At 38.4% G+C, this 72089-nt stretch overlaps 1 protein-coding gene across 2 annotated transcripts; it reads left to right on the top strand.

Annotated features, from left to right (window-relative positions):
• Nucleotides 1-14134: 14134 nt before the first annotated feature.
• LOC124607162 (G patch domain-containing protein 1 homolog) lies at nucleotides 14135-57606 on the top strand. Of its 2 annotated transcripts, none has more exons than XM_047139374.1 (8): nucleotides 14135-14273; nucleotides 14754-14968; nucleotides 23751-23902; nucleotides 29497-29884; nucleotides 32269-32830; nucleotides 42799-43072; nucleotides 47065-47311; nucleotides 55494-57606. In XM_047139374.1, the coding sequence occupies exons 1-8, from the start codon at nucleotides 14213-14215 to the stop codon at nucleotides 56226-56228; spliced, it is 2634 nt and encodes an 877-aa protein (XP_046995330.1). In that variant the 5' UTR covers nucleotides 14135-14212; the 3' UTR covers nucleotides 56229-57606. The 2 variants fall into 2 exon arrangements, with proteins under 2 accessions (XP_046995330.1, XP_046995331.1); XM_047139375.1 differs by lacking the exon at nucleotides 14135-14273 and adding an exon at nucleotides 14428-14487.
• Nucleotides 57607-72089: the final 14483 nt, after the last annotated feature.

Here is a 72089-nt window from a genome sequence, read left to right as displayed (position 1 = left end):
GCATGACGTCACGTCTAATGACGCGGCGGGGGCAGAGACCTTGCAAACGGTAAACATTGCCGACATGTTACAAATGCTAATGAAACAAAACGCCGAAAACATGGCAACCTTAAAGGCACAATTAGAGACACAAAATGAACAGTTAAAAACACAAAATGACGAAATCAAATCTGATCTCATAGAAATCAAGATAGGTAATGACACTTTATGTAAGCGTGTGGAACTTATAGACGCCACACTGACCAAACAGATGACCGAACTCAGTACTAAATTTTCCCAGCTCAATACGAGACAAGAAAAGACTACAACTGACGTAGCACTTTTACAGACACAAGTAAAAAACCTTAATGTCACGTGTGAAGTTCTTACTGAACAAATTCAAACATATCCTTCAGTACATGACAACCTTGAAAAACGAATTACTGACGTACAGAATAAATTTGACAATGTTGAACAACACCTGACTGACATCTTACAATCAGATGCCACAGCTCATTTTCAAAATATTAATAAAGAATTTCATGATTGGGTTGAGAACAAAGACAAACATTTTGATAGATGCTTACGTGAAAATTTACCAACAATTGTGCACGACTCCGTAGCGCAATACATTACTAATAACAAACAGCTGATCAGTGACGCAGTACAATCCGTCACTGCACCCATGAGACAATTCACCGATCAACTACAGTCTGAATGTAACGAAAATATCAGTCAAAATGTACAGTTCAGAAACCAATATACATTCGAGTATGATACACACATTCTGCACAGGACAAATACACAAGAACAAAACACACCACGACTACAACACATACCACGATGTGGAAACACAAACACAAGCTATTATCATGGTAAACCACAGCAACATTATCGTAATTACTCGCCAGCTGAACATACCAGTAATTACAGTGGAATAAATCCATATCACAATGCGAAGGAAGATGAAAGCTTAATGAAACACAGGCAATTTCAGATTTTTATCCCAGAAAAACGAACCATTCATCCGGTGATTTTTCTTAAATCTTTTAGTAACGCATTTCCACGCACTTGGAGTGACTGGAAAAAGATTTCATATATTGTCGGTTACATCCAAGGCGATGCAGCTGTCTGGGCATACAGTCAAGCTGACGTATGTACCACGTACAGTGAGTTTGAGCGTGCTTTTCTGAACAAATTCTGGTCGCAATCCGTCCAGGAGCGACTCAGAAGACAAATTTTAGAACCTGAAACTTTTAACAGTAAAAATGGTAACTTACGCAGATATTTTGAAAAATACTTGAACATGGGACATTTTTTAGACGAACCAGTCACAACGCGTGATATACTCCGAGCGTTGAAGGCCAAATTGCCTTTCAACATTAAGGAAAAACTTCTACATATCCCGGATGACGATTCAGATTATTTTTTAACAGCTTTAGATTCGGTTGACATGTTACTTGAAGATCAGCGCTTCGCGCGGCAAAACAGCAGCCACAATGTTTACACTAGTGGTATGCAAAACATGCAGGCTTGCCAACACAATTCTGGCGCGCCCACAGTTGGATACGCGGTACAACAAAAACAGCAAACTCACATGCCGTCTCAGTACGGAAATCAAAATCAACACGCGTATTCCAATACAAACAATAGTTACAACAGTAATAACGTTTCATGCGGCAATCCATACAAGAGGCACCGCGGTAATAACTACAACGGTAACAACGGATACAAAGGTAATAACAAAAACACAAACAGAAATAGAAATAATAATAACTACGAGCCAAGACAGCATCAAGGTTGGATTCGTAACGATCAGTACTTTCATTCAAAGTCTGCTTTACCACAGCAGCCACCAGGTCAAAATTGGAGCATACCTTACGACCGACAGGTAAGTTATAATGCGCAACAGCAACAACAACCGCAAAAGTTTGGAGATCATAATAGGCAATATCCGAATGTGAATATAATAGAAATGACACCTGATGCACAACCTCAATCTGTGTCAGTACCTAGTACAAATGATAATCCAACAAACTAGAAACAGTCACTACTTTGCCCCAGGTCGTGGCTGAAGAATTCTTGGGGGGCGACTTCAATGTTAATCAGTTATTTGACACCACACTTGAACAACAGAATAATGATATGCCGAGTAATTCTAAACAAAAACTACCTGTTTTATTTATAAGATACAACCACAATAACAATATATCAGATGAACTTTTACAAGACAGTACACAATGTCGTTTAAACACAAATGAAATTGTTTTAGCATCTACTACTGGTGTAGTAGGTGGGATTCCAACTACTATTATCCTAGATACAGGTGCAGCTGTGAGCGTTTTGTCTTTTAATTTCTATAAAAAGATGTGTGAATTGGAACCTGTGCCTGAGTTTCCTGTCCAAAACTGTAAAATAACTACTGCACTAGGTAATAAGTCATGTAGGGTTACGAAGCAAGTTTTTGTAAACGTTAAAATAGGTAATGGAACCGTACAATGGCCATTCCTGGTTGTACAAAACCTTGTGACAAATTGCATATTAGGAATAGATATTATGAGCGAGAAGGACTGCATTATAGACTTCTCCAAAGGTAAATGTATTTTAAATGATAAAGGCAGTGTAATTATTATTGATTTGGATAGGAGAACTCTAAAGCATGACAAACACTGTACAGGGTACAAGGTTCAGTTAGTACTTGACAATGACATTCAAGACATGCAAACACACTCATCTGACACAGAGCTAATGGACTTGAAAACATTGCTTGATCATAAGATAAGTGAAGCTACAGCTCTCAGTGTACATGAACGTATAAAACTACAGGAAGTGTTATCCAAATATTTACAAGTTTTTACCAAACGATTAGGTGTTATCAACATGTATGTGTACAAGATTGAAGTTAAGCCTCACAAGATCTTCTACCATAAGACATATAACGTACCGTTAACTCAACGACCTGCTGTGTGGCAAGAAATAAAACAAATGTTAGACTGGAAGGTCATTGAACCATCCACCTCACCTTATTGTAGTCCTCTACTTGTTGTCAAAAAATCAAATGGAAGCATTAGGTTAGTGTTAGACGCACGAGCTATTAATGAAATAATTTTACCGGTTCACACAAAACCTGAAAATTTAGAAGAGCAATTACAGAAATTTCTAGATGCAAAATATTTTTCCACAATAGATCTCGCTAATTCGTTTTGGCAGGTGGGTATCACTCCTGATTCTCGGAAATATACTGCATTTATGTTCGGGGGGCGAACCTATCAGTTTTGTGTTCTACCCTTCGGACTGAATGTCAGCTCTGGGGTATTCATTACAGCCCTGGATACCGTGCTTGGCGACGATTTAGTTGAGACAGTTACACACTATGTAGATGATATACTGATAGCTACACGATCTTGGAATGAACACGTTGACACTCTTCAAAGAATTTTAGAAAAATTTGCACAAGCTGGAGTCACAGCCAACCTAAGAAAATCAAAATTTGGTTGCAGTGAGATAAAGTATTTAGGACATATCATTAATTCACAGGGCATACGTCCGGATCCCAGTAAATTAGATGCTATCAGAAACTTTCCTAGCCCTCGAACTAAAAAGCAGTTAAAATCATTCCTTGGGCTATGTTCATTTTTCAGACGTTTTTTGCCACAACCACTTTTGAACAGTAAACATCTGCTAAATCTACTCAGAAAGAATCAAGTTTGGATCTGGTCGGAACAGTGCCAGAATGACTTTAATACAATTAAACATGCTTTAGTGAATGCTAACATATTGAGCCATCCAGATTTCAATTTAGATTTTTGTATGACTTGTGACGCTTCACGTACTGGCTTGGGCTGTTGCTTATTTCAAGTTGTAAAAAATAAGGAGGAGGAACAGATAAGAATTATTGGGTTTGCGAGTCGCACTCTAACTGAATGTGAGCGTACATACTCCACTACTGAGTTAGAAACACTTTCCATAGTATGGGCATTCAAGAAATTCAATTATTATTTATTTGGAAAACATACGGTAATTTACACCGATCACCAGGCCCTGACATTTTTGTTAACTTGTAAACTTGTACATCCTAGACTATCACAATGGGCAGTTACACTTCAGAACTACTCTTTTGAAATTAAGTACATAAGAGGTAAGGACAACACCATTGCAGACACTTTGTCTAGACTTCCACAAGGTATGAATGATACCAACAGTGACTTAGAAAATATAGATGACTACAGGATTCTCTTAATGCAAGACAAGCAGTATCACCAATATTATATTGATATGTGCAGAAACATGGCTGAATTACAAAAATCTGATCCTCACTGGTATAAGATAATAACATTACTGGTAGAAAAACACAATCATCCTTTGACTAAGTATTACAAGTTACACAATGATGTGTTATTTTACCGCCGACATCCAAATGCTACTAACTGGTGTGTATGCATTCCCAAAGAGTCTGAACGTAATCTAATTTGGCACATACACTTAGTTTGGGGTCATTATGGGACGAAAAAGTGTTTGGCAAAGCTCAGTACATACTGTTATTTTAGCAATATGAGAAGAAAAATTTACAGGGAACTAAAAACATGTGTCATATGTCAAAAATCAAAACCTCAGAATTTATCCACAAAAACAGATTTACATTCTATTTTACCTAGTAAACCCCTGGAAATTCTGTGTACTGACATCAGTGGACCGCATCCAGCAAGCTCTGGAGGCGTCAAATATATCTTAGCTTTTTACGATATATTTTCTAAACATGTAAAACTTTATGCTTTAAAATCCGCCACTGCAAATGCTATAATACGAAGATTCTCAAGTGATTACCTGACGCACGTGGGAAAACCTAAAGCAATTCTATCAGATAATGCAGCATACTACTCTGGGTACAAATGGAGAAATTTCTTGAAGGACAATAACATTAAAAGTATATTTATTTCGAGGTTTAGTCCACAATGTAACGCGACTGAGAGACTTTTCCGAGAATTAAACCGTTTCATGAGGACCTATATTTCATCAAAACATACTAATTGGGTGTCCTACCTAAGTCTTTTCGAAGACGTACACAATAACTTAAATATTTACGATACGAATTACACACCTAACGAGATCATGTTCAATTGCAAACAGAACGATCAGTGGATAGAACCATTACCTAAGTTGTCAGACAAGGAAATCACACCTGAACAGAAAATAAAAGAAGTATTGACTACATTGACACATCACGCACAAATACGAAACAAACATCACAGAAACATAATAAAAAGAAAACAAAAATTCGAGGTAGGAATGCTTGTACTACTTCGTACTCATCATAAATCTGTAGCACTCAAACGACGCAACGCTAAGTGGCGTCTGCTATATGAAGGACCTTATATAATTGTTAACATACCGCATCCTGGTGCGTATCTGTTACAACATCCTAGAACTAACAAAATTATTGGGCTATACGCACACCGAGATCTTAGAGCATTTCATGCTGAATAATGTCAAGGTCATACCCATCAAAATATTGCTAAGCAACTCGAAAAACTCTGTTGTTACAACACAGATAATAAGTAGTATAGAAATTTTCATTTCAGCGGTTCCAGTGACGCAGTTGAAGACAGAAGAACTCTTCTTTCAGCGCGCGCCTCCACCTGAAAGACGGAATATTAAAGTAAAATTTATGATTATGTAGCAGTGGATGACATATTAATTTTTCACGGAACATTTGTTACTGAAGGTACCACTGACTTGGCGTGACACCTGACGAACTGACAGACGTCATCTGTGAAGCGATCTTTTACTTTGAGAAATAGATTAGACGCACATCTCTCAACACGAAAAGCATCTATCAGTAGTCAAGGCCACACAGACACTCTACACACACGCACAAAACGCGAGGAATCGAACATTTTCTCTCTCTTACTATTTTGAATATTTATTGAGTAGTGAAAACGCCTGGTCTTGTCTACTGATGTAATGAATGTTGTGTCTAACCTATCTTAATTTCAGATGACATCACAAAAAACATCGATAATATCCCAGCAAAACCGCTAAAGAGGATGTAAATATCTGCAATTCATAAAATCAAATGTGACACGATGTAATAACCTATAGCGATGTAATGATGATGTAAACATGTTTATGTCCAACTATATTATGTTTATGCTAAGAAAATATGTGACGTGTGTATGTATAATTACTTATTTTTTTAACTGATGTATAGTGTAACTGTTACTATGTAAAAATTTGAACAACACGAGTGCCAAAAAGACATTGCATAGTGAACCACTGTTCACGGACATTAACGAACATTACTAACTCTGCAACTACGCGGAAACCTATGTGAAAGAAACTGTTAATGCCATTCATTATGCAGCGTATCTATGTGAACGCGATGAACGATTTCCTTGATTAATAACTACGAACATTTAGGTGAGCTATATTCAGCAAAAAAAACTGAAAGTGTGAAGTGCATAATTCGTGCATCGTCTAGTGACATTACTACAGTACCCAACTTCAAGATGTTAACTGGATTAAATGGACACAAAGTGCCTGTCCAGAAAACAACACGACGGGTGGAAGAATTTTGGTTGGAACTTCAGGGAATGAAATGTTCTCGAAATGTGACGGACACTCTTACCTGGACTGTCCAAGGATCGACGCCAGCTATGTGCCGTCCGAGGTTCTGCAACCAAGCTTCCACGGAATGTAAAAAACGAACTGCACGTGGACCAATTACTCGACGGGTCACGTCTGATCTGTAATAAGCAATGCTTTTAGTCACAACGAACTGCATCACTACGACTATAATGGAAATGAGAAATGGACACGCTTATGTATTAATCACGTTGTTATACAACGATGTTACTGTGATCAAAAAACTTTACCACGACGATACTAACCTGTAAAAAATTATTGTGCAGCGGATGAATATGAACTGTAATAACGACACGATGTGTATAGGTCAACGCACCTGAAAAATACGGACATTTTTCTTTGAAGTATTTCAAAACAATACTATGTAACTAAGAACATTCAACAATCTAAGTTGTATTGTGTTATAACGAATATTGTAAATTTAAAACTAAGTTACCTGTCATAGAATGTAGTCTTCATATGTAATCTTGGTTGAATATTTTCTTTGTGCAACGACTGAAAAACGCGCGCACACGAACAATATGAACTGCAATACTGTGCCGCGTGATCTAACTGTACGATATAACGGCAGTGCCGCAGTTACACAGACGCTTCTGCGCATGCGCGCACTCTATCTGCCAACATAAGAACTTTTACAGCGCACCCGCGTCATTCAAATTTTGTATATAATGTGTAATGTAAGTCATGTAAATAGTTGTAGGTAACTTAGATTTTCTTGTGCCTTTAGGTGAATTGCTCGCCTGCAGGTGTGTCCTTTCGCCTCGCAATTCAGGGGGCAATATAAAGGCACATTTGCATGCCGAGCGTGAGTTTCCTCGGAAACGCGAAATATTAATTAAATAAATAATCAGTGACAAATAAATAAAGCCTATGGCACACAACTGCAGCGCTGTGTCGCTGATAAAACAAAAGCACAATTACGTTACTCTTATGTTTGTTTAAGAAAGGAGAGCTCTGGTTGAAGTGGTGCGAGAAGCACGTATTTTTTTTATTGTCTGGCACACCGCCATATTTCATGTTATAGAAGAATACTGCGAGTTGCAACCACACTAGGCACTCGATTCTGTAAAGAATTTATATTTATAAAAGTAAGTAGGATTATGAACTGTAGGCTTATTCATTGAATATATCTGATTTAACTAACTGTATAACTTTTTTATGTTTAGTAGACAATCACCTCTGTACGACGTATTGGCATGGCTGGCAAATTATTGTAATATTGAGATTTAGATTATGAGTCCGCACCTACCGCAGCAGTCTTTGGAAACGATTTATTACGAAGTCCGATTATTCAGTTTTATTTCACGGTCAACTACGAGTAACATTGCCTTTACAAAAAAGCCATTGTCAAGCGTCTGATACCGAATAATTAAACGTCCAAGATCCAGATAAGCAAATACAATTGCAATCACAATCACCATCATACAGATAGAATAATTAACATATTTAAAATAACAACATTTTTATTTATTTATTTTATAATGCCTCTGTACGAGCCCTAATCTCTCTTATCTTATCTTTGTGGTCTTTCTGCGAAGTGTAAGTTGGCAGCAGTAAAATTGTACTGCAGTCAGCATCAAATGCTGGTTCTCTAAATTTCCTCAGTAGTGATTCACGAAAAGAACGCCTCCTTTCCTCTAGAGACTCCCACCCGAGTTCCTGAAGCATTTCCATAACACTCGTGTGATGATCAAACCTACCAGTAACAAATCTAGCAGCCCGCTTCTGAATTGCTTCTATGTCCTCCCTCAATCCGACCTGATAGGGATCCCAAACGCTCGAGCAGTTCTCAAGAATAGGTCATATTAGTGTTTTAGAAGCGGTCTCCTTTACAGATGAACCACATCTTCCCAAAATTCTACCAATGAACTGAAGACGACTATCCGCCTTCCCCACAACTGCCATTACATGCTTGTCCCACTTCATATCGCTCTGCAATGTTACGCCCAAATATTTAATCGACATGACTGTGTCAAGCGCTACACTACTAATGGAATAGTCAAACATTACAGGATTCTTTTTCCTATTCATCTGCATTAATTTACATTTATCTATATTTAGAGTTAGCTGCCATTATTTACACCAATCACAAATCCTGTCCAAGCCATCTTGTATCTTCCTACAGTCACTCAACGACGACACCTTCCTGTACGCCACAGCATCATCAGCAAACAGCCGCACATTGCTATCCACCCTATCCAAAAGATCATTTAATGTAGATAGAAAACAACAGCGGACCTACCATACTTCCCTGGGGCACTCCAGATGATACCCTCACCTCCGATGAACACTCAACATCGAGGACAACGTACTGGGTAGCTCAGTTGGTAGAGCACTTGTCCACGAAAGGCAAAGGTCCCAAGTTCGAGTCTCGGTCTGGCACACAATTTTAATCTGCCAGGTATTTTCTGGTTTTTCGTTAATCAGTGTTAGACCTGGACACTAACCTAATATTTAAGTACAAAATATTTAGGCACTGCTGCCTTTCTTTCTCCCAACCATTATGTTTTACTAAGAATATGTAATTCGACAAAATATACATGCATGTACATTGTTCCATTGCATTTCTGGCGTTATACGCCAAATTTATAAAAAGGACCCTGGAAACCTAACACTTAGCTTTTTTTAGTACCATGATTAATGTGTTACATCATGTTAAGTTACTTCCTGTATGTTCTGCTGGGCTTACCTGGTTTCTACTACCCTAAGCAATTTTCGTTAATGCTGTCTTCACTACTGCTACTAATGCTATGTTAATTCAAATTCATGTGCATTTAAGTTTTTAGGTGCTGTTGCCTTTATTGATGCTTAGTCATACTGATGTATTCTCCACGATATTACAGATCAATCCTGTAAATAGCCACAAAATGGCTCTGAGCACTACGGGACTTAACATCTTAGGTCATCAGTCCCCTAGAACTTAGAACTACTTAAACCTAACTAACCTAAGGACATCACACACATCCATTCCCGAGGCAGGATTCGAACCTGCGACCGTAGCAGCCCCGCGGTTCCGGACTGCAGCGCTAGAACTAGCCACACATACGTTTATTAATGAACCAGGTAAAGTTTGAGTAATGCATTCAAAATTGAGAAATAGTGTCTCCGAGTAATAGCTAGTGTTTCTTACGGGCTCTGAATCATTTATGGGGGTATTGTTCTCCTCAGAAGTAAGTTCTTTTACATATTACACGATTAAAAGTTTTAATAGTTATATTAATCCAATCCGTAATGTAAAGGTAGCTACTGTTATGTATCTATATTTCCACACATGCGTGCACATGACCATCAGCGAAGTTTGGTACACAGCTGATCACCACGTTTAGTTCCGGCACAGCTCTCGTGGCCTAGTGACCTCGTCCACACAGTGGGGCATGCTGTTTCTTTTCAGCCCAAGTAATGTAGATTTATGACTAGTTACTACCGTGCTACAGTTTTATACTTGACATGGCGAAACTTTGGCATGCAGTAGTTTAGTGTCACTGGCTTGTGAAAAAGACCAAATAGTTTTAGCTGAAATCTGGGTAAAGATTGGTTTCTATTTGCAACTGAGGCTGACGTGTTACATATTCAAGTTTTTGGTGCATCTTTACAATAAGACTATGAATATTCAGATGCAGAAACCATTAACATGAGCACTCACAGATTGAAACTCTGGTGCAAGTTTTATTTCACTCGCATTTGGGAGTGAATAAGTGCAGTGAAAAAATACATTATGCCATGAATAATTTGATGACAAATTGGCCCCACAATGTTTTACGCATAAACATTTTGCATTTGTTCCATATGCCATAGCACCCATAGAACACAAAGATAAAAATGTTTCTGCCAGGCTGCATATGAGCTCATTTCAAACAAAGCACTCCTATTGGCTCTTTATTTTACTTTTTTATTTTTCACATCTAGTTCCGTATGATCAAATTGAGGAGAAAATTTCCAAGGGCATGGGACGTGTCAGTGCATGAAATTACAACATAAAAGTAATAACAGATAAAATAAAATGTTTATGAATCCAAAGAAGACAAGCCATAAGTTTCTGTAAACCCATTCACCAATGTAACACAGGAATCAGCTTAATTTTTCAAGGAACTCTTCGACAGAATAGGAGTGACCCATGAGGAAAGTCTTCAGCTTCAATTTAATAGTGTGTGGATTACTTCTAAGATTTTTGAATTCTTGTGGTAGTTTATTGAAAATGGATGCAGTAGTATACTGCACAACTTTCTGCACAAGAGAAAAGGAAGCGCAATCCAAATGCAGATTGGATTTCTGCCTAGTACTAACTGAGGGAAAGTTGCTAATTCTTGGGAATAAGCTGATATTATTTACAAGACACATCAGTAAATTATACATATACATATATATATATATATATATATATATATATATATATATATATATATATATTGAGAGGCCAATGTCAGAATTCCCAGATTAATGAACAGGGGTCGACAAGTGGTTCGAAAACTTAAACCAATTATTGCACAAAATGCCCGTCACTGAGCCAAAAATATCCTATGAGAATGGGAAGAGTTACCTCAAAATACAATACCATACATCAAAAGCAAATGAAAATAAGCAAGGTAGGCTACTTTTTGTGTTGAACACTCACTTACTTCAAATACCATTCCAGTAGTAGAAATGGCAGCATTAAGTCTTTTAACAAGATCCTGAATTTGGCTTTCCATGACAGTTTACTACCTATCTGACCACCATTCAATCTGAACCGATCAGTTTCACTAATCATATGCCTGTTTGGTGAAATTGAAACGTTGGGTTTTGTTAAATTATGTGTTAGAAAATGTAAAAAGGAGTCTTACTGTGATTAAGTATTAATTTATTTTCTACAAGTCATGAACTTATGTCATGAACTGCAGTATTTGAAACAGTGCCAATGTTGCATTCATCTTGCTACCCTGTATTGCTATTGGTTATTCTCGTTTCAGCTGAGTTGTCCCTAATCGTAAGTGTTCGTCTTGCTTCTGATGCAAATCGTGGGTTGCGGAAGGAAAGTGGTGTCCCGAAGTTACAGCGACTGTTATCTATCTGTCATGGCTAAAACAGGCATCACTCGAGTGGCAGCACATAATTTCGGTGCCGCCACTCGAATGGCGGCCAAGTTGCATCAGTTTTGTTGCGTATGTGCATGTGATAACACGGCTATAGTATCGCAGTTTCTTCACTGCCCCCTTTGTTTGGTGCCTTATAATATGGAATAGTAAAATAAAATATTCTACAATTAACCTTAAATGGAAAGATACAAAATGATTAAGTTCTCATATGTGGTCTTGTAATATATATCAACTATAGATACTAGAAGACAAATGACTGATAAAAATATGAGTATTTTTACACATTGCCAATATAAACCTCAAAATGAAACGTAATATGGTATCGAACTGATCTATGTTCCAAATTAAAAAGTCACTTAAGACAAATTGAAACATCAAATCACAAATCAAAGCAAAACTACGCACATATATGAGGCACTTACAGAGGGAAATGTCATGTGGACTACTCACCCTTGTGTAGATAACCAGGCTTTAGGTTCGAAACTATAGACTAGTTTTTGCCAAAATTATGCTTAGATCACAGGCCAGCCACATGGCGTACAACTGCAGTTCTATTATAGTATGTCATATGGAGTTGAATGGTGGCACTCTTCTATATCGATGTCGTCACTATCGGCACTACAATGAGTATGAAAGATATTCTGTTTTGATATGCTTACCTACAGGAGACGTTAAATTGTTGATGTAGCATTTGATGGTAAATTCTCGCTTATTAAACTCGTAATTGAGTTCTTTCAAAAGATCATCTACTTCAGACATTTTTCTTGGATACTAAAATGCATGGAATTGGGAGATAATAAGATAATAACACTTGCAAAAATTACAATATATTTCCAAAATAAATAAAAAAATACTAAGATTTTATTCCCTTTTAAAAATATAGAGGTTATAAAAAGTTTTATTTCGTTTCTATGGATACTGTTATACTTCTTATGTTTAAAACTATGTTTACAGCATGGTTTCCCATATCTCTGGTACAGAAGTTCATATAGTCGTCTGTTATTGCATAAGAATGTCAGAATAACATTATGAATTCTTAGTCTGAGTTACCTGTCACTTGTTTCCTAATACGTGCTGTGACCAATTCTCATGTAGCGGAAACAGATTTAAACTCTTAAGCAACTTGTTTTATGAGGAGTATAGTTTCATACTTTTCTCAGGAAATGAGAACATGAAGTTCTGTGGTGGAAAAGCGTATAGGGTAATGTGACAAATAAATTGTGTAAAGTGCGACACTAAAACTGTTTCATAATATTCCCGTGCACTCCTGGGTCTTTGCAAATGATGTTTTCTGTGGAAAACTACAATAAAACATTCGATAGTTAATGGTTTAGCACGATCATTTGTAAATAAGAAGCACAGAATCATTCCACAGTTGCTTGTAGGAATAACAGTCAAAACAAAGAACCAATATTGTCATTAGGATTAAAAATTGCTATACATTTTCGGCTTATTTCGGGACATAATCGCCAATTTGTCGTATATTAGCAAAAACTAAGCTACTGGTTAACGTCTATTAAGTTGCAAGGCGATGACACCTTTGCATTTGCGTACTACTGTCATTGTAGCAAGGGAACGCGTTTATGAAAGGACCCAGAAACATTTGTTTGTATTTGAGTTTGTACATGATTGTCATTTTGAACTAAAGTCGAACATAAACTGAAGACCGTATGTTGTGCTTTACAGCATCAGTTTTCAATGACGATCTTCTAATGCCACCTTATGAATCTTTTCCATTGGTGCCCTTATAAGTTTTGTACAAAAACGTCACATCTGATTATCTACATTGTCCACGACTTTGATTAAACCAGATATAGGACATAACAATGAAACATTGGGTACTGAATCGGGAGAATCACAGATTATTCTGTGACGCAGTGTCCAGAACTATTTTTCCCTAAGTGTTGCACACTGGTTTAAGACTTCTGAAGTAATTATCACTGTATTGGTCATTTTATAACGTTTGATTGTCGTCAAACTGCATCGGTAATGCCATGAGAACTTTTATTGCCGATATTCCTTGATTTGTCTCGCACTGTCATCCTCATTTTAGTTCCCATCTCGCTGTATCCATTTCTCCTTTACATTTTCTGCAGGTCAACTTACACTATTTTGTGCGATTCTCTCAATGTAAGCAGTATATTTTCAACGTATTTCTGAAATTTCATTATCTTAACAAGAAACAGAAGATGGAAATAAGAAATTTTAAAACTCAAGTTCCTAGTGAAGAGCATCAATCGTGTTAGCGTACTAAGGAAAAAAAAAACAATAAGGAAACTGTCAGCATACTTAACTTATAAGCAACATTAAAACTAGAATAAGTGAAAAGCAGTGACAGTGTCATCTCACGAGCTCACAATCTTGCTACAAAACAAGAACTGCTCTTAGGTTCTGCGAAGTTACTTACGGAGTTTCTGCGACAGCGTATCCAGAGATGGTAATAAAGCATGTTGTGCGTGCTTGATTTGTTGACAAACAGATTACTAGTGAAGTAATGTAAATTTCGGGATTTTTGAATAATGTCTGATTCAGATGAGGACTACGTTGAATATGGAACTCCTCTAGACCCTTTAGATGAAGGTTCGTTGCAAACTGTAGTCCTCCTTTTGGTAGTGCTTGTATTAGGATCACTGTTACGATGTGGTTTAAAAGAAACCAAATGTTTTATATGCTGTCACGCCAACTTTCCTCTGTTAAATCAAAGATATGAGAAGGAGTACATAGTGAAACAAACAACACATTATGAAGACTGAGATTCAGATATGACTACTCGTTCTAGATGATTTATTTACAAGTAGTTATCGAAGTCTCCTGTTGGACGAATGTCATTTCATATATAGAAACATAAATTCTGTTTGTTGCAGAAAATACTGTTTGTGTATATATTGCCAAACCAATTATTTTAAATTTGTACGTAATAAAAGCTCTAGTGTTATTGACTGTCTAGCAGGCTATTCTTCCCAGCTGTCCAATGTGAATATTGATTGTCACATCAATTGTCATAGGTCCTTCCTCATACCACGAATACTACTGTAACCTTGTGCATTACTCAAATTTTAGATGCTGTTCCCAAGAAAAAGCCATTCAGGCTGGAAGAAATTGTTGCTAGGAATAGCAAACAGAGGTTTCATGGAGCTTTTACTGGAGGTTTTTCTGCTGGTTTCTTTAATACTGTTGGCTCATTGGAAGGATGGACACCATCAACCTTCAAGTCCTCTCGATCAGACAAGGCAGAGAGAAAGATTCAGAAACCAGAAGACTTTATGGATGATGAGGTAAATATAGACTTTAAATTTTACCATGTTTATCAGTGAGCTGAGATTTGTTGTTGGAGTATATACATAAATAAATTTCAAATATTGTAAACTAAGACACAGAAAAATGTAATGAAGACTACTGGTGCTCCCTTTATCAGAGATGAAATTTTGAACTCCCGTGAAAACAGAAAAATGAGAGCCGTAGTTGTGATTTCTAAAGCAATTCACCGATCAATGTAAAAATACATGATTATAAAATTTTAAATGATGGACCCATTTTCAAAACTTCGTGTTTATTCGAGTACAAACCCAAAATAAACAAGCTTTATATCAATGAAAAGAGGAAGTTTTGATTTTTTTTTCATAATGTTTGCTCTAAATTTAATAATTTGTAATTAATTAGTGTTTAAAAATTTGAGCCTGTGTAAGTTATAATTGGTAGGGCTTGTACAGAAAATGCCATCTCAGAACTGTCCATACAGATGGTCAGGTTATTCCAAGTTCTCGACTGGCTCTATTGGTGGACTTACTTTGACTGTGCACAAAACTTTCTTGAGTATGTTGAACATCATCCTCTAACACATGTGATCAGCTGTGCTTTTTTCTTTGCATACACTCCCAGTCTCTTTAAATTGCTTAAACCAACGGCTAATGCTTTTGAGAGTTGATGGTAGAATACCAAATTTGGTATGAAATGCCTGCTGCGCTGCAATTTGCGACTCACTCTTTGCAAATTTGAGAACACAGAAAACCTTGTGCCCACAGTCTCCATCTCACTCACAACTGACAGTGAAGCGGAATAACGGCCCTATTGCCGCTTGAACTCTACCAGCTGCTTTGAAACCATCACTGCCCACCGAAAACTTTGAAGCTTTCTCTCTTCGTTGGTATAGAGCTTGTTCAGTTTGGATTTGTACTTAAATACATACAAATTTTTGAAAATGAGTCCATCATTTAGAACAACCCTGTTTTCTTAGAATACTGCTGGAAGGTATTTTATGAACAGTCTTCCTTATCAATGCAAATTATTGTGTTCCATAAGAAAATATATGTTCTGTCCCTCTCCCAATTTTGTCAGAATTTGATGTACAAGTGTGGTTGATTGTGGTCACAGAATTTCAGAGTTACTTCATTTGGAGTACAGAATTAGTTAGTTGTAGCTGATAATTCATTCAGTTTTTTTTTAAAAGAAGATAAGCACCAGTGGTTCAGTTGTTTGAACTGTTAACGTGTGTTATTAAAAATATGAATTAAAAGAATTGTTGACGGGGCACTACTGCAAGAAACCATTACTCTAAAAGATGAAGTAAAAAGGTTAAGAGAACTAGTTGACACAATAATTTACATTATGTACTGCTTAGAAAGACTCATCAGCTCTTTGACTCCCTACATACATTACAAGTATTGTAACTGAAGATGTGCAGCTACATAGTGAGGATCAAAAGGAGAGTTACTGGTGCAAGCTGCCATTCATACAAATTTAAACCCTTGGTTAAATCCTTAGTTTTTGAAGTTTCTAAAAATTCCAAAGAAAGAGGAAGGGGCACTGAGCTGAAGAAAAGATTGCTCCATGTCCTACATCAGGAAGGAAGCAGGGTATAGGCAATGACTTTGAAGCAATAATATACCAACAGTAAAGATACAAATTTGTAAAGAGCTACTAACATTAAACTGGCTGTAATTAATGAGGTAAATATTGATTCACACACTTCAGGTATCATAATAGTGATGTGAGAGAATGATGGCCAGTCACAATTTTTTCAAATTAGCATATATTTTTTCATGGCTGGTTTCAGACATGTTCTTTTGGAGTTTTACAGTCTTTAAACTAACACATAACATATTTAACTCTTTTACTTTTTATTCAGTTAAACTTATTGAAAGGAAAAAATCAGAATAGTATAATCCTGACCTACGAAATTCGATAATAAAAAAAGAATAAAAAGAGTATTGATAATACAGCATAAGTATTTGCATATTTATTATGTATTCATCCACAGACCACCTGTTACAGTTGTATTGGACATGCCAGAAAGAAGCAGAAGTAATATAAACATATGAAAGTTTTACAAGATAGGATGGAAAAGGTGAGGATAGATTGGGAAATAGGCCATGGCCTAATGAAAGGAACCATCCCAGCATTCACCTTTACGACAAGGAAAACCCAAATCAAGATGACTGGACAGGGAAATAGGGAATAAACCCTGGTCCTCCTGAGTGTGAGTCCAGTACATTAAGGTGGGTAGGACGTCAAACGGGCCGACTTCGAGCAGGAGAGTCACCACAGGACATTTTAATTTCTGCTGTCTATACTTTTACAAATAAATTCATAAGACTTTGTCACCACGACCAGGAAGGATTGAGGACTCACACACATTGGAGTGAAAGTTCAAAAATGAAGCAAAATACCTTTTTTTACATGTGAAATTTCATCATTTTTTTTTCTTATTACTGGCTGCATTTGTTGCTATAGGTACACTTTTCTTCCTAAGTAAGAGATATTCTTCGATGAATTTTTCATAGCATGCAAACAGTAGTTACAGGTGTATGAAACTCTAGAATTTTCCAAATCTATTAAAAAACTGTGGAAAAAATTGAGATAATTAACTATAAAACTTGAGCTTTTTATAAACATGAAGTTTAAAATGTAACAGTTCATTCATTTTTTCATAAATTAAATAACTTCTAGAGTTCCATACACCTGTAACTATGGTTTGTATGCTGTGCAAAATTCATCAAACAGGCTCTCTTACTTATGAAGAAAAGTGTACCTATAGCAACAAATGCAGCCAGCAGCAAATGAAAAAACGATGAAATTTCACATGTAAAAGAATGTGTTTTGTTATGTTTTTGAGCTTCCACTGATATGAGCATGAATCCTGAATTCTTCCTGGTCATGCTGTCAAAGTCTTATGAATTTATTTGTAAAAGTATAGACAGTGGAAATTAAAATGTCCTGTGGTGCCTCTCCTGCTCCAAGTCGGCCTGTTTGATGTCCTAACCCCCCACCCCTTAAGACTGGGTATCCCACCTTGCTTGGTACATGATTGGAAGGGAAATAACAAAACACATTATCTACATTGTGAGTGCAATATGCATTATAAGTAAATAAATGAAAAGAAATTTTGAAAGTATAAACACATGAACAAATTAAAAAACACTGCATAAATGTGCAACATGCACAATAAGACAGTCAATGATGTAGGTAACACATGAAACTTTTAATAACACCCCTAAAAAAGTAAATGTTTTATACTATTGCCAAAAGGTATGAAGCATGAGCACACAAAAACCTGCCTACACTACAACCATTGCAATTAAGTTAGCACCAGATCCTTCCTCAGCAGAAGTGTGTTGCACCACATCTGAAGCAGAGAAAACAGAAGACCAACAGCAGAAACATTCTTCCACCTTGACAAACACAGCACTGATTGGTCGGTTTATTTGAGGGAGTGGCCCAAACAGTGAGGTCATCCGTCCCATTGCCTTAGGGAAGGAAGTCAGCTTTGCCCTTTCAAAGGAGTCATCCTGGCATTTTCCTGAAGCAGTTTAGGGATATCATGGAAAACCTAAATCAGGATAGCCAGACATGGGTTTGAATTGTCATCCTTCTGAATGTGAGTCCAGTGTACTAATCACTACACTACCTTGCTCAGTACAGCACTGATGGTACATCAGTTAATAGAATCAAAAGAACCCAGCAATGACTGAAGGCCTAGTAATCCTATGAGGTAACATATTCATTTACATTGCAGGAAGACTTCTCACAAGAAATGATTTTAACTCTGATCTAAACACCATTTTCTTCTCCAATCTCTGTATGTATATTGGGAGTGCATTATAAAAAGACACGAAAGTGGCTCACATATCTTTGAGTGCAGGTTGGTCTAGCTAGTTCCATGTGGAGGGAGCCACATTTGCGAGTATTATAGCTGTGGTAGTTGGAGTTGGTTAGCAGGTCACCAAGTCTAGCTTTTGTAATCAACATACATTTGTACATAGGCTCTATAAAAAGTGGTGGGAGCACATTTATAATTCATACCAGTCTTTATTGACAAATGTTCACCCTATTACATGCCTTTAGTATAATCACCCCACATCTCGAGCACCTCCTCCCCCACAGATGGAAGGTGTCGTACACTTGTCAATGCATCTATCTGTGTCAATGACTGTTCTTTGGCATGGATGATGTTGTCTCTTGTGATGCAGCATATGCCATGAAGAGATTCCTTCATTTTGGCGTGTAGGTCATAACTGCACTGACTCATATCAGGTGAATACGGTGGATGTTCCAGTATCTCCCAGCCTCACATACACAGGAGCTCCTGCACAGGATTTACCATATGGCATTGTGCATTGTCATGAAGGATGATTGTATGCGTTTCATTGGCAATTCATGTATAGGAAGAGGCAAGGAGCTTAACTGTCGTGTTGACCATGGGTGGATGTCCCGAACAGGGCTGATCTTGAATGAAATCCCTGCCATCCCAAAACACTTTCACCCATCTAGCCACTGTACAGTGTGGCAATGCTGCATCTCATCAAGCCTCACATAATCTCTGAAAATGTTGTGCACTCCAATGACATGCCACTTGCCTTGATCCATGCATGTTGTTTGTGTTTCCGAAACATTCTGTTAGGGCACTTAAACTGGCCTCCCACCCTGTCACACGGTACCCACTGCAACTGACTGGAACACAACCGTTGCCACTCACTGCACCATTTCAGCTGACCTTCTGCTATCAGATACAGAGAGTGTGCATGCCCTGGGATGTACATCTTCATGTTACAGCAGTGTTGGCACTAATATATTGTTGCCCTAATATATTTATGCGAAGAGAACAGTAAGAAATACAACTTTGTAAATAGGGGGCTTGCAATGAGCTCTAGCCAAGTTGTGTGGCAAGTTTTGAATAGCTCTTTACGGTAATGTAAAAATTTCACTTATGTGATTAATAATTTTACCCCAGAAAACTGTTCCATAAGCTACAAGGGACTGGAAGTAACCAAAATAAGCCTTTCTGTCAACATCTGGGAGCAAACTTTAGAAATAATGCTCAGAGCAAAACATGCAGAACTGAGTTTCTGAGAGGCATTAGATACATGGTCTTTCCAGTTTAAGTCATTCTCAACATGCATTTCTTAAAGTTTTGTGCAACGTATCTCTTCTAACTCATCTCTACCCAGTACCAGATGGAGATCTTTGTTTTGACTCTTCTTCCCAAATTGTATATAAAGTTAGTTTTCTTCACATTTAGGGCAGCCTATTGGTAATGAACCATTAATGTAAGGACTTTATCAGTTGTAGTGGATAGAGATTCCTTAACATCACTCACTATTACACTAATGTCATCTGCAAACAACATGATCTTGGGGGCAGCATCTGAGGTTTGTATATCATTTATAGTTTAGGTACTGAAGGGGGCCTAACACACTACCCTGGAGTAAACCTATTTTGATTTTCCTTGCATCAGATACTAATGTGATTTTATGATTAGTGTGAGCTGACTTGAGCTCCACAACCTGTAATATCTTTATGAAATATGATTGAATCCACTTGTGTTCTATAGCTTTTATCTCCACAGCATCCAACTTACCTAAAAGCATTTCATGAGTAACTGCATCAAAAGTATTATAAAGGTCTAAATTAACTCTAACACTCTCATTCTTATCCAAATTACTATTTCATCAGTGTAATCATTTATTGCTGTCCTGTTCTTCTTCCAGTTTGAAAGTCATGCTGCTTACTATCCAGTAGGCTGTGCTTTTATATGTATTTGGCAATTCATTGTTTCATTAATCTCTCAGTTACTTTGGAAAGTGCCAAGAGGAGTGTAATAGGTTGGTAATTCTCAGCTTTATGCCTTTTTCCACACTTAGTCTGCAGCTCATGGTCTAGTGGCTAGCGTTGTTGCCTCTGGATCACAGGATCCTGGGTTCAATTCCCAGCAGGGTCAGGGATTTTCTTCGCCTGGGGGCTGGGTGTTTGTATTGGTGTCATAATTTCATCATTTGGGAAAAGTGGCAAGACTGGACATTGCAAAGATTGGGAATTTGTACGGGTGTTGATAGTCATGTAGTTGAGCATCCCACAAACCAAATACCATCATCATCATCATTTTTCCACACTTGAATAAAGGTATCACTTTCGATATTTTTAATCTTTTGGGGAAGACACCCTCAGTGTATGATAAATTAACATGAGACAAGGACTTCGCAATTTGTGAAGCAGTATGGATTATAAGTGACACTGTTGCATCATCTACACCAGCTGACATTTTGCATTTGAGACCTTTAATCACCTTTACAACTTCATGCTCATTAGATGGATCTAACCTCATGCTGTATACTTCTGTGTAAAACGTAAGTTTAACCTTATTACTGAAATTTAAGCTAAGTTTTTGGGAAGCATTTATAAACCAATCATTTATGTAATTTGGCAGGCCATTTTTGCCACTATTGATCATAAGCATTTATAAGAGTAATTTCCTGCTGTTCATCTATCTTCCCTGTCCACTTTTTACAGTATCCCACACAGATTTTGATTTGTTACCTGACATTCTTATTATGTAATCATTTCTAAGCAGCTTTGCCTTTGCATTTACCTATCTATATATTTTCTTATAGGCCTTGACATATTCTATAAACTGAGAATCTGTGGGTGTTCTTATTTTAGAACTGATACCAGAGAAGGAAAGTTGCTACTCACCATATAGCGGAGATGCTGAGTCGTAATAGGCACAATAAAAAGATTCACACACTCATAGCTTTCAGCCATTAAGGCCTTTGTCAGCAGTAGACAGACATACACACACGCACACACACACACTCACACGCACACAAACGCAACTTGCACACATGTCGTCAGTTTCAGAGAGCTGAAACTAGTTACTGTTTAAATTACATGTCTTTAACAGTTAAATTGATCTAAAGTATGCCTACAGATAACAGAAGATTAGTGAGAGAAACATTATGTTGCAATTTTTAATGTAATTTCAATTTGTTTTCAGTTTACAATTTTTCAAATTGAGCTTACCCATCGTACAATGCTATGATGATGTGAGGTATACATATAGGTCGTTATAACATTTTGTCTGCAGACGGGTGTGCATTTTATCGAGAACTTTAAAATTTCTCTGAAACTGTTTATACAAAATAAATTATTCATTTGCAGAATCTAGTAATGATAATTGCAGTTTTTTCTCATTATCTTGCATCCTATACACTTCCTTGTGGACATCACTGTACACAAAGTTAGGGGTACAAGGGCCCCACGCGATTTGAGGCGCCATGTCTCAAACTGCGCGGCCCCTCCAGCCGGAAGTTCGAGTCCTCTTTTGGCCATGGGTGTGCGTATTGTTCTTAGCATAAGTTAGTTTAAGAGGTGTGTAAGTCTAAGGACCAATGACCTCAACAGCTTGGTCCCTTAGAAATTCACACACATTTGAACATTTTAGTAGAAGGGCAGAGAGAGCTTTATAACACAAAATACAAATAGAGTATAGAGGGTAAAAACGCTGCAGAAAGATCCAGGAAATAAAGAGGTAAGAAAGTTACATTAATTAAGACCATGTACATGATGAGAATAATACACTAGTAGAAGTACTGTAATACATCTGTGGAATTTGGAATAATTTTTGGTTGGAAGGGCATCCAAATGATCTGATTAATGAAGTAACTTTAGCCCCCTCTGTCCCACAGCAGATCCATCAGTAACACATTTGATGTTATCTCTGCAAATAGTTTGTAATTGTCCACTTTGCCTAATGGGCACTGTTCATATACCAGTACAGATTGCTGCACAAAACTTACAAGTCAGTTGTGCCATCTCACGTATTATCTTTTCTTGTACTATGTAGGTGTGTTGCACCAGTGAGAAATGAATGATCCTGGCAGTGTGCTTAATCTGTATTTTACAAAGGATCCCTTTATGCATACATATGATAATGACAGGTGATTATGGATACTGACTGTGGCAAAACACAGTTTTTTTAGTTTATTTCACTAACATAAAAATGACTTTCGTCCATATACAACCTCAAAAAGACTGTGCCCAGGAAGTCACTATGGTGTTCAAACCGTCTTTGCTTAGAAGACTGCTGTACTTGTATTATATTACAGAGATTGAATGGATAGCAGAAGGGTAAGGGTGTGGGTTAGGAATTTTGGTACCTCACTCTCACTTCAGGGTGCGAGTTAAAAGAAGTTGCATTCTTTGTAAGTATCTTATCAGTATGATGTTTGATAAAGGGATGCTTTTCCCTTCTATTAGTTCTATTAGTGAGATGCTATTCTGCTTGGGCTAAGACACAATGGCCCACATCAAAGCAGATAGGGTCCCCCCCAAAGTCAAAGTCTGTAAGGGGTAACAACAGTGAGGCTGAAGATACTGCTCATGGCAGTGGGTTTCACTGTAGGCAGTAAGTGGATACTCCTCTGTACTGACAGTTTCACAGATCTGGAAATACATTTTTTTGAGACATAGTATTGTATTATCTGTATTATCCGTTCATTGGCCTTAGCGACCATTTGAAATTTATAATAGAATTTCGAATCACACCACACATTCAGAAGTTAGTCTAATGTCTACATGTTTTTACGTGTGTGTTAAGTTGAATATACATACATCATATGTCCCCATTTTCAGTTCAGATTCACCAATTTTCTTGTTCTATGATGAATGTTGACATGGTGTGCCACAAATATGCAAGTAATGAATTTGATTGCCTCTGCAACCTTACATAGTTGACAAATATCTGGTTGTATATCACTCATCTTAAATATAGATGATGTTTTACAGGATGTAGGTGAATTTGGCATAGCTCCAAAGGTTCTCCGTTCAACAAGTGACTATGCTGATCACCTCAATGCAAGAAAAAGAGAGAGGGTGGGCCCAGCAACTGGACCAATTCCAGGAGAGCCAGTTTTAAAGCAGCTGCTACAGCCAGCAAGGTAAATGTTCATATATAGTTATGTAGTATTTTGTTGGATAAAAACTGAGAACTAACAGTTTGCACAGTTGTTGTACTCTGCACCCTACAGAGTAATATTTATGTATTTTGTAGGACTATTGTAATATTGTTTCTGTCAGCTTTGACTCATGACATGATCAGTGTATACATTGTGGCAAGCATGACTTCACTCATTACACCCATGAACAAACATGAATAACATGAGAAATATTTAACTTCAGCAAGAGAATGAAACTGATGGGACAACCATGGGAAGTAGGTGATTTTGGACAGGGGTAGACTAAGTATACGACAATAAGAATAATGACATCATTTCAAATCAAATCTTAACACAAAAATGAAGCACATGGATTTCTCAACACATAGGACAACCAAAAAATGCAAAAACTAAACAATGGGAATCGTAAATTTCACTTGACCTATATAGCTGAAACGGAGACAACAATAGCAACAACCCATACGCAGTGTGAAAATCCAGTACTGCAAATTTCACTGGAACTGTATGGTTCATCGTAGCACTCAATACCAAGTAACCTTCACACTAATCAAAGACTGTGATTGCAAATTTCATTTGACCTATATTGCTCATCTGAAGCCCTCAGCATAACATACATACAAGAACCTCCAAAACATGACACTACAAATTTCAGTTGACCTATATGGTAGCTGAAAGGATGTCTGCAGTACCAAAGACCAACACACTCAAATTGTCAAGCCTGTCATCCAAACATTCACTTACCATATCTATCTAAAATGAAGTCACAGTACAACAAACCAAAACTCACGCACCTAACTAATATCAAAAATGTAACCTAACCAATGACGATAAAGCAATATCCATGTTACCTAGCAACCATAATCCAACACAATTACCAAAGATCGGCAAGAAAAACCCCAAAATTCATGAAAACTTACATTGTCACCAATTTAAGTATACACAAACAATTGTGAACATAAACAATCATGGTAAAATCAAAACAAAAAATTCTCACCAGCCGAAGCCTTTGCACCGGCTGGAGTGGCCGAGCGGTTAAAGGCGCTACAGTCTGGAACTGCACGACCGCTACAGTCGCAGGTTCGAATCCTGCCTCGGGCATGGATGTGTGTGATGTCCTTAGGTTAGTTAGGTTTAAGTAGTTCTAAGTTCTAGGGGACTTATGACCACAGCAGTTGAGTCCCATAGTGCTCAGAGCCATTTGAAGCCTCTGCGATCAGTCCAAATAACTATAGGAACTTAATAGTATACAACATATCTTTGTCCACTGCAGCAAGAAATTACCATCTCGTAAATTTTTTGCCAAAAAAGATAAATAATAATATATCTCAGACTATAAGAAACACATGGAACTAATAATTCCGAACACAAACATGAATCCATCAGCCACAATAAGCAAATTCAAGGTAACTCACTAGCAAACTGGCACAAACTCTTTCAATAATATCAAATCACAAATGTCAAATGACTCACTAATGTACCTACCAAACAACTTCAAACTATAAACATCCAAACAAGAGAGCACTACCAAACATTGCAACAAGCTACCCGCAAACTCGATCCACTATGATACCACACAACACGAGTCAAAGGAGATGGACGGTACTGCAATTTTCAGTTGACTCAAATAAAATAACAGTAGTACTAGTAGTAGTAGTAGTAGTAGTAGTATTATTATAGTGGATGGGTATTTAATTTTTAAGTGCAAATGTTCTTTTGAACCATTTGCAGACCATTATTTTGCTATTTTATTTGACAATGTTCAGAAGCAGAAATTATTGTGTTCATTGCAAATGAGAATTGTGTTTTGAAGTGAAATAATAAACATAAAATCTTTCGTGTACTATGGGACATTCGATCCCTGTGAGAAATAACAGAAATCAAATGCTGAGGTATTGTAAATACGTTCACAAACGGTAATCACTATTGGAACTGTTGACAAATCTAAGTACTGTAGTTGCTGTGTGTAATTTGAAAAAGAGATGTGTAACAGAGTAACTTAACAAGAAACTTGGTACTTATCATTTGAAACTTATTGTGCGTTCCATTCTAACAGAAATTTATGAGACTGGTTATCCTGTCCTCATAAAGCATCATTATATATTCGATGTGTGTGTATTTCGAGCTACTGATTTTCATTGTATTAGCATGACAATTCCTATATCATTGTAAGACATTCATTGGATAAATAAATAACTAAATTATCTGTTTCCTGTCTCATAAACTGTAACACATATACATCATAAGTTTTATAAGATACTTCCTTGTCATACATAATTGACTGCGGTGGCTAAGGGGATATGATTGACTTTCTCTAGCCTGATTTGCTCTAGGTCACTATATTAACCATTTCTTTCATTATGAGTAGCTTTCTGTTGTGTATTCCTCCCTTTCCGTTTGTGTTTGCCAGTTGTTGATTTTTGCATGGGTTTTTCCTCTTCTGGTTTGATTTACAGCACTGCAGAATTTTTATACATGTCTATTGTAATTAGTAACGAAAACAATTCATTTCCATGCTCATAAGATGTAGATCTGTTTCCCAAGACCTGAAGAACCAGCAACTAACGTATGAGAGAGAGAGGAAAAAAAGGGAGGGAGAGAGCACCAGATGTCATATGACACGTACGGGAATATATTCTCGAATCAAAATCGGACTTGTGAATCTTATTCTACCCATTTTGTTAATGTGATGCAGCAAATGAATTGGAGATCTCACGTCTTGCCCATTTTATTTACATGTGTCAGTCAGTCAGGAAGTACAAGGCAGTATGTCAGTATGATCACACACCATGCCAGACCAATCCTTTTACTGAGGCAATAGGAGTGCTATAAGTCACATGGCAGCTGTCAGCAATCTGTTTAAACCCTCTTACTTTATGATGGACAACCTTTTGTTGACTGCAGCAGTTCTCCGTATAAATAGTTAACCTGGCCATAACAAGCATGGACCTCAGGCTTTTATGGAAGTCTCACTTATGTGAAAGCTTGTTCAGAGGCAGAAATTTACAAAGTTACGATTGCAGCCAGTATTTGGTCTCATTTAAATTACTGTGCAGAGATGTTATCACTGCATAAGTTGACTAATTGTAATAGTTGTTCTGAAAGAGGTCGATACTCTTTGTAATATGGCACTTGAATTTTGTGTTTTATGCAGTTTCTTTACTTCATTCAGGAAGATTAGCTATGTGTTTTGAATGATTTTCTGAATCTCTCTCTCTCTCTCTCTCTCTCTCTCTCTCTCTCTCTCTCTCAATTTGACACTGGCAACAAGAAAAAATGAAGAAGAGCAGTTAAGGAACTCTGCTGTTTCTAGAAGAAAATTTCCTGTTACTAACTTCTCTTTCACATGTATGCGCATTTATATATGTGTTTGTTTGTTGGAACTGTTCACAGTAATCCATAACATGTGATCAGCTTTGAGTTGGAAAATGATGATTTTTCGGAACCTACAAAAAAATGTTGTGTCAATATAACTTAGAGACTATTTTACAAAGCAAATACTGCAGATTTAAGATTTTTTACTGCAAGAAGACACCACAATAATTTACATAAATGACAACTTTAGCAGCAGCAATGTGCATCAAATGGGTAAAATGTGAAACCCATCTGTAAGGCTACTGAAGACATGGCACAGATCCAGTAACAATTCTGGAAGTGGCCATGTGACTGATTGGAAATAAAGACAGTGGATAATGGTGCATGCTGTCCCTCATGCCCCCCCCCCCTCCCCCCCTCCTCCGCCACACACACATCCCCCTATGTAACTTCCTTCTCATCTGCCATTCCACCTAGACGAAGGTGCAACCGTGGTGACAGAAAAGGGTGTGCCATCCACAAACTAACATCATTATTCAGGAATCACTCCACGGTGAGAAAATAATACACAGCCAAAATACTGTGCGATAAAGATGAATGCATTCACCTTCAGTCATGACAAATGAATGGCAACAGCATTGATTGAAGCAGTTGACCAGTACAAAATCATTCTGTGTCAAAGGTAATGAGTTATAACAAAAACATACAGGAAACTGAGGCACACGTACTGGGTTTAGCAGTGTTTGCAGCAGCATTTTTGAGTGACATAAGGGAAAATTAAACTATGTATTTAAGGTACATTATAGTGTGACAGGTCACCAATTATTATACAGAAGAAACAATAGCGAAGTTAGTGGTGACAGCTGCTCAGGTTTTGGATATCTATTACTCATCAAGTTTGACTGCTCAGTCTAGCAACAATGAAGCAGGGGCGGGGGGATAGAAAGAGAGAGAGAGAGAGAGAGAGAGAGAGAGAGAGAGAGAGAGAGGGGAAAGCATATTTCTATAGAAGAGACTGAGTGGATAAAATGTACAAGACTATATAGAGAAAAAAGAATACTCAATGAGTTCAGGATTCTCACTTTGCCTGATGTTTGGTTGTAAATTAAAAATTAATTATATGTAGATTATTGAAGTATTGAAGTAAAAACTTTTGAGGAAACTGACTCTTGTACTGAAAATAGTGAAAATGTTTCCCATCCTGTTGTATCGTATAATGGATAATGATCCTGGATCATTTTTTGGTAGAATACAGAACTAGGCAATTTCTCTTGTCTTATGAGAGTAAGAATGTGCAAAGTAAAAGTCATACAAGCACTTATTTGGCTATGAGATGCTTGGGAGAGAAATTGTGTGGCAGGATTACTATTATGCATCTTATAAAGCACAAAAAGCTTTATTAGTTTTTCACCAGAGATTTTATGTTAATTGATGTTCCATATTTTTAGCAGTCTACAGAACATGGAAAATTCAAATAAATTCACAAAATAAAACTGAATTATTCAGTGAAATGGATATCCCACTGATTACGCACCTCACATAATGTAAAAAATACTACCTGTTTCTTACACAGGAGCTTAAATTTTATCTGGAAGACACCATTTGGAAGTGTGCAAACTTCCAAATTGTCACAGTATATGCCCTAGAGGTACCACTAGCTCTTATGCTGCTGCCCTTCCTGAAACAGACAGTGTGTAATTCCTTGCATTCAATTTAGGTGCATAGAATTAACTTGTAAGTGCTGTCAAAAAGTTGCAACAGCAAAATGTCCGTCTGTTCAGAGCTGACCAGTGCAAAGTGTTGTTTAGCCTGTTAAAAATACTTCTAAGTAATGTGAAGCACCATTGTCTTAACCTGGACCTCACCTCACTCACACATTTTATATTCTTATGTGTAGGAACACAATTTTCAAAACACATCTTGTGTCACATCAGCTGTGCAGCATGCAGGATAACTATATCTTTAGTAATTCCCTTTGATTTATTATTGATTTCATTTAATATGCTTGTGGAAAATGGAACATGTAAAGAAATGAAACCACCATCATGTGATAAAAGGTGAAAGTAGTATGGAACACTATCTCTCACTTTACATTAATTTTTTCCTCTTTTTCCTGCGCTCTTCCATCTTTATTTTTATTAATTTTTTATTTTTGTGTGTTCTATTGTAATTGTTAGAGTACTTACATCTTTGCAAGGGAATCGTTAGTACAGATTAAGTACTTTTAGGAATTTGTTTTACACAAATACTATTTCTTCATGCAGGGACACAATTGGCATTAAGCTTCTGAAACGTATGGGATGGAAGCCAGGCCAAGGTGTTGGTCCTCGTCTTACTAAGAAGGAGAAGAAGCAAAGTAGAAAAGAACATTTGAAAATGACAAAGAAGGTTTATGGTTGTGCTCCTCCAGAATCTACTGACGGTTATAATTCAAGTGGAAATAGCAGTGAATCCTCAGATGAAGAAGACGAGAACATTACATTTGCCCCAGATGACTATGAACCTTTTTTGTGCAAACCCAAAGACAACTGCTTTGGCATTGGATACTCTGGTTTAGACAGAAGATCAGTTTTGTCTAGCCATATCAACCTTTTCCAGCCATCTTCACTTATAATGAATGAAAAAAATAAGAAGGTGTCAATATCTGGACAGGTAAGGTGAATATTTTTAATGCACTATTTGTACACTTTGCCTTGAACAATTGTGAAAAGATATATGTTAGATATTTCATCACTTTGGGGGTGGTCTGAAAGTTGTATTATTCTTGAAGAGTCACGTTAGCCAACGTTGCTAGTGCTACATCTATGAGTTGCCGGGTATCAGTGCACACATCAGAGGACAGGCAAGGAACAAAGACGCCACACGGTGGGTAGACTGCCTGCGGTTGGGACTTAAAATCATGCTGAAGTTGAGCAACAGGTTAGACGAACGGTCGACCCGACATAACAAGAGCTAGGCAATAGCAATCTAGGCTACAGTGGAGTTGTGACAAACTTTTGCGACAACGCTGTCAACAGGTCAAGTACGATCCACAATCTAAATTGATACGAGAGAGGAAAGCCAATATCAAGCAAAGCCATTGGCAAGTAGTGAGTAGTACGGTGGCGATAGTAACGAACGCTGTCAGACAAAGAACATGATTGACTGAGTAGTCGAGGCATAGTGGTATTTATGCTGGCCATGAAGGACACTATTGGCCAGTGTATCCACGTACCGAGACAGTGGCACACTCACAAGGCGAGTGCAGTGCTGCAGTGACACTGACCTCTATTAGCCATTGAGATCCATTGATTCCAGTGGGCATTCAACTTCCGCACAACCCGAAACCAGAGCTAGCAATTCTTTGTATTAGCATGACCAGTTTTGGCAGATCTACGCTCTCATCATTGGAACCTGTAACATTATTAGTAGTATGTGCTTGTTATAATACTGAAAGTCACTTAGTAATGTTGCATCAAATGAAATGTGGCATGGAACATCAGCATGTCACAAATAAAACAACACAAAATTAAAACAAACAACATGTTGTGTTGGTATCCCAACATACACTAGTCACTTGTCACCACAATGGAACATTAATTTGCATGCGTGGATAGAGATTTGGACCAACTAATGTTCAATATTTCAACAACTGTGTCACATCACCCAGTGCCTTGGGAAGATAAGCATTGCAGATGGAGTAGATATCACTTTCCTTTATGCGGTTAGCCACATGTGATTTGTGACTCCTACTGACCATCAGTGAAAGTGAAAGTAAAACTTTGAAAATAAAAGTTACACAAATGGCTAAATGCGACAGAAACTGCATTGTAACTCATTTTAATACCAAACAGGTCACAGCAAAGTAAAGTACAACATTCACTATGCATACTACTGTGGTACTGCACATAGTGTTGTTTGATCACTCAAGGCTGGCATTGACCTAAGAAAAAAAGATTGAGCACCCAAAGTATTCCAGGTTCCCCCAGTTAAAATGGGTAACTGAATTGTCAAGAAGCAGCACTATTTATTGATAATTCAGTTCCCAGTTTTTGAAATGGGAAAAGTTGGCAGATTTAGGTCATTAACCTTTTTTCTTAGTATATGTAAAAATAAAATATTTATGTATTATTTTGACTGTATGTAGTGTAGATTCTTGTTCATGAGTCTACAACAAATAATTAAAATAATTTTTTGCTCCATTCTTGTGCCTGTTTCCACTGAAGTATCATTAAAATTGTTTTCAGTATCACATTGACAACTATACCAGAAATAAATGGATACATTTCCTAGTAAAAAATTATTGTTTTTGTTTGTACGCACAAAAGTCTTTGCACAATGTTCATAATATGTTGTAGAACATGATATAATTGTGGTATTTATATCAAACAGCCAATTCATAGTGACTGAAATAGTATTACTAAAGTAATCTCATTTATGATTTTGAATTCTGGTTTCATCCAGATCTGTATTGCTGGAGTGCTGGAGTGAAACTGCAGTTAAGGCACTGCACAATGACTGGTGAAAATATGTTACAGGAAATGAATACTGCTTGGTCAGTTTAAATTGTGAGGGCTGTCTTCTTCTATTATTCAAGACTGACAAACTTTTCCAAGAATTAAACAGTATTTGGGTGCATGGCATTATTAAACTGATGGCAAGAGTAAGCTAGGTAGATTTTTAAAAAAAAAGTTAACAGAGAGAGGGTCTGTACTAACCCACTTATTCATATTGATTCTGTATCTTTAATTTCCCAAAATTTTGGCCATTCTTTCCCTGCGTTTAGACTTAAAAATTCATTTGGTAAACACAAACTGTCACCATTGAACCTGCCATTATAGCCTACACTGCTTCAGCAAGACATCATTTCCTGATAGGGTGAAGCAGTTAGAAATGTACTTGCATAAGTGCACCCTCACTGGCAGCTGCTGCTGGGAACTAAGAGTATTAAACCAGTGCTTTACCAGTTTTCAAATGGCTCTCTTAACAAGTTGATGTTTCTGTGCTTATCTAATTAAAGGTTAGATATTTCACTAATTTGCTTGATATTTCCACAGGCATTTGGTGTTGGAGCATTAGAAGAGGAGGATGAAGACATATATGCACTGGAGGATATGTCTCAGTATGACTTTAGTTTGGGAGGCAATGACTCACAGAAGCTCCAAAAGAAGAAAGACTCAGTTAAAAGGGATAATAATAAGGAAGACACTCTGGATGGATTTGTCTGTGCCACACACTCAGTTTCTTCGAGGAAATTTTTCCCTCCTCCAGAGTTACCACCAAACTTTCAGCCATTCCATACAGTTCGCAAGACACGTTTCGAATCTGCACCTGACGAAAGTCAAGAGAACAACTTTAGAAAAATGGGTCTGCAAAGACACGCATTGTCATCTAATGACAGGGCACAAATTTTAAATGACAATAATACCTGTATGCATATGACAGCTTCAGAAGAAAGTGAAATGGATGAGAATAAAATGTTGGCCAAAGAAGCTGCAAAAATTACTGAGAAACTCTCTGAAAACTCAGTTGCAACAAAGTTCTGTCCATTTGCAGGACGTCCAGATAAACAGAGCCGATATGAACAGTATACTGCCCTGGTTAAAGCTGGAAGGAAAGGTTTGTACTCACGATAGTTGTGTAGATTTCTAGAAGAGAGTTGAGAGGAACCCACCTGTAGTTAGGGCTCATCCTGCGAAATGAGTAACCTGTCCTTCCTTTTAACCTTGTGTAAGGAAGGGGCGCTTAGTTCTGAAAGGTAAAAAGTGTACTGGTTTTACTTTCATATGTGTCTGTTGGCAAAGAATCTCATTTTGTCTTCTGAAGGTAGGTACAAGGCCAGTAACTTTGTTTCATAATTTATTAGTTCTCTTAATTGAATTATCCTTTGACACAAAGAATAGTCATTGAAAGAATAGTCATTGTCTGTTTGCACAAAACCGATGCATATAAAAAAGACTGAGATGGTATTCCGATGCCACAGAATTATGCTGCTTACCATAAACTGCAAAAAATAATGAGGCAGATTAGAAAATAAAGTAAGTTCTAACTGACTGTTTGTAAGCGCCAGTAAGAAAGTTTTTACAAGTTGACCCTCGCATAGAAGAAAATAGAACCAGCCAATGTTAATGATGCTGTTACTGATTTCGACCAGCAGGTTCATCTCCAGGTACCTGTTCACATCTTTATTCATTTGGTGTGATTTACATTAGTTGTTGGCTGCTTTTTTGCCAACAACTAATGTGAACAGCAACAGATGTAATATATATGTGAACAGCCATCTGAAGATGAACTTGTTGGTTTGAAACCATTAACAACACTATTTGGGTGAGTAGATAGCATTATTAATAGTGGCTGAATGCTATTTTCTTCCTTGCAAGAAGAAACTTGTGTTTTGAACACAGCCACAGTCTCAAAAACATCAGTAAGAATGTTTTTGTTCAAAATGCCATTAATACTGAGTCAGTACATTTTATCTGTGATAAATGCAGGTACTGAAATACTGCATTAATTTTTTAACTGGTAGAACTGCAGTCAACAGAAAGCACTGGTCATATCTTTTAAATTTTCCAACTCCTGAGGTAAGCACAGTTTGGCACAAAGACCATTCGCTATCCACAAGTGTCAGTCAGAAATATGGAAACATAATGAGAAATGCATGCTTGAACATAAATGTAAATGCTAGCCAAGCCTGCAGGTTATGCTGTTGTATTTGAGTATAATGGCACCTGTACTATGTCCTAAATACTTTGCAAGTGTCAGTCATGATCAGAACAGTGTTCTGTGTAGTCGTAAGTGCATCATGTCAGACCTAAGTGACTTTTAACATGGGCAAATTGTTGGTGCATGTATAGTGGTGTTTCCATAAGCAAGGTAGTCAAAGTTCTTGGTCTTTCAGGAGGCACCATGACAAAGACTTGTACCATGTACAGGGAAAGCAGAAAAACATAATCCGCTAAGCCACAGTGGGGATGAAGTGTATGTTGAGTGATTGTGACAGACTGTCATTGACAAACATTGTGATGAAAAATAAGACAACAGCTGCAGAAGTGAATGTCACCCAGGAATCCTGTTTAAAACAACATTAAGGGAGCTCCTTAAGCTGGAAATTGCAGGGCAAGCTGGAATTCCAAAACCATACATTAGTTTATGATGCCCGTAATAGAAAAATGTGGTGCCGAAGCCATAAAACATGTGAACTGTGTAGTAATGGAAGAAAGTAATTTGGTCTTGTGCGTATTATTGTGCTTTTTTCCAACTTATGGACAAATGTACATCCAAAGAGTGAAACATGGTGGGGGTTCAGTGATGATTTGGGCAGCCATATCGTGGTATCCTATAGGCTCCACTGGTACTTGCCATGTTGCTTTACTGCCAAGCATTAAGTGGCCATTTTGGCTGATCCATCTCATGATACACCGTTTGTTTCACAATGGTGATGCTGAGTTTCAGTATGACAGGGCCACTATTCACACTGCAGGTTTTGTGAGTGGGAGGACAGATTGTCACATGTTCCCTGACCACTGCATTCACCAGATGTCAATATTATTGATTCTGTGTGGTGTAGTTTGGAGAGCACTACTTTGCAGGAAAGCCTACAGTAACTTTATTTATCCATTCCGAGATGATTGGCAGATGTTTTGAATGCCAATGGTTTTCCTACATATCATTAGGTGTCGTGATGTGTTGAGGTTTTGGTGTTCCTGTATTTTGTCCATCCTCTATATGAATATGTTTGAGAGACTTTCTCAATGAATTGGCTCCTAGATCACGTCTAGAGACATGCAACAGACTAACAAGACCACAGTAGCACTGAAAATGCATTTTATGAAAAAATAGCAAGTAGGAAACGTTCCATTTCCACTCTTCATTTGTCTGCAGTGAAATACTATAATTGTAAACATTTTTGAGTGGCCTTCATCTGCATCTATATTCTGCGAACCACTGTGAAGTACATGGCAGAGGGTACATCCCATTTTACCTGTTGTTATGACTTTTTCCCATTCCATTTACATATGGAGAGTGGAAAGAATAATTGCTTAAATATCTCTATGCACGCTGTAAATGGTTTAATATTGTCTTCGCAATCCCTGCAGGAGTGATGTGTAGGGCACTGTAGTATATTTCTAGATTCATCACTGAGAGTTGATTCTTGAAATTTTGTAAATAGGCTTTCATGAGGTAGTCTGCATCTGTCTTTAAACATCTGCCAGTTCAGTTCTTTCAACATCTTCATTACACTCTCCTATGGGTCAAACAAACCTGTGACCATTTGTGCTGCTCTTCTCTGTATATGTGCAATATCCATTGTTAGTTCTGTTTGGTATAGGTCCCACACACTTCTGCCATCTTCTAAGATCGGTCCCAGGAGTGTTTCGTTAGCAATCTCCATTGGAAACTAATTGCATTTCCCTAGTATGCTACCACTGAACTACAGTCAGCCACCTGTTTTAACTATGAAACTGTGTGATCATTTCATTTTGTATCCGTACAAATTAATACAGCCAGGTATTTGTATGAGTTGGCATTTTTTAATTTTAGGAAGTGCACAATTTTACTCTTCTGAGTGAGTTGCCAATCTTTGCATTACTTTGAAATCTTATCAAGATCTGACTGAATATTTGGGCAGCTTACATCAGGCAGTACTTCGTTATAGGTAACTGCATAATCTGCTAAAAGTCTCGAGGTTACTACTAATGGTGTCTACAAGGCCATTGATATACAACGTGAATAGCAAGGGTCCCAACACACTTCAATGGGGCACACCCAAGTTAGTTCTACATCTGTCATAGACTCTCCATCCAAGATAATGTTCTGTGCACTTCCCACAAAGAAATCATCAATCTAGTCACAAACCTCAATTGCTGTACCATATGATTGTACTTTTGATAAGAAACATATTTGTGGTAGTGCGTCAAATGCTTGTTGGAAGTCAAGAAACACTGTATTTGTTTTCCTGCCTTGGTCCATGGCTTTCAGTATCTCTTGTGAGAAAAATATGAATTGGATTTCAAATGATTGATGTTTCCAGAATCCATACTGGCTGGCATGCAGGTTGTCATCTTTTTGAGATATCTTTTACATTTGCACTCAGAATATGTTCTAAGATTTTACAACAAACTGATGTCCATGATAGTACACAGTAGTTATGTGAAGCAGTTCTGCTTCATTACTTGTAGAGGGACATGACCTGTGCTTTCTTCCAACCACCGGGCACCGTTTTTTGTTTGAGGTATTGTGGTTAAAACGGGGGCTAACTCGGTATAAAATCTAATAGGGATTCCATTAGGTCCTGGAACTTTGTTCAAATTTAGTGACTTCAGCTGTTTATCAGTGCCACTACTCATCTTTGCAGTGATACAAGAATTAAGTTGGGGAATTACTCTTGGTTTTTTGAAATTTTGAAAACAGAATTCAGCATGTCTGCTTTTGCTTTGTTACTCTCAATTTTAGTTCCTGCCTTATCCATGAGTATCTAGACACTAACTTGATGCCACTAACATCATTTATATATGAGCAGAATTTTTCGGATTCTGTAAGAGATCTCATGATAATATCCAGCTGTGGCTCTCATCGGAGGCTTCATGCAATGCTCTCCTGGCATCTAAACATGTGTTCATTCAGCATCTCTTTATCTATTAACTGTTCTAATCCCACAAGAGAACATCACATGATGGCTTGACATAACAAACTTGATAAAGTCTAGAAAACAACTTATTATAATGGGTACATTAGCCACAGAATGGCTCACAATAACAGTCTGGTAACACATATGCAGAGGTGAACATGTAACTGTGTTAGGGCTGGCCGGGCCCATCTCAAGAAGCTGTTGGCCAAACAATAGAGTGCACTGACGAGAGGCTGCACCCACATCCACAAGTGGCAGCCTCTGATAGTTGTCGAACTTTTAGCTGCATCTGCTGACTTGTGTGGTGTGCTCTATGGTTGCGCACCAGGATCTACAGTGTGGATGTATGTGGGTCAGTACACCCCTCGCCCCTTGGTGGACTGAGCGAAGTGCCGCAATGGTTCACACACTGACTCTCATTCGGGAGGGCGAACGGTTCAGACCCACATCTGGCTATACTGATTTAAGTTTTCTGAGGTTTTCCTAAATCACTTCAGGCAAATGGCGGGATTGTTCTCTTGAAACGGCACAGCTGACTACCTTCTCCATCCTTCCCTAATCCAATGGGACTGATGACATCAGTGTTTTGTCCCCTCCCACGAATCGACCAACCCCATGGGGGTCCAAGCATTGCTGATACCGCACCATGGAGGCCCTGGATGTGAGAGGCGCGATCAATCCCCAGTTAGCGGATATCTGGGGATACGGGTGAAAGTAGCCGGTGTCAGAACACAAGATGACAGGACCGACAATGGTCACTACAAGTTGGGATTCATGGCAATGTCCAGCAGTGGTGTGGAAGGTGGAGGTGACACTGCCACAGGTGGAGGCTGCTCCTGTGACATTCAACCAACAAGGAGTATGCACTTTGGCTGACACACCACCAGAGCTGTTGCAGGAGACATAGGCCCTTTGGATGGAGGTACTGCTGCAGATGAAAGAGGAGGCTGGAACCCTTGTGGGTATGCGGCACCCAGTGACCAAGGTACTAAAAAGGTGGTATTATGGCTGCTACAGGAAGGGGGGGGGGGGGAGTGGATGCTGCTCACCCGGATGCAGAGCTGATTTTGATGGCACTTGACCTCACTCTTCCCTGTCCATAGGGTGTATGCAGTGGCCGTTCCAGCATACGATGATTGCTGGTAGCTAGCAGGGGCACCAACGAAAACCACATGCCAAGACTACCATCCTCAGTCTAAATCCTGATATGCTGGAGAGCGACGGTGGGCGAGATATAGGATGCAGGAGACGGAGCAGCGTCCTTGCCTGGTGCCCATGGTTAAGCTGTGTAGGGCTATGGGAACAAATAGGAGTCACCCAGTAGGCCGTCAGAAAAAATTTAACGCCTCTTTGGCAGTGAAGCCTTGCAGGCATTTTTTCATCTGGGTCTTGAAGGTGTGAACCACATGCCCCACAAATGCTTGACCACACACAGAAATCATTAAACATCTGAGACAGGAACTGGTGTCCATTGTCAGAAATGAGCATGGCTGGAAGACTCCAACAGAAAAAATCTTGGAAAGAGCTTGAATAGGACCTCGGTAGTGGCCGGGGGTCACCAGACCATGGAAAACATGCCAGTGACAATCAGCCATATCTATTCACTACAGGCCACAGAGAGAATAATGACCTGAGAGCTGCCTGTTGACTAGCACAGTGGAGATATGCAGCAGCTAAGTGTTCCAGCTCTCGGTCACTGCTGGGCCAGTAAACATGACTGTGGGCCAAGGCTTTGGTGCAGGAAACACGTTAGTGCTTCTCATTTAACATCTGTAAAACCTCTCACTGCAAACTCCTGGGAATGACCACTCGGAGAGCTGCATCGTCTGTGGAGATGAGCAGGATCCCATCTAAGAGTGGGAGATGATGGTGGAAGACAAAGCAGTTGCGATGCAGATCAGATGAGCAGTGTGGAGTTCAAAAAGTCCAACTCTGTTGTACAAGGCAGACTACTTGCCTGAGGATGGGGTTGGGCACTGTTGCCTTGGCGATTCGGACACTAATGGTCGGAAAACTGTCTACTTCTTGGCGGGAGGAGACATCCAAATGAAGACACACAATCTCCTCCTGATTGAACTCAGGGTCTGAGCCAACGGGCAAGAAGCATAAGACATCCTTAGGCGCAATGTGGGGTGAAAATGTATGTCGTAGCTGTGTTTGGAGAGCAACAAGGCCCACCCAGCAACTTGTGAACTGCCTTATCAGTGACTTGGGCAGATGCACTAAATAACAAAATGGTGGTCCGAAATTAGTTTGAATTTTGTGCCGTACAAAAAAACATGAAGTTTTTTGTTGGGATAAAAAAAAAAAAAAAAAAAAAAAAAAATCCTGCAGTTGATGCAATGACAAGGGATGCAGACAGGTCTGTAATGACCCTGAGAAAACTCTCCATGGGTCGGGCATACTGCCTTGAGATGATGTGGCCCAGACACCCAAGAGATGAAACTTCCTGGCAGTTTAAAACTGTGTGCTGGACCGAGACTCTAGCTCAGGACCATTGCCTTTCACGGGCAAGCGCTCTACCATCTGAGTTACCCGAGCACGACTCATGACCCGTTCCCACAGCTTCAATTCTGTCAGTATCTGGTCTCCTACCTTCCAAACTTCAAACTGCCCTTGACACGGTACGCAGCATGTTTCCCAATAGGTGAAGTAAATGTCACTGGCTCGGTGGAAGACAGTACCATTCTGAGATATCCCTGGTTCGGTTCCTGTCTCCTCCGTACAGGATGCCTAAACCTAGCACTAATGCCTTTCACAGTCAAATGACAAGTAGTGATAGATCCTGTACTTCCTGTAGGAAAGACATTAGCCAGTGAAGAGGATAATACTTGAGGTAACTTGTATCTCTGGTACATGACTCTTGGTTGCCCTTCCAACACACCATTTGCGGCAACTTTCAGTTGGCTGACAATAGAGTAATTTCTAGCTCCTTACGAACAGCAATTAAATTGTGCCGTGATTGAGGACAACATACAAAGTGGAGGTGCATTGTGCTGCTTCAGTATTTTACAGGGCAGTAAACAAATAACTCTAAACTACGTGTGCTTATTCTCCTTTAATTCATAGGTCTGAAATGATTAACAGTCAAAATGGGACATCATAACAAAAGAAAATATTTGCATAAAATTTACTGTTTCTCTGATAGATTAAGATTAAGTTCACTAACAAATTTGACACTAGCATCAATTTACGATAATGCAGACAATATACATCTGTGTTAAAGAGAAAACCAATGTGGCACAATATGTTCATTATTTACAGTGACTAAGTCACAAATGCTGGTTTACTACAAAATAAACACTCATAACTTACAAAAATTGTAAGAAATACATGTTTTCAAGCACATGAAAATACTCAAAAACATACCTTGTCTATGTGGATATCATATTCTCATTACCTCAGAACAAAGTTTCAACGTTTGTGTGTCACTTTTTCAGTATTTAAATATCAGCATCACAAATGCTAGTTTTATATAAGATGGTATCTGTTCTTTCGGACATATCCAAAAGAACAGATAACATTGGTGACCATGCAGCTCGTTCAGCTCGTTAGAATGAAATTACAATGAAATGAATACCCCTAGCTGCATACAGGCATTGATATAAGTTAACGGGGACAGTTGAAAATGTGCGCCCCGAATGGGACTCGAACCCGGGATCTCCTGCTTACATGGCAGATGCTCTATCCATCTGAACCACAGAGGACACAGAGTATAGTGTGACTGCAGGGACTTATCTCTGACATGCCTCCCGTGAGACCCACATTCCCAACTTATTGTCCCGCACTATGTTAATAGTGCCCCTGCCCATTATACTCATTACTCGTGGCTTTTTGCCTATTCCCATAAGAATTTGTGCACTATTTGTGAATCCGCACAGAAGAAGATGGTCAAATGGCTGGTGAGCCTTAGACCAAGCAGCTTGTTAGAATGAAATTATAGTGAAATGAATACCCCTAGCTGCATACACGACATGTCCGAAAGAACAGTTACCGTCTTCGTATATAGTTAAGGCTCACTGGCCATTTGACTGCCTTCTTCTGTGCAGATACACAAACAGTGCCCAAACTCTTACAGGAATTGACAAAAAGCCGCGCGTAATGAGTATAATGGGCAGGGACACTATGAATATAGTGCGGGACAATAAGTTGGGAATGTGGGTCTCACAGGAGGCTTGCCAGAGATAAGTCTCTGCAGTCTCACTATCCTCTGTGTCCTCAGTAACTCAGATGGATAGAATGTCTGCCATGTAAGCAGGAGCTCCCATGTTCGAGTCCCGGTTGGGGCACACATTTTCAACTTTCCCCCGTTGACTAATATCAACACCTGTATGCAACTAGGGGTATTCATTTCATTGTAATGTCATTGTAATTACTATTGTAAGACCAATCACATTTCTTATTTCCAGTATTTATTTTCAGAGTGATATTTGTTAGTGATTTGCGCTAATATATGAAAAGGTTGTTTCTTTTTGGTTGATTCTTTATGCTCAATTTTTCTTTCACCGTCATTTTTTGCTACTTAAAGTGCATGTCCACTAGCAAATAAATGTCTGCACATTGCTTGCAGAATCTACTTCTGAAAATTGTTTGATGTGGAAAAACTCCTAGCAAGTCAACGTCTGCGAGATTTATCAACTCGCAGAAGTAGCTTCCACAAGTTTCTTGCATCTCGCTGCAAGAACTTACCATCTTCTGGAAGTTTTTCTCAAACTCATAGAAATTTTTCGTGTTGACTACTAGTGTGAAAATGTCAGTGCATTAGAATCCCAAAATAAACATAATCAGCCACCGCAACCAAGTTTCACCAGGTGAGGAAGTAGAATGACAATAGAGATGTCTTTAAATTTTATTGGATTGTTTAAGGTTAGACTAAACGTAAATATATTATATTAGTAATAAATACTGTTTGCAAAAATCAAAGAGGAATTAAAAGGTCATCTCTTGGTGGTACAGCTTGCCGCATTTTTGTATCCTGTTTTTGAATCTTTTATTGAACAATACATGAGAGAGATTCGAAACTAACGTACAACATTGTCAGAAACTTTTCAGTCTGAGTGAAGCCTCCTGATTTTATTTCATTCAGTAGTGATTCTTGATGACTTAAATATGTATGCCTCTATATCCATTTCTTCATCCAAACATTGTTTTTCCCTAATATGGTGTTTAGTAACTATTTTTCTTCGATAATAACAACAACAACAACAACAACAACAATAATAATAATAATAATAATGCAGTAATGGTGGCGGCTACTCTGTCTTTAATCATGACACGGTAAACTTCCACTTGCCCGCCTCGTGATGCTGCTGTATTGGAAACACTTCTTCAAGTAGAAGTTTGGACAACATGGTTGTGGAGTGACAGCAATTAATATACATTAACTTAGTATTAAGAAAACAGTCAATGCGATTAAGACTGTTTTCTTAATACTAACTTAACTTCTTCAAGTACTTGCAACAAGTTCCTGAAATTAACATGTGGTGAAGGGACTTTCAGGAGTAAACTTTTGCTGTAATGTAAACACCTCAGCAAGTGCTTGCAGAAGTTAGTTGCTGGTGGACACATGCCTGTATGTAAATATGAAGACTTGACTTTGAAAGTGTGGTGAATAATTAATCATTTAAATAAAAGTACAGGTAGGACATTGGATTTAAACCTGGAAGAACCATATTTTCTGTTCTTCTCCATTTAGGTTTCTTGTAATTTTTTTAGTTCATTCCAATAGAATAATGGCATGGCATCTTCAATATGAAGATGATGAACCCTTCCATCCTCTAATCCACCCTGTGTACACCCTGTACAGACTTATGGTACATAGTCATGTTATTTGAGTGGTGAGTTAGTCCAAAACTAAACAGGAAAAACAATTGAACATAGCTTTGAACATCTTTGTTGAATTCCACCGATTTAACATTCTTGATCATTTAAATAGGTATATAATATGATTTATTTTCAGCTGATTTTGCAAAATGCCAGCCACTGGATATGACAGAGTGGCAGCGGGAGCAAGAAGTGGCAGAATTTGAGCGTGTAGCCAAACTGGAGGCAGCCATGAATGACCGATTTGTCCCAGCCTCTGCTCCTGGTGCTGATGTTTTGCAAGAAGAAATCCCAGCATGTGTATCTGCTGCTAAGGCAAAGATGTTTGGCAAGCTCACCAGAGAGCGCTCTGTCTGGAAACCAACGAGTTTGCTCTGCAAGCGCTTCAATGTTCCTGAGCCACAGGCTGGGTAAGTAGTGTGTTACACTGATTGTGTTATTTAGCTGTGTTAGTTTGCTTCCTACTTATGTTGTTGAAAAGATTAGTAGATAAATTAATAAAGTATGGGAAGTTCTGGTTGAGAATTCAAGGTCTCCCTACATTGTGCTCAGTCGACATACACATGAAATGGTTTGGGGAATCCATAGAACATAAATCAGATTTGCTGAATGGTGGTTTGGAATCATATATTTATAAATACAGATCCACTGTTTTAACGAGTGTGCAACATTCCTTAATGGAGCAGGGAGCATAACTTATACAAAGATATTTTTTACTATTCAGGACAATTTTTAAAGAATCATCTACATCTCTATCTCAGATTCCCTGTACTGTGTGTGACAAAGATTACATATTCCTGTGGTAAGATTCTGTATTAGCTTTGAATTTCTCTGATTTTATCACCATAATTATGCAGTGAGGTGTTGGTGGGAGAATGAAACATGTTATATGACTTTCCTTGGGGCACACATTCTTCTACTGTGAACAGTAAATCTTTTCGTAATTCACAGTTCCTCTGTTACAGTGTCTGCTACTGGACTTTTGATGCTGTCATGCTCACCAAATGAACTCACAATGAAACTCACTTCTCTTCTTTGGATATGATATGTTGCCTCTCTTAATTTTACATAGTAAGAACTTCAGAAGCCAGACTGAGATTCACAAGTGGCTCCTAAAGAAATGAAATGCACACACGAGAAAAGGGAGATTACAAAGTTCTTACTTAGTGAAATAGGCCTGTGTAAGCTTCCTTTTCTTGTGTGTGCATTTCATTTCTTTAGGAGCCACTTGTGAATCTCAGTGTAGCTTCTGTCTTTATGTGGTCATTATACTATAAATAACACTGGACACAAACTCCTCCCAGTACCTGTGATATTGTGCAATTAATGGCCTTGTTACTTCTCTGTATACAACAGCATCATCCACAAGCAACTTACATAAAATTCAATCATATGGATATCTCACCAACTTCTTCTTCTGAAATTAAGAAAATTATATATTCTGTCAAAAGTAAAAGCTCATGTGGAGTTGATGGTGTTTCTAATAGACTACTAAATGTCTGTTCCCATGTAATAATCATCATCTTTTCTGAAATTTGTAATGACTCATGGCATTTTTCCAGAGAGACTGAAGTGTGCCATAGTTAAACCCCTCCGTAAGAAAGGTGCTAGGAGAGATTTCAATAACTACTGACCCATTCCACTACTGACATCATTCTCCAAAATTTTTTGAGAAGGACATGTATTCTAGGATAGTATCCCACCTGAGCAACTGTAATATCTTCAGCAAATTACAGTTTGTATTTCACAAGAGTTGCTCAACTGAGAATGCTATTTACACATTTACTCACCAGATTTTACAGGCATTGAATAACAAGATAGCACCAGTTGATATTTACTGTGACCTGTTTATGGCACATGTGTGAATCATAATATTCTGCTGGATAAAATGAGGTCTTCTTGGGCTGGTGGTATAGATAACCAATGCATAATGCTATATCCATAGAAAAGAATGCAGAAAGTTGTACTTAGTAAGTCAACCAATGTAAGCAGAGGAGGTTATTCCAACCTTAAAACAAAAGAGTCATATCATGTGGTACCTGTGTAGAACACATAGAAGATTCAGTTATGTCTTTAGGTCCCTTCCTTACAACTCGCTGTTACACACGCCACAGACACAAATTTGAATACAGTGAACAGACATGTCAATGACTGGACAGACAGTTCATAATTTGGAGGAGGAGGAGGGGGGGGGGGGGGGATATGGGGCGCAAGGGAGATTTGAACATGGATCTCCTCCTTCGCAGTGCAACACCATGATGACAGAACCACAAAACCTTAAGTATTTAAACTCGCTTGATGTTGCAAATCTTGGGCTTGTACCATTCATGGTTTATATTTCACTTCTTTTTTTCACAGTTAATTACACCTTATTCCTGTTTTCATGCTTGGTCTGTGTTCAGTTTTTGATGGGCTATCCATTGGGACATCTTCCCACTAAATCTGAGTGGAGTGCAACTGGGAGTTTCCCTTGTGATATAAAGAGAATCTGCAGGCCACAGAAAGTCCCCTCCTGTGGAGATCATTTGCTGTGGTTCAGCTTATTAGGTGACATGGAGTTGTTTGCACCCACCCCATTTTGCTGAAACCATTAGACTTATTTCTGGATATCAGTTTCATAAAGATGTAGTTCTTCAGCAAGAAAGTTCTGTGATATCGTTGTGTAGTGCACAGATGTCAATTTGACTGCCTTCCCACCCTCTTAAAAAAGTACAAAACTATGATCTCAAAAAATATTACAGCACTGAAGCCAATAAATGTGATGTTTGGAGGGAATACACATGCATTGAGTGTGCTTTTGGATAGGACTACCAATCAACATTTTATTTCTTCACTGAACCACCTAAATGAAAAGTCATCCGTCAACAAAATTCACCCATGATTTCAAATCATTGGCTTTGGTATCACCACTAAGTTGTTGCACCATAGCCAGTTCGAATGAATAGAAACTAAAATAATTGAACTGTGTGCATTGTGTGGTGTTACTAGTTAGCTTAAGGATGGCAACATTTTGGTGTGTCAGAGTCCCTTATCGTGGCATATCTCCTTCTCTTGGCTGCGGTATACTGTTTTCAGAATCAGTTTTAGCCCTCACTGAAGCAAGAGTTCCACAGCAGTGGTGTATCAAAAACTCCATTTCATTAAAACGAATAATATTATTGTAACATTTGATGCTCCATTGGTGTCATATTAGTTCTAGGATGGCAGCAAGGCACAATAATATATGAATCCTACTACTTTAGTTGCCATTGTTACTTAAAGTTTAAATGGAAATAGAACTTTGGTATTACCAACTTTCTGCAGTTTGAAGTATGTAAATTTTGTCTTGGATGTGACTTCTGTATTTCTTGGGTTGAAAGAAAGTCTAGAAAAAATTCTGAGGAGAGCACTATGTTATCAACAGACTTGTTTTGTTCGCATGAGAATGTCCCTTAAATGCCCACCAATCTACAGTGAGAAGAGGTTCAGGCAAGAAATGTGTATTGTGTGTATTTATAAGATTCTGAGAGTATATTTGGGTAATGAACTAAAAAACAATAATATTTATTCTCACAAATGTCTCCTGTAATGATATTGATGATAAAATTAGGAAAATGTTGTCAGTTACTGTTGCATCACATTATCTGTGATGGAATAAACTGTAATTGTACACTACGGACCTTCCGCCACATAATTTATGGTGCCTTGGAGAGAACTGATATGGAACCACTCCAGGGAAGTGTTAAAGAACCATTATTGTTCACCAAATATATAAAAAAATGTAGTGGATAAAATTGGAAACCCCTTGAGCTGTTTGCTGATGATTCTGTTGTTTGAATAGAAGTTACAGTCCTATAAAATTGATGTGAAATGCACAAAAATTTGCGAGGTATCAACACTTGGTGGAGGCATTGGCAGTGTCTATCACATTGCTGATAAATAGGGAAAGATATGTCACTGTTTATGTAGATGATTGTCACACAGTCACTGGAAACAGCCACATCCACTAAATATCTGAGTGTATGCACATGGAACTATAAAACTGGAACAAAAACTCAATACTAATTATAGGAAAGGCAGATGTCATACTGAGATTCATTGGAAGAATCTGTAAAAAGTGTCATGCACCTATCGAGGAGGTAGCTTACAAAACTCTTTATCAACATATATCTGCATATTACTGCTCATACTGGGACTCTTACCATGTAAGGTTGATAGAGAGAAAAAAAAAAGAGAAGATCCCAAGATGAAGAGCAGCCTGTATCATCATTGGTTCGTTTAGTAAGGGCTAAAGTGTCATGGAGACACACATCCAAGTGCCCATATTTGTTACTGAGCTCATGTGTATGCAGGCTGTGATGTACTTGTAACTGAATAAATATGACAGTTTTCCAGTATTTTTTATTTCGTTTCTCTGTTACAGTATTAGCCAGCCGTCTGCATCTCTAGTGAGAAAGAAAGGAGTGAGCAAATTCTCAGTATTTGATTTCCTAGATGCAGCAAATCATAATATCAGACTGACTGAGGCTCAAGTAACTGATGAAGCTGAAACTGCCAAAACTTCAGCAGTGTCTCCTGTTCAGAAAAAAGAAACTGTTCCTCAAACACAATCTACAACATCATCGACAGTTGCAGATAAGGATCTGACAGACCAGACAAATGATGATCGGGTAAGCTATGAACAATAATTGCTATCTGACTGTTGGAAGTGAATATATTAATATATAAACTGTGTTATGCCACTTGTGACTGTATGTTTGAATAGAGTACTTTGTAATTGTTGCCAGTAAACTCCAACATTGGCACCACAATCAGTTTTCACATGTGAAATCTCCTTTTATTTTCTGATGCTCTCTCCAATATCCATCATGCATTCTATTCTCAAGCAGTATGATAGCTAGTTTCTTTTCCTTCACTCGAATTTGTGTGCCTTTCATCATCCAGTCATTAAACCTACATCTTGCTTATTTTGTCTTTCAAGTACACACCTTGTGCTGCTCACTGACCCAAATTTCAAAAAACGCATAAAAACTGCTCTTCGCATCTGTAAGATGTTCACAAACAAATTATACTCCCTTTAAACAATTCATTAACCTTATTCTTAGCTGCTTATCCAGGGGTGCACCATAAATCTTTAGTTATGAGTAGGAAACAGTTAAGTAGTACACACACAGACAGTCACAAGACTTTTGGAACCACAAATCTCTTCATCTGGCAGATGTGATGGCACAAATATAGAAAGTAAAATGTAACACTGATTGAATGGTTAAAGTCACTTAGAAACACAGATCCAGGAAGATATAACAACACAAGATGAAATGGGAAAACCAGTAATGAAATCGAAGTAGCAAATGAAGTTTGAAAATGGAGAGGCTAAAGATGGTGGGTCAGTTGCAAGTCAAGATGTATGGGAAGGGGAAAAAAAAAAAAAAAAAAAAAAAAAAAAAAAAAAAAAAAAAAAAACAACAAGAAATATAAAAAAAACGAAATTGTCAGGAAACTGGTTCTGCAGCTTTGTTATTTAATGACCAGACTATCAGTTTTTTAAAATTAACACCACGTAGTAGAGGCATTGAGTTGCAGATGTTGTACACACACACACACACACACACACACACACACACACACACACACACACACGACCACTGTCGTCTCTGGACACTAAGGACCAACTGTGACTGCAACTGAACTGAGCAGCAGTTTTGAAAGACCTTGTGTGTAGAAAAAATAGTGAAGCTTTAAATGTGCAAGTATCAAATGATTGAAAGAAAGCCATACTGATTGTTGCCAAAATTCGTGGCTGGCTCAACAGAATTATCTAAAAGTACAGATGGAATCTTAAGTATTTCAGAATTAAAATAAACTGGCCATGAAAGATGTAGAAAGACAGTGAAGCAAAAACAGCTACTTGAGATTGTTCATTAAGAGTGAGAAATAGGTACAATGTTGGTGGGGTTGAATGTAATACGTTATAAATAGATGGGGGAACAGATTAATAGAGGTTTTCAAGAAAGCTATCTCATGTAACAGGACAGGAGATGATCACATTAACAAGAGATAATGGCAGAATAACAAGATATCAAAGGTATAAGGCTAGTACCAGAAAGATAAGTGAAAATGAAAAAAATATAATGAAGAGGGAAGAACAATAGTGATAGAAAAAGTTAAGAAAGCAAATGTGATTTGATGATGGTTTCTTTAGAGGTGCAAAACAAGCTTCAATTAGGGAAGGAAACTTGCTATGCTTTTTTTTCCCCAGAGAAACTGTCCCATCATTTGACTTAAGCAATCTCAGGAAACCACGGAAATCCTAAATTTGGATGGTCGGGTAGGGATTTGAATCCTAGTCTCCTCAGATGTGAGACCAGTGTCTTTAGCTCTGTGAAGCATTGTTTGATGTCATGGTTAACGAAAAACCAAGAAGGAAAGGGCACTATAGTAGGTGGTAAGTGTAGGGAGTGTGAAAGAGCTGGATGCAAAAAACAAAAGATGTGGTGAAAACAGTAAGAAATAGAATTGGTAAAAGTAGTCTCCAACACAATCTTCAGTGATTACTGACAATGAAATAAAAAGAGTATTATTAGGGGTCATAAAAGGAACAAAAAAGAAATAAAACTAGCTGAGCAGTAAAAGAATAGAAAAATGAGCAAGAGAAGGCAAAGTAAAAATATGCGTTGGGTTGGTCCGGAGGTGGTTGCCGAGGAATCAGTGTGTACAGAGACAGAGAGCAAACTAATTATAAGCAGACATAATGTGTAACTTCGTTTATGTAATGTTCTTCTGAAAGTCCAAATTGTATGCCACACTAGTCTATCCCACAGGTATATTCATCATAAACAATTGCATAAGTTAGTAATGCTGCAAAGGCTCTAGGCGAGCTCCACAGTTGGACTGGCCGTCATCGGTGCAGCCTCCTTTTAAGTCAGCTCACTTGTGGTGCTACTTGTGCATGCAGCCGAGAGTGGGTGTATGAGCCGGCTGTAGATTGGCAGGACAGTCACATCTGTTACTGCTAAACTCATGATGTAGAATGCCTGGTGTGGTGTTGATAGTTTATGACACCTCTCCCCCGCTCCCCCACAAAAGCTGTATTGGTACTGCTGGAAATGATAGCACGTGCCACTGAGAAGACAGAAGCCAAAACTCGAGCCGATGACAGGCTCCTGTCCGCACCCCAACATCCGTCTTGCGAATGGCTGGAAACTTCAGCTGCGAAACCAGCCATAGGGTGCCCAACTACACCTAAGAATGGAACATTTTCTTCTATTGATGAAGGTGCAACAGTGACTCGAGGGTACACTTTGAGCCACTGGAAGGTTGCAGGGTAAAGGGGCCCATCTCATGTGAATGGGGCTTCTGGCATTGTGGTGATGGTGACATCACAGCATCAATGGCTCCCTGTCTGGCGCCAGCAGTGCAGGACACAAGGGAGGTGAAGGTGGCTGAGGCTACAGGGTCGTCCTGGGCTCCGAAACTGCAATTGAAAACCAACAGCAGTATCAAGCAGCCCACACAAGTGAAGCTGATTCTGATGGTGCTTCTGCAGCCCAGCAGGACACTGTAATAAATATAAAGAATGGCCCAAGACTTTCTTGATAATGCCTTGCTCCAACTGCCTGTGTCTTCCGAAAACTCTGAAAAAGATGACATCATTAACATTAAACTTAGAGCACTCTGGAGGATGGACTGACCACTGCAGAGGATGCAGTAGTGTACTATCTCGACATCCATGCCAAAGTTCCACTGTTGACTCGCTGTTGCGTGGCTAGGAACAGTATGATGAGAGGAAGAGCACTAACACTTGCTCCCACATATGGGAAGCACCCCTAGTATGGGAAGCACGCAACTTGTTATCCGTTGCTTGAATGTTACGGTGAAACATCCCACTTCAACATTAGATTGAGGGTGTAATGGTGCTGTCGTCAAACGCTCAGTGCCGTTGATGTCATAAAACTGCTGAAATTCTGTTGAAGAGAACTTCTGTTAAACTTTCAATGTAAAAAATTGACATCAAAGTTGTGATGCTAGTAGTTGAAGTGGTGGATTCTGTTGATGTGGATTGGGGTCCATTATCCAAAACCAGCACTTCTGGTAAACCTTCATTACAAAAAATCGATGTCAGAGTTATGATAGCAGTAGCTGTTGTGGTGGATTGCATGGGCGCCACAAACGGAAACTTGCTAAAAGAATCTACCACAATAAACCGATGAGAATTCCAGTAGAGACCCACAAAGTCAATATGCAGACACTGCCATTGGGCACTGGGCATGACCCAATAAAAACATTTCTGTGACGGAGCAGCCTGGCTCAAATGGCTCTGAGCACTATGGGACTTAACATCTGAGGTCATCAGTCCCCGAGCAGCCTGGTGTTCCACACACACTGGACATTGTGAAGTCAGTTGCTCAGTTTGAGTGTCCATGCCAACCGATGTGCAGTGGTGTCGGGTGAGCTGCTTATGGAGAAGGTGAAGAATGCCCTTCTGAAGCACATGTGGCACACCACTCAGAATTGATTATTGTCTGTGTGTGATAACACCCTGCTGGACATAAATTGTGCCACGAAGCAAAATAAAGGCATATTATTAAATCCCTGGTATGCTTAATTCAATGTGGCCCACTGATGTGGAGGTACTGCAACTAAATCTTGAGATTGGAGTCTGCAGCCATTGTGTGAGCAATCTGTCAGTGGTCGATGGGAAAACCATCAAGTGTTTTATCGTCCTGAACATCAGTGTGGAAACATGACACTTCAGAAGTGTCAAATCTGAATGTGCACCATCTGGGATGTGAGAGAGAGTGTCTGTGTGTGAATGTGTAGCAGTTGACCTGTGAACAATTTCTTACTGATAATTTGAGAAGAGCTGAGACCAACACTGCAGTTTTTGTGCCGTGTACAAAGGGACTGGTTGGAAGTGCTGGACAACGAGGTGAGAGGCTTATGACCCATCTCCAAGTAAAATTTTCTGCCATATAAGCATCAGTAGAATTTGGTCATCATATATATTGTTGCAAGAGTTTCCTTTTCAATCTGCAAATAGTTGCACTGTTGTTTTATGAGGTGTTTGGATGCAAAGGCAATTGGCCTGTCAAACAATCCACTCTTGTGTGAGAGAACGGTGCTCCAGACAACAATCAATCACTAAAACATCTTTCAGTTCCTCAAATGCAACTTGTCACCCTTTGGTCCACTCAAACAGAACAGTCTTTCACCAAAGATGATGCAGTGGTGCTTCAATCTGTGCAGTGTTTGGAATGCGCTGAATGTAATAAGTCAATTTACCTTACACAGCTTGGAGTTCACTAACATTCGGTGGGTACGCTGCCTGTTGATTACATGTTCTAACAATTCAGTCTCATTCTGGAAGAAGAGTCACTTGCCTTTACTACACTTTAACCCAGCACCTGAGAACACTTGAAACAATTTCCCGAGTTTTGAAAGATGTTAATCGGGATTATGACCCGAAACAACTGTGTCATCCAAATAATTTGAACAAGAATGAACTGTAGCAGTCAGCTGTGTCAAATAATGCTGAACCCATGTGGGCGCTGATTACAAAAACCTGTTGAAACTGTTCATCCAAGGGAAGCCGCAAATAAGCATCACGAAGATAAGTCTTGGAAAAGAAGTGACATGCACCAAGATTGTCCATGAGTTCTTCAGGCCTTGGCAAAGGATAGGTGTCACTGTCTGTGGATTTACTGTCACCTTGAAATCTGCACATAATCGTAACCTACCTGAAGTTTCCTTAATTATCATGAAAGGTGATGCCTACTGACTGCCTGCTACAGGGGAAATCACACAATTGTCGTGCCTAGATAAAGAGTTCTTGTGCCATCTAATCCCAGATAGCATGAGGGATGAGTCATACTCGGCAAAACTGTGGTTACGCATTGTCTTTCATGGTAATATGACCCTCAAAATTAGTAGCTTTGCCTAGGCAATCTCAGAAAAGACACTAAATTCATCACACAGTTTATCTACCCTTTCTGTAGGCACAAAATATTTCACAAAGAAAACATTGTGCTGAATGCACAAACCTAACAAATCAAAAGAATCCATACAAAAAGTGTTTCCACCGTCACTTGAGCACAAAACCGTGAAAGTTACTGTCTTGGTAACATTAGAAAAAGTGACAGGTTGGCTGCAAATACCTAATACAAGAATGTCATATCCACTATAATCAGAAAGAGTTGCCAGTGACTTACGAAATTTATGCTTGCCTGACAGTTCGTAAGTGCTTCAGTTCAGCAAAGTCACTGATGCACCAGTATCAAACTGCATGTATATTTTGCGATTTGGCAGTCTGTAGAATGTCAGAGATTTTATTTGCCTGACCCTGAGTAGAAGAAATGTGTGACTTTTTCATTGCAGCACTTGATTTGCACCTTGTTACTCTAGTGTTACTACTTGGCTTTGAAGAAATTGCTTTGACATTCATTGGCTATGACTTAGGAGAACACACAAAGTGTGTGTTGGACTTGCATTTTTGCAAAAAGACAGCTTGAATGTGATGGCGTGCTTGCCCCACCAATCACGACATGGGCACACCCGGTGCTTGTGCGTTGCGAAACACAGAGAACAAGATTAACAGAGCTAGTATGCTGCTTAGCACACTGAATCTGTTTACATTGCTGCTCTGGCTGAGACTTTGCATGAGCTAATGGCACAACCTGTTTTTTACTAGTCTTTATGACAAATAGGAGTGGAATCAATGTCAACTCCCACTTTGTAAAACAAATCCTGATGCTCCACTAATTCCAAAACTTGTTGCAAACTAGGATAATGATATTTAAGAATCTGTTTGTGTATGTGAGGATTTGACACATTTTGAGCAATGGTGTTCCTAATCATGGCATAACTGTCATAACGTCTACATTCACACTTAAATTTAGAAGGCATGTAAGGCATTGTAAGTCTGCTACTCACTGCTTATGAGTCTGATTAGGTTGCCTCTGTAAACAAAAGAATTTGTAATGTGCAGTTGCCACATTAATCTGTTCCTGAAACTACTTGCCTACCACAGCAGTTAATTCTTCATGAGGAACACATTCAGGGTGGGCAGTGGGAAAAAGCTAGCAGGCAAGTCTGGACAGAAGAACACCAACTGTTGCAATGAAATAAGGTTGCTGCAAAGGATCCAAGTGAATTCCATGATCATCTGGCTGACATAAGTGTGGCATCTTCTTAAGCAAGATCATTGGTGGCCGTACCCACATGTGCAGCATAGGGCATGTCTACGAGCCGGCTGCGAATTGTCAGGGCTGTCACATGTGTTACTGCCAACCTCTGAATGTAGAATGGCTAACGTGGTGTCATTAGTGTAGAACACCACATATAACATCTAAAATTTTCCTGCCCTGATGGACAGATAGTATGTTTCAGATGTCTGGCGAATAAATGAAGTCATCAGCCTGGCTGGACACTTCAAAGCATATTGGCCTTTAAATACATTCCGACTTTTTCTGTTCTATAGCTGCAAATGGACAACAATTAAGAATGTGTCACTTTTTTGTCTTTCTTTCACTTAATTTCTTTATTCTTTCTACTTTCTGTCTCATGTTTGTATGATGTCCTTTTCTGTTCACTTGCTCTTACCTCTCTTCTGTAGTAACTTTTACCTTTCCATAGGGTGGTTTGATGGCTTAGTGGTGAAGTGCTAGGCTATATATCCAAACATCTTTGGTTCACTCTGCAGTCAATCACACAATTTCTATCTGTAAATTATCACTTTTTTGCGTTTAACAATGTTTCTTAGTGTGAAAGATGCAGAGTTGCACTGTAGTCAGATACTGTCTTAAACTATAGGTCTGCCTATAACTGGTTGAATAAGTCAGTTCAGATGTTGGAGGAAGGTAAGGATATACCACCTTCACCTAGAAAAAACAACTGTGTTGTTCAAATCAGCCTTCAGATTGATGACAGCTTTACCTTTTTCAGCAGTGTCTTATGACCCAGTGATTTTTTGCTGTAGAACAACCACTTCTGTAATAATTCTCACCATTCATTTTTCTGTTAAAGTATTGTCACACCATTTGTTTTTCTAATGATGATGCAGTGAATTGTAACACTTTGAAGTAGTTAATTGTTTGCCCTATTGTCCTTACTGATTTATTCAAATCTGTTTCTTACAGTTTAAGTTTTTCTAGTAAAATAAAGTACACATACACATTTAATTTGTTTAATGTAGGTATCTTGTTAGACCATGACCGCTGTCAATGTCTGTGTGTTACATTACATATGAGAACAATTCTCAGTATGTACTGTTCATGTATAGGAATAGATAGGGAAAACTGAAAATTATTTTTGACACTTAATAGGCATATCCAATTTGTTGGTTCAATGTGCTTTATTAGTTTATTTATATACTGTATCTTTTACATCTTCTTCAGCATTCATTCATTGTTCTGCATATATAGTGCACTGTAAAAGATATTATCAGCTAATTACATAAACAAACAAAGTAAATGTATGGTTAGCCCTCTGTGTAAAGAGTATGCAGTTCTGCACACATATTGTCCATTGTTCATAATCATAAAACCATATATTTGTTATGGGATGAGGGATGGGGGAAGGGAGAGTATCGAGAGGCAGAGGAACATGAAAATTTTTGAAACAAATGGTTTAATGCTTGTAGTTGCATTTTCATCAGTTGTTTGATGTCTGACAAAATTGAGTAGTAGTTCTGATTAAGTTCCTAGATAAATTGAAGCTAATTTATTTATTCTGATTAGTCATCCCAAAATTGTCTTGAGCATAGGCTTACTTGAAAGCAGTGCTTGGAGTATTGTAAATAACAGATATTGCCTCACTCAAATTTTTAGATACTTTACTCTCTTCTTTGCTGTTTAGGTGATGGACTTTGCTGATCCACCCTCAAAAATGGACCTGTACAAAGCTGTGTTCCTGAGCAGTAGTGAAGATGAATCAGCATCTGAAGATGAACGTACTAATACAAATAAGTCACCTAGTCAGTCTGCAATTACTCAACACATTAAATTGGAGCCAGGCATCACGAGAGCAGCTGAAGAAGTACCTGGTACTTCATCATTTGGAAGGTCATCTTTTGCAGCAACAGAACCGTTGAAGCAGACACCAGCAAGCGCACTCAATATTTTGAGGAATACATCACCACCTCGAGGGATTTTTTCCAATCTAGACCTTGATGCAATTAATACTCAAATTAAAGAAGGAATGCAGGGAAAGTCTTGTGATTTTAATCTTGGACTAAGCAGAACAGATTCTGACCCAGTACGATCCTCTGAAGACACTGTTAATGCTGATGCAATATCAGGAGCAAAAACAACCACAGGAGGTAGCAAACCTGCACAGGCACAAGTAGATGATAACAGTGCAGCCATGGAAAGTGGAATGTATGGACCCTCTCTACCAAGTACACCTATTCCCCATGTAACTAAAAATACAAAGCTAATATCAGAGTCTAATCTGACAGATGAACTGTCATCTTTCATTTGGGTTGAGAAGAAAAATAAAACTTCACGCAGAGAGAAACATAAGAAGGAACATAAAAAAGCATCAAAACATAAGAAACATAAATCAAAAAAGCATAAGAAAAGTAAACATTAATTTAATGTATAATAGTAAATGTGTACATATATGTAAAGTAAATGTCGTGTTGATATCGGCCTATCATTACCGTATGATGATTTCCTGTTGCTCAATATTTTCATCTTTCATGGTACTGGTGTGTGTGTGTGTGTGTGTGTGTGTGTGTGTGTGTGTGTGTGTAGGGGGACACGTGTTGATTACTTGTTTCAAATGTCATTAGTTTGTGTACGTGCTGTCGTGGTACTAGACTATATTTGTAAATTGTAATAGTGTAGATACTGCAGGCAGAATTTGTATGTTTCAAGGAATGTATTACTGGTCTCTCACCTGAAATTAGTAAAATTTCTATCTGGAAAAATATTTAAAAAAAAAGTCAATTAAAATAATCTTTTGGCTCTGTTTGACCACATATGTTTGAGTAAGAGAACAGTTATGCGGCACATAAAATTTTCATTTTTTTAATGTGTCAATTACATAATGAACAGCAATCCTTATGATAGTCCTGTGGATAGTTGTGACGTGTATTAGTGGCAAGAAGTAATATGCAAACAAATGTGTCAAGGTCAATAATAAATACACATTTCTATTTCAAAATTTGGTCCATTAGTTGCTGCCATAAGTGATTTTAACTCACATTGAGATTTTATTGCTGTAACTCTTTTTATACTGTTGATCTCATGTTATAAAAGGTGTTGTAACAACCTGGTCAACTGATATGGAACTGAATCCTCTCTATTCTTATCATGTCTTCAGATTACATTTGTATACATTTAGTTCCCATCTGTCCCCACATGTGCCTGATAGTGAAATTTTTTTTTTAAGTGGTGCAGTGGGGATGAAAAGTAGATTGACATATGTGGATGTCCCCTTGCATATGAACTGCTCTGTTTGTTGATTATTGAGACTTCTCAACCTGCGGAATATTGTGCCCAAAATGTGTTTAGATAGTGGGGGACGAGGACAAACATGACCTTCCAGCTACTAAACAGAGTAATGGAAGTATTGACTTGTGATCTACATCATTCTGAACAAAATACAAGAATGTTCAGTTCATTCCACTTAAACTTCTCAACCAACAAAAGGGATTGATTACCAGCTTGTGGAGATTGGGCAAATGTATGATCCTTACTACTGCTGGCTTGTTATCTGTCATAGGTGTGGATCACACACCACTTCATTGTGCCCCACAGCTGTGCTAGCTGAATATAAATAGGTTACACTAGTGATTTTACAGTTGAAATTCTAAATGTGGGAAGTTTGCAAATTAAATGTAAGCAAAACTGATTTATAATGGTAGACAACAGTGATATTTAAGTTTTGATGAACTGATTATTTATTCATCAGTGAAAAAAAAAAAAAACAAGAAGTGGAATGGTAACCTCACAAAAAGAAAGCAGACATAGTATCAAATAAATTCATTACTATTAATTGTATGGCAACTATATATCACTTGAGAAATACAAATACAATATAACACAATATGTATGTAATTAAAAAATTTACAGATGTATTATTTATATAATTTGTCACATCTGCTGTAAGGCCCAAGAAATCCAAGGGGTTTCCATGGTATGAATTTTTAATGGCACTCTTCCACCATTTGTGTGACAGCGTGTCTCGGAAACCCACTGGTGCACTCTTGAGTGATAATCTTTCCCCATGTGTATGGTAGGTTACTGCATCTCCCATGGTTCTTGATCCTGTTAAATGAACTCCATGTCCTGTGAGTCAGATCAAGTTCCCATGGTTTGCTGTTTGCATGGAGCTCTGGTGGTGTATTTTTATACCATGTCACCTCCAAGTTTCATGCAGATTGAAGTTATTGTGCACCAGGTGCTATGTGTTCTGAGTGGGAGATTTCTGAAGTGGAGTCTGTTGATTCGGATAGCAGGTATGTCCTCATCAATTGACAGCTGCTGGTTGTTGCAGATTTTCTTATATTTGCCAAGAAGATTATTGTTTCTTCTCAAGTCAGGTGGTGGAATGCGGCACAGGCAGGTAGTCAAAATATTGGAGCAAACTTGATTGTGCCAGTAACAGTCCACATTGTTTTAGTTGTGTATCTACCAGACTTGTGTTGCTGCTTGGTCATCAATCACACCTCCCAGGCTGATAATATTATATCCACATTAAAGCTTGTGTATATGTGATTCAAGTGTTGGCAGATTCCCTCCATCAACTATTCATTGTAAATGCCTGTAATATAAAGTCTCATTGCCCACCAACTACTCATAAACTGTTAACAAATACATACAGGTAGTAGCTCTTTAAATCAAAATTTCCATGCTGTTCAGTCTGACACTTGTAAAAGGTAAAGACTTCCAACTTACTGCCAGATTCTAAGTTCACACTCCTAGCAATTCTCTAAGCACCACAAAAGTTAAAGTATCGAGTGACCGCTTTGGTGCTAGTCACTTGAGTACCACAAATCACACACACACACAAACACACATTACTATACCGCTGTCTCAGGAGAATGTGTCCTCAGTGCATTTGCGTGTGACCTTTTATCGCCTCATAACCAAACCAAACTACAAAGGCTTCAATAACTTTCACAAAATGATCCACTGTAGTGACTTACATGCAATAAATACATGATGAGAGTAGCTCCTCTGTTCGGCAGTCATTTTCCAGCCTCAGAGAATAACTGAAGCCTATTAGTTCATTTATGAACAATGAAATTGGACATTCTGTGCACATACACTAAACACTTATTACATGGCCCATTCAATAAGGAGTATCTTTTTATGCTCTTTTCAATGGTATTTTCAGAAAATGCATGGGTTACACCAGTTATGAATGACTTGCGTCTTTATTTATGCCCAAATGAATATTTAGTTAATTAAGTAAGATAGCAAACTAAGAACTATATGTATGACATGTGAAAAAATAGGACAGGGTTATAGGTACAACATTCTGCATTCATGAGGAGTGTACTTTTCGAAAAATTGATGTGTCGCATATTTGCAGAATTGGCTGTAATTAAAATTGCTATAATTTAGGCTATGTATTATAAAGCGATGCGAGACAATCAGTGGCTATAGCTGACTTCCTTAGCTGTTGTCTGACACCTTGACTATAATTCTCTCTCATTGTGTTTACTAATTATTAATTTTGGAAGAGTTATCTGATAAATTTCTTATAATTGTGCTGACATAACGTCTGTGATTTGTGTCATACAATTATTATCATTCACGTGGCATTGCATCCGCATTACAGTTGTGATCACCTTGGTGTATTTAGATTTATGATAAGACATTCCTATGACTTACTACTTAACATCTGAATTATTGGCCATAGCCATTTACCCTAAAAGTTGTAAAGTCTGCCACGTTTGTCGTGCTCATCTTTGACTATACTCCAGCTGCTTTTTGTTCCATTCAAGTCTTTCATGAAGCCCAGTCAACATCCAAAACAAAACTACAGGTATGCTGGCCGGTCCTGCCTGCTGACAATTCCTCCCTTTGTCCTGTGATAGCTTGGCTTCTTCTTACAGACTGTTCTATAATTCGTAAGATCCTTGAAACACTATTGTCACTGTGTTGATTGCTGAGCAAATGAGCTGTCTGAAATGTATCAGATGTGTACTGATCTTTGTTCAAGTCCCTTAATTGAAATATGATGTCACAAAACAAAATGAAAAAAAAAAAATCTTCTCTACATTTCAACAGTTTCTGTAATTTACTACACTTTTTCCAGTGTATGGGAAGTTTTTCATTTGGCGAGCTGTTGAAATCATTGTAAAATGTACGCAAACGGTTACCAAAAAACTGCTCCATCTGGTGTTTGATTTAGAATGGGTGCCTTTCGGGCATCCCATAATAGGGAATTAAATGATGCAAAATAAGGACTGTAGGTTTGCAGACAGTCCAGTGCACTTACATCAATTTCTGCCATGTCTGCACTACAATATGGAGCTAGTGTTTTTATGCAGTTGCAACAGGGGCTCTTGACTTGTGAACCAATAGTCTGGCCAGACTCTTTACATAAGTCTGCAGTAATAAGTAGCATTAACAAATATCTATAAAGATCCAGAAAATTGTTTCCAATATTTTGTCTGCTGACAAACAGGCAGTGTCCAATGAAGGCTAAAGCATCTCTTTTCAGTCTGTTTCATCACTCCACACTGGCTCTTTCATTTCTGCTATTCATTTATTTTCTTAAGTGGCAATGTGTTGCAGAAAATTGTCTGCTCCACTTGTTGTGTGCAAGAAGATCATTGTGTGTTTGAAAGTCTCCTCCCCCGCAGTGGGGTACGTTAAGTTGTGTCTTTGTTGGGACCATTAGTTGGCAAAGCTCTTCAAGTGGATTTTCAGAACATGATAAATTGTGCCTCCTGAAACTCCCAAGTTGTCAACTGTTTCAGTTTTTGCTTCCACTGCTTTACATGAGCAGTCGCCTTAACCACCTTGGCTATCCAAGCACACTCTCCATCTGATTCAAATCCTCGAGTTATTTCACACGACCAAGTAGCTTCCCTGTTCATTTACCTTCAGTTGTGGTTGACATTCTCATTGACATAAATTTGAACATGGATTTTTCAGTACTTATTTTAGTGCAGGACACCAAAGACCATGTCTGTACAAACAGACCTGTCATGCAAGACATGAGCTTTGCTATCACACCAGCAGTCAGAACCATGATGACACAGCACACATGCTTGATATGATAAAGTATCGCTCAGCTCTGGCAGTTTAGGGACTCTCGATGTCGACTCCTTACTGAGCTCTGCTTATGATTCAGTTATCTTTAGACTTACATGCCAAAATTTTATAATGTACATTCCTTGCTGATTAGAAATGGCATATTCATTCTTGAATGAGAAGTAGGAAACCTGTTAGGTCACTCCATTCCTTTTCCCTTGCTTTAAAAACATGAAAAATCTCTTGTTTATGTTCACCACTCGGTCAGCAGTGTTGTTGAAACTTATTCAGTGTGCTTTTTTTGTTTGTTCAAAATATAAGTACATGATTCTTACTGGTTTGAGAGTCACCAACTGAATTTCACACAAGTATTTTGGTCAGATGCATAATTTTTGCAGAAATAGATTATTTGTTTGTCAAGATTCCCTACCTTGGGTTGAATGTCATAGGGCTAACTTATTTCTTGCATTATCTACCGTATTTACTCGAATCTAAGCCGCACTTTTTTTCCGGTTTTTGTAATCCAAAAAACCGCCTGCGGCTTAGAATCTAGTGCAAAGCAAGCGGAAGTTCTGAAAAATGTTGGTAGGTGCCACCACAACACTTCTGCCGTCGAATATATGTAGCGCTACACAGGCATGCTTTGTAAGCACAAAGATAAATACTGGCGCCAAAACCTCTGCGTCAGTTAATAAATTTTAACAAAAAAAAGGTGGAAGACGAGCTTTTTTTCTCCACCCCAAGTTTCCACCACTGCATTTTCATACATTATCCAACGAAGTACGAGGGTCGGTCAAAAAGTAATGCCTCCCATTTTTTTTCTACTTAAAGAAATTAAGTTAAGTGAAAAATTTGAATTTGGCGCCATTTCTCAAACCTTCTTCTGCAATCCACTGCAGTAGTAACTTTCTGTGTCAACAGGTGGCAGCACAGCAGAAGTTTGTAAGATGGCCGACATCGATGTTCGTTTGAGACAGCGTTGTGTGATTGAATTCTTGAATGCAGAAGGTGAAACGCCCATAAGCATTCATGAAAGACTGAAGAAGGTGTATGGTGTTGTGACAGTGGATGTCAGCACTGTTAGACGATGGGTTCGTCGTTGTAAGGAAGCTGAAGGGCAAACACCGTTGACTGACGAAAAGCGGAGCGGCAGGCCGGTGAGTGCAGTGACTCCACACAACATTCAGCAAGTTGATGACATCATTCGTGGTGACCGTCGGGTGACTGCAGATGAAGTGTGTCGCATTATTTCTCTTAGTAAAGGCAGTGTGATCACGATTATTAAACAATTGGGGTACTCAAAAGTTTATGCACGGTGGGTTCCAAGAATGTTAACCGATCAGAATAAAGAGGCAAGGAAAACAATAGCCTCCCAACACTTGCAGCGCTTCCGTTTGGAGGGAGATGAGTTTCTGAAAAAAATTGTGACCGGGGACGAAACATGGGTGCATTTTTTTGAACCCGAATCAAAGAGGCAGTCAATGGAGTGGCGTCACACAAGCTCGCCGAGGAAGAAAAAATTCAAAACTGTGCGATCGGCAGGGAAAGTTATGGCAACAGTTTTCTGGGATACAGAGGGTGTGATTCTGGTTGATTTTTTGGAGCAGGGATGCACAATAAATTCTGTTCAATACGTCACAACCCTAAACAAACTTAAAGCACGTCTTCAGCGAGTTCGCCCAACAAAATCAATGGCAGATGTTCTTCTTTTGCATGACAATGCAAGACCACACACCAGTCGTCACACCTCTGACGAGATTGTCAAAATTGGATGGGAAGTTTTGCCTCATCCCCCATACAGCCCTGACCTGGCACCATCAGACTTCCATCTGTTCGGGCCACTCAAAGAAGCTCATCGTGGGATTCATTTTGAAGATGAGGAGGCCGTCAAAACATCCGTGCGTCAATGGCTTAGGAAGCAGAGCTGTGATTTTTACCATGCTGGGATACATGCCCTTGTTCAAAGATGGACCAATACTGTAGAGATGGGCGGAGATTACATTGAAAAATGACAAAATGATCCTCAATGTTGTGGTTTTCAACCTATGTAATTGCATTTAAATTTCCTGACAATTAAACGTAGAAAAAAAAATAGGAGGCATTACTTTTTGACTGACCCTCGTAAATGCAAATTCCATATTTATCATATTCGAATGTAGCAGAATTTCAATGTACTACGAAAATCCGACTGGCAAGACTGTTTGGGATGTTTGTCAATATGGCCAACTCTACGTTCTGAATTTTTTCTTACCTGTGAGAAGAGTTGGTTGCTAATAGGAACCTGATGAAATGTGAATCACATGCAGTATTCTCTTCACCATAAGAATAATACAAATATAAACATTTTGTCATGTATTCTTTCGTGTTTGCTGCTATCTCATTTAAATCCTGTCTGCCTAATAAACTACGAAACTAGAGTGAGACAGCAGCAAACGCGGAAGAATATACGTATCGTGTCATGCTTATATTCGTATTATTCTTATGCCTAATAGTGATACAGTCAGAAATGAAGCACGGCAACTGACTAGATTTTTAAACCTAAGATGACTAATTTCTGTGCAGAATTTGATGTACTAAAGAAGCGGCCACAAAGATTTTCAAACTCAGAAAAATGTTCGCCTAACTCTTGTTCAGAACATGTTCTATCATACTCAGTCTATTATTTGGTTCTTGTTGATCATTATCAAAGAAAGCAGCAGTGTAAGTAACAACAAATAGCAGTCTCTTGCCATTGTTTCGCTAATGAGACGATTCCTCACTTCTTCTTCTTCTTCTTCTTCTTCTTTTTTTATAGTTGTAAGCCCGATAGCGCGCACAAAAGCAAGCCATGCCTCGAGCGGCGACAGGCCGTAAACACACACTATCAGAATGCGACAAACAATGCATGACACAGTACAGTAATGCATTTTCAGATTAGAGTGACGTAAACACCTATAACAAAGAAAACGGCACTTATCAGATCAAAGCAATATAAGCAATCGATTCAAACCAGACGAAGCGGGTGAAAAAGGAAGGGTACCGGTATAAATACGGACGGAGCGCCTGACGCATAGCAATGGCTACCTGGTAAAGCTTAACTGCTAACCTTACGACTCGAACCAAACTACTGTGGCTGTATCGTCATTCATTCGACCTAAATTGTCTCATATTACAATGGACCAACTTTGTTTCGATTTGGAGGTGTGGCCTAAAACTTTTCTCTCCCCTTGAATTTCGAGTCTTAAATTTCAGGTGCAGCTTAGATTCGGGAATTTTTTTTTTTTCCTTTATTTCAAGTCTCATTTTTCAGGTGCGGCTTAGATTCGAGTGCGGCTTAGATTCGAGTAAATATGGTAGTATCTGGTGTCTAATTTTGTTAGCCATTTAACTTAAGGGAAGTAGAGTGGTGTTTCACATACATGCACCTAATTTGGAAAAGAAAATGAATAAACAAACACTTGAAGGGGGTCTTGCAACTGTTCTCTTCTGAGACTGTGCAGAAAAAAGGAAAAAAAAGGAATAAAAGTAGAGAAGCCCAGCACTTGTTGATTGGGCAGCTTTGCAGTATTTACTATTTTTTTCTCCCTTTGTCATTTTACTCGCATTCATCCTCTTGATTTGGTAAATTTGTGGAAGACATAATTTTTATCGAAAGTTTCCTTAACCAACTACGTATTTGTGAACTCTTTGGTGTACTTCTATTAGAATTAGTACCTTTACCACGTTTCGTTCCTTGTTGGCTGTTTCCACAGACTTTTCTTAAAAACCATTTCAGAAGGATAATGCTTTCTGTTCAAGTCCTTATTTGTGAAATATAAGCACATTTCCAAACACAAGCGAGAAGAGATTGTAGCAGCAGATACAAAGAAACAACACCTGGTGTTCACTGTAAATCTTCCATATACCTCCTATGTGAATAACTTGCTTCAGAATGGTTCGCCTCCTAAAAATTGTCGACTGCAGTTACTGTCTCCACAATCCTTGGCCTGAACATATATCAACTTCCACTTTGGCACATCTGCATTACAGCTAATTAGATAGACTGTTAAAAAAAGTTGCATGTAAAGTTTTGTTTAATATTATAATAAACTATTTCCTGAATATTTGACATTAGCATCTATACTCGCGCAATTGGCAATTCAAAGTGGGCCAAAATTTGACTGAAAGCCTCAGTAGCATTTGATTTGTCTGCTATCTATGTGGTCACCACCAAATTTCACACTGACCCCTCCTCAAAAAAGTGTTGGTGAACTTTTTGGTGACAGGTGACAAGGTCTCTACAGATAAACAAAAACTTGAATCAGATAAGGTTAAGGAAAAATTTCAGCCATGTTCTTTCCAAAGAAATCATTTTAGCATTCATATTAACCAAGTTCAGGAAATCATGGAAAACCTGTAATAGAATGGCTGGACAAGGATCATGACTCACCACTCCTGAGTAAAGTTCCAGAGTCTTAATCACTGGGGCAGCTTCTTGATCATTATACCCAACACATTCATGCACTAGAAATTTTATAATTATACATTGCATATCATGCAAGTTGCTCCTCCTCTCAGTTCTTGGAATCCACAAAACGTAGTTATACAGACAACAGACTTATTGTGGGGTACCTTTCATTCTTTCTTACAAATCTGTCAGTGGAGGGAAGTCCGCCTCCATAGTGCAGTGGTAGTGCTACCGCCTACCACGCAAGGGGGCCCGGGTTCAATTCCCAGCAGGGGACTGGGTGTTGTGTGTCCTTCATCATCATTTTTATCATCATTGACACGCAAGTTGCCGAAGTGGCGTCAACTAAAAAGACTTGCAGTATGGTGGCCGAACCCCGAAAGGAGATATCCTGGCCAATAAATGCCATACAATCACTTCATTTCATTTTACTGCAGGGAAGTTTCTTTTATATTGTACCCCGATCCTTAACCCACAGTTTTTCACATCTGTCTACTAGATCTCATATATATGTGAGGCTCAGAGAGGTGGTGCAATGGTTAAGACACTGGGCTCACAGGAGAGCGGTTCAGACCCCTATCCAGTCATCTAGATTAAGGTTTTCTGTGGCTTCACTAAACTGCTTATAGGAAATATCAGGAAATCCTATCTGAAAAGAAGGCTATGTCTTTATTCCTGTATCATCTTAATCCAATTTGAACTTGTATGCTGTGTCCCAGGACATCAGTGTTGATCTGATGTTAAACACTAATCTTCCATTTTCTTAAACACTGTTCTTCTAAAAGGTTCCAAGACTGATTTTATTCCTGGCATGTAAATGACATCAGTGCAGTAGCTATGATGGTAGTTGGAACTAACAGGTATGAAAACAGATGTGCATTGAACCACAGTTGTGAACAGGCAGCATTAAGTCGTGGATGTGTGGTTGTAATGTGTGAACATTGCTGTGTCACAAATTACATTGTAACATCATCTCTAAATCGAGTTTTCAAGAAATTCTACAAAATGTTCTGTAGAAGAGAAAAGTGTGTTTAAGGCTTGTCCCACCCACCTGGACTCCCAAACAAAAAGACAACACATGGATGACTTCTGCAAATGGACTAAAATGCAAAGTGTGGAAAAAATCATCATGTTTAACAAGACTTGGTGTTATCAATACAAACCTAACACAGAAGGACAAAATGCAGAAATTAATGAGAAGGGTTAATGCTTTGACTATGTAGCTAACATTCAAGCCCTTGGCAAATGAGTTGAACAGCATCCCAAAGAAGGACTCCTGTGACAGTTTCACATCATTGTATGAACATTCTGTGCATTGTACTTGAGTGAGAGGAGACTGTGAAACACATGAAGCATTAAAACCACCACGTAGAGTATCAAAGTCTATAGTGCCAAAAGCATTGCAGAAATCCAAAAAGGACATAATAGACACCTCTCATATGTCCATAGCTTATTTTAGTTCATCAGTCAATTTTATAAGATCAGTCATGCTGTGGTTTTTCAGAAACCAGATTGGTATTAATAGAGAAAGTTGTTTGATGTTAAGTGGCCGGCCGGGGTGGCCAAGCAGTTCTAGGCGCTACAGTCTGGAACCACGTGACCGCTACGGTCGCAGGTTTGAATCCTGCCTCAGGCATGGATGTATGTGATGTCCTTAGGTTAGTTAGGTTTAAGTAGTTCTAAGTTCTAGGTGACTGATGACCTCAGAAGTTAAGTCCCATAGTGCTCAGAGCCATTTGATGTTAAGTAATTCATAAGCTGGTCGTGGACTATGTATGCTGGTAGAATGCAATTGGCCCTGTAATCAGAAGATTCTTTGGCAGATTCCTTTTTGAGTAGAGATTTCATGAGTCTCTTTTTCAAGGCTCTTGGGAAGATGCTAGAGGTCAGAATGGTTAAAAATATTGGTTTTTAATGGGCAGTAATGGATCAACAAGGATACTGAACATTTGTATTGTAATATTGTCATGTCCTGCAGCTGCTGAACGAATTTGCGCTGTTGACTTCCTAACTGCGTTAAGGCTTACTGGCGCCAGAAAGAATTTTTTGTCTGTACCAACCACTGATACTTCAGAGGTTGATGGTTTGCATCCTTGTGTATTGGTCAAGTAGAGATGTAGGCATGGTGAAATACTCATTTAGATCCTCAGTGGGAACTAAGAGGTTCACCTGTAGACTGAGGTATGCCTATTCCTAGACCTCGTCAATTTTTCCACAAGACAGATGGTCCATGAAAGTCTTCAGTTAATGAGAGGTTGTACCTGAGTTTTGTATTTCACACTGACTAACTCAGTTGCTTGTAGGTGTGATGATTCCAAGAGGTTGGGAGCCATTTACATTTCCTGTGTGCTGCATCTCTGGTACTCAATAAGGTGTTGAGTTGATAGGTAAACCATGGTGCAGATTTTCTTATGACTCATAATTTTTATCAGAGCATGTTTATCATATAAATTACTGAGTCTCTCAGTGGAATTAGACACTTTAAAATTTATGTCAAAGTTATTTCTTGCCATTCCGTGCCAAGAGATACCACAGGCATCAGCTTTAAACTCAGACATCTTCCAGTGCTTAAGATCTCTAAAAGTGTCTACTGGTGGTTTGTTCTTTGGACATTGCAATGAGTAAGTCATGAACGTTACATCATGAGCAGATACACCAGGTGCAGAGATTTGATCAGTGTGAATTACTCTGTTTAGAGCCTTGGCTGTGAAAATATCTATGGAGATATGAGTGTCTGCTGTATGATGAATTGTCCCAAGTAGAAGCAGTGTAAGATTTTAGCAGGAAAGTATGCGCTTGAATTTTGAAACTGAAGAACTGTTGTGTAGAAAATTTTTGTTCAGCTACAATTATGTATTCGTACAGAGATTCAAGACGTGGGATTGTGCATTCAAAGCTAGAGAGCTGTCCAGTTCTGAGTGGATTTTATATCACACAGATAAGATACTTTCTGTTCGGAGGTGTAATTTCAATGAACATGTATTCAGGATGTTTGTCCTCATTTTTGGATGTGAATATGACACTGGGGAGTAAGTTTGGATGTATATGTGCTGCCACACTGCCACCTCATCCGATATACCTGTCATCTGTCAGAGGGACATAGCCATCGAGGCTTATAGAAATGGAAGTAGTACTCGGCTTCAACTGTGTCTCCAACAGGAGTATGACATTAAAGCTGACCTGAAATATTTTCCTGAACTCAGTCAAGTGGGCTGTGAAAGACTGCACGTTTGCGTGCAGGATTTGCAGCATACAACCATTGCAAATCATTTCCAATGTAATGAGCAAACAGGGACAGCAGTTGCCCTGGACTCTGGCATAGCTAGTGACTTGCAGTATATGAGGGGAATGGAGGGAGGAAGAGGGTCCCATAGGCAGGTAAGGGGGGCTGAAGGAAGCATGGAGTTCCAAGATCACTCACATTTCCCTAGTACTAAGTGCAGTAGTTGACACAAAGACAGCGGAGCAGGAAGCAGGAGTATTTGTTATGAGGGAATATAACTGAGAATAGTGACAATTTTAGAAAAAATTTACCCTCTATATTAAAGGATGAAAAGTGGTTAGTGTACTGTGCTATTGGGTTGGGTTGTTTTTGGGGGAGGAGACCAGGCAGCGAGGTCATTGGTCTCATCGGATTAGGGAAAGATGGGAAAGGAAGTCAGCCGTGCCCTTTCAAAGGAACCATTCCCGCATTTGCCTGGAGCGATTTAGGGAAATCAAAGAAAACCTAAATCAGGATAGCCGAACGCAGGATTGAACTGTCGTCCTCCCGAATGTACTGTGCAGTTCAAAGTGAAAAGAGAGAAGCAGATGATTTATAAGGCCAATGCTGCCAGCAGAGAAAAATAGTTTTAATAACTACAAGATTAATGCATAAAGCTAACAATTAAATTAGAAATTACTAAAACAACACCAAGTGCAATTTTGTTCTGGGCAGTTTAAATCAAGAAGATGAGTAAGTAATGTAACCAAGGAAAGAGTAATAATTAGAGTGTTACTATTGCACACACAAGGTAGAGAATTTTGCAGGAAAATAGTTAGTGTTAACAGTAAATAAAATTAAGCAATAGAGCAAAAAAATGGCTCTGAGCACTATGGGACTTAACATCTATGGTCATCAGTCCCCTAGAACTTAGAACTACTTAAACCTAACTAACCTAAGGACATCACACAACACCCAGCCATCACGAGGCAGAGAAAATCCCCGACCCCCTGGGAATCGAACCCGGGAACCCGGGCGTGAGCAATAGAGCAGACAAGGATAATATGTGAAGGCACTAGTACAAAGATAATTATAGAGTTACAATTAAAACAACAATATGCAAAGGCACAGATAAAAAGTTAGTTACAAAATCCATACAATTTCAAAATAGTATTTAGAGTGCAAGCATCTGTTTTGAGCAAGTATCTATTTTTGATGTACAGGGATAATATTTTTAGCAAAATGTATAAATTTTAAAGTTTGTGACACTACGTAGCTGAAAATGAAATTAATTAGAAAAACAGTTATAGGAAATAAAATAACAACAGCAATAATAATAATAATAATAATAATAAAGAGAAGAGATAGGTTTTATTCTCCATAATAAGAACATTTTAAATGGAATATTTGCTTCTGCAAAAACTTAAACAGTTTTATCTGACACAGTCTTTGCTTATTTTTTCGTTTTGGTTCTATTTAAGCTTTTAGGAAATGATGGTTTCTCTTGAGAAGCAGTATGTTTCTCTGTTTTGAGGTGCCTCTTCGCATTATTTTCATTTTCCCGCCCAGTTCGATAACTACAAAATCTGCAGAACACTAACTTTGAAGTGTAGTCTATAAGCCCCATTTAGCACACAAGTTTTGTGGATGTGAACTGATGAATTTTCTTTGGATTTTTCTCAGTGATGATAATTTTATGTCGTGTTTTGGAGAAACATGAATTTGCTCTGGTAAGGTCAGAATTCTTCTGAAATACTGATTTTATTTGTTTCGTATTTTCTGTGTCATCTGGGATATATATTTCCATGCTTTCTATGGGTACAACATTCACATATCTTGATAACTGAAGAAGAGTTAGGAATTGTTGTGTATTTTTTTAACTTCCAATTGGATGTATTGAGGAGCTCATATCTGCAGTTGATGAGCTCAGTACATACACTGATAGTATTAGAGAGTAATTTGTAGTGTAATTTTACTTGGATAATCAAAAAATAGTGTTTGAAACAATGACCTTAGGAAAGCTACACCCTCCCACCCTCAAACACCACTGAGCCCCCTTGTGGTGACCTGCAAAGTAGGATTAATCATACAGAGCTAAATAAGGTGGCATTTCCCCCATAATTAATACATGACAAATATGCTAGAAACTTATAATTTTTCTCATTCAACTTTTTATTTAGTGGACTTGAGAATCTTGTACGTGAATCATGTTCTGAGGTGATTTCAAATATACTGAAGGGTTGTTGAAGATTCTTGGGTTTTTGTGAATAGTTGCACATTGCTTTTGATGAAGATGGTTTAAAGGAGTTACTGTGGTCATGTGTGTGTGGGCTGTCTCTGTCATCTATTTTTGACAAAAGCTTTATTGGCCGAAAGCTTATTTTGGACAGTCTTTCTGTTGTGCCTATCTGTGACTCAGCAACTACCTTTTCATAATATTGTTACATTTCACCCTGAATTTTTCATTATTTGATTTTTAGATCTCTAAATTACATTGTGATATTTTGGCTGTTTTTCTATATTTTTCTATGTTACATATTTTCTGTTGCATTTCCATGTTTGCTGATTCTAGATGTTACTGAAAAGAGATTGTGAGTTCCAGTCTTTATTGTCTTGATAATTAAGTGCTGTATTGATGTTTAGTGATAGGTTTTGTGGATAATTTATTTTTAAGGTGTTCTGGACATGTGAGGTGTTTTGGTTAACTTGGTGTCGTGGGAGACTATTTTTAGACTGTTGGTTGGATTTTGGTGGTGCTACTAATCAATGCATAATGGAGAAACCTACAGTCAGTCAGAGAGAGACCAGGACAGCACATTTTTGAAAAGTAAGAAAAGAAGAGAGAAATTAAGTGCTATGGAATATTCTGATTCAGAGTTCTTGTCAATGCTGCTACTCAGGGGAGTGACAATGCAATTAATAGTGGTTCTGTTATTATGGCTACTAACCAAGTAGCGTGTGCTGCACCCAGTAATGTTAAACTTTAAATTCAGGAAACCTCATTGTTGTTATGAATGAGACAGAGGTCGTACTTGAGGTATTTCAGACACATCTGTGGTTATGTTTGTGTGCTAGAGATCCTTGCTTCTCTAGCTTGTCATGTTCTGATTTAACAACAGAATAGCAGTTCAGTTTCTGCATTTACTTTTGACCAGGGATTTCTAAATGAATTGGTGGCATCCTTAGGTGAGAGATTAGAAAATGGATTGGAAGATAGCAACAGACAGCAAAGTCAAGAACTGAAGAGCACAATTTGAAAAAATAGAAACTAATAACAGAGTACAGTTTGAACAGCTGAGGGAGAATAGCAGGATTGGTGTACAGGTACTTAGTGAGAAATAGTAATCTAATATAACAGAACTTGAGACTGATATGTGAGGACTTAATGAGAAAATAGAAAATAGTGTGAAGAATTTTGGTGAGAAGTCAGGGGAGAGAATAGACGTAGTACAAGAAAAATAACTGGGAAAATAGAGGCTACTGTTGCTACTTTACAAGGACAAATCCATAGTTTAGAATAAATTATGTATTTTTTAGTGAAGACGTTACAAGAAATTTAAAAGTCCTGCGTACAAGTTAAGGGAAGAAATACACACAGTTTAATGAGA

Source organism: Schistocerca americana, chromosome 3 (genome assembly GCF_021461395.2).
Source record: "Schistocerca americana isolate TAMUIC-IGC-003095 chromosome 3, iqSchAmer2.1, whole genome shotgun sequence".
Lineage (NCBI taxonomy): Eukaryota > Metazoa > Arthropoda > Insecta > Orthoptera > Acrididae > Schistocerca > Schistocerca americana.
This window is presented reverse-complemented; position numbering and strand designations above follow the sequence as displayed.

Bases quoted from the DNA above. Each gene is read 5' to 3' on its own strand.
- LOC124607162 (XM_047139374.1), top strand. From the start codon at position 14,213: ATGTCTGATTCAGATGAGGACTACGTTGAATATGGAACTCCTCTAGAC. The intron at 23,903-29,496 runs GTAAATGTTCAT...TTCTTCATGCAG, and splicing joins CAGCTGCTACAGCCAGCAAG to GGACACAATTGGCATTAAGC. The intron at 29,885-32,268 runs GTAAGGTGAATA...ATATTTCCACAG, and splicing joins AGGTGTCAATATCTGGACAG to GCATTTGGTGTTGGAGCATT.